General features: G+C 42.5%; 4 protein-coding genes across 6 annotated transcripts in view; 2 read left to right on the top strand and 2 right to left on the bottom strand.

Moving 5' to 3' along the window:
• Positions 1 to 32,508: 32,508 nt before the first annotated feature.
• e2f3 (E2F transcription factor 3) lies at positions 32,509 to 43,484 on the bottom strand. 2 transcript variants are annotated; one of them, XM_085396957.1, is made up of 7 exons: positions 43,051 to 43,484; positions 41,960 to 42,061; positions 37,434 to 37,662; positions 36,813 to 36,944; positions 35,467 to 35,581; positions 35,170 to 35,350; positions 32,509 to 34,970 (listed from the first exon to the last, which is right to left on the bottom strand). In XM_085396957.1, exons 2-7 carry the CDS (start codon positions 42,006 to 42,008, stop codon positions 34,711 to 34,713), a joined length of 966 nt encoding a protein of 321 aa, XP_085253083.1. In that variant the 5' UTR covers positions 42,009 to 42,061; positions 43,051 to 43,484; the 3' UTR covers positions 32,509 to 34,710. The 2 variants fall into 2 exon arrangements, with proteins under 2 accessions (XP_085253083.1, XP_085253082.1); XM_085396956.1 differs by lacking the exon at positions 43,051 to 43,484 and adding an exon at positions 42,458 to 42,801.
• Positions 43,485 to 44,655: 1,171 nt separating this feature from the next.
• Positions 44,656 to 48,292, bottom strand: srfbp1 (serum response factor binding protein 1). Its single transcript, XM_085396955.1, has 3 exons — positions 48,152 to 48,292; positions 46,657 to 47,046; positions 44,656 to 46,554 (listed from the first exon to the last, which is right to left on the bottom strand). The coding sequence occupies exons 2-3, from the start codon at positions 47,044 to 47,046 to the stop codon at positions 45,334 to 45,336; spliced, it is 1,611 nt and encodes a 536-aa protein (XP_085253081.1). The 5' UTR covers positions 48,152 to 48,292; the 3' UTR covers positions 44,656 to 45,333.
• maco1a (macoilin 1a) lies at positions 48,288 to 64,541 on the top strand. The gene is made up of 11 exons (XM_085396953.1): positions 48,288 to 48,527; positions 50,126 to 50,267; positions 50,383 to 50,509; positions 50,671 to 50,794; positions 50,919 to 51,097; positions 55,197 to 55,731; positions 55,972 to 56,130; positions 59,347 to 59,529; positions 59,630 to 59,750; positions 60,006 to 60,180; positions 62,266 to 64,541. Exons 1-11 carry the CDS (start codon positions 48,445 to 48,447, stop codon positions 62,466 to 62,468), a joined length of 2,031 nt encoding a protein of 676 aa, XP_085253079.1. The 5' UTR covers positions 48,288 to 48,444; the 3' UTR covers positions 62,469 to 64,541.
• A 2,037-nt stretch (positions 64,542 to 66,578) lies between these two features.
• Positions 66,579 to 71,812, top strand: part of ldlrap1a (low density lipoprotein receptor adaptor protein 1a) — a 17,286-nt gene continuing 12,052 nt past the window's right edge. The window contains exon 1 of one of the 2 annotated variants that reach the window (XM_085396002.1): positions 66,579 to 66,747. In XM_085396002.1, coding sequence (XP_085252128.1) covers positions 66,663 to 66,747 — 85 coding nt within the window. In that variant the 5' untranslated portion in view covers positions 66,579 to 66,662. The remainder of the gene's footprint in view (positions 66,748 to 71,812) is intronic. The other variant, XM_085396001.1, reaches the window with a different exon arrangement.

The raw sequence follows: 71,812 nt of genomic DNA, 5'->3' as shown, positions 1-71,812 counted from the left end.
TGAAAAGAAAAGAGACCGTTTTAGAGGGATCTCACAATGTAGTTTAAGTGCAGGTTGTTTAAGACACTGTCCTTAGACGGAAAGTGGCTCAAGAAACCTTTGCAGACAAAGCAGTGTATTTTAGACATCAGTGACATCATCCCAACTTTGTTTTCGACAGAAAAATTCATCTTGTTTCAATGATTCTGTCGCTGCTGTGTGCTTGTGGCTGCTAAAGAACATACTTTGTCAAATAACACCAGTGGGATGCCACTGAGTGGGAAAAAAAGAAAGAAAGAAAAACAATGTGTTTTACCAATAAAAATCACACAAAGATGTTACTCGTTTAAATTGAAGCAGCAAATCTGAGACTTCATGAGATGTCAGTTTTTTGCAGTGGATAACAGAGCAGAGGAGACAGACGGACGACTGTCAAAAAGGCAGAAGGCGAGCGCACAAACTTTCACACAAAAGTCCGAGGACTAGCAGTGAAGTTAAATTGGGGCTGATTGTATTCTCGGCGTAGACTTGTCTTTGTCCCTAAGCTCTGTCTAAATATTGAAGCAGATCGTGGTGAAAGGAGCCGGCTATCCTGAGGATTCAACCCAATCTGCATATTCATCACAATTAATTAGGATTCCTCTCTCTCTCTGCCATCATTTTTTATCTTTCCTGCTTTATTTCTCGAGAGGCATCTACAAGACAATGGTGGGGCGGTGATCGGAATCAGTTATTAGGGGGTGCGCAGGCGGGCGCACGCACACACACCCCCTTGCTTCCACATCTTAGGTTTGAGAGTGATTCTGTCTGCATCAGATATGATGATGAGTGTGTTATTGCACATTTCTCTGTTGATACAAACTTCCAGTGCTTTCTCTCACTTTGTCTTTTCCCTCCTTTTGTTTGGGCCGACTGTGCATCGCGCCTCCGCCAAAGTGACGGAGAGCAGTTATTGTCTGGCAAGACATACGAACGAACTGCTGCTCAACAGCCTTCTCGCAAGGCTAACTCCTTTAATTGCTCAAAGAAGAAGAGGCGAGAGATGAAGCCTTAGGGTGAGAAAGTGGTGAAAGTTTTAGACAATCTGTCTGCCTCGTGTGCTCAAGGCACTATAAGTAGCATGTTCAAGTCAGTATTTATGCACATTCGAGGCTCTGTTGACTTGGACTGGAAGTCAACTGGAAGTTGTATAAGATAAGTTTTAATGTTTGCACACATAATGGACACAGAACAAGCAAATGGATGTAAATGACTCGACAGTTAAGAGCAGTACTTGGCGACACTGGGAAGAACAAGCAACCTTCTAACAGGAAAAGAGAGGGGCAGCCATTCGTCTTTACTAGTTGTACGCCTGTGGTGTGATAGGACAGTGAAGAGAAAGAGAAAAATATAGTTATTAGCAACAAAGAAGCAGGTGGCAAACAGAATTGAATATAGTTATGAAAAGAAATACCCTGTCTGGATAACTGGGTAAGTGTGGCTGGTTTGAAAACCATGCTAGGACCCAAATAATCTAAATTACTAAAAGGCATCTAAAGATATCTTTTACATAATCAGTTACCTTCATTGGTTCAGAAGATGGCCTGACTGCAGTTTATCCAAACTTTAATTCAAACCCTCTTAAAAAGATTTAGCATTTTGTGTGTGGAGAAGCACCATGCCTCATGTGAATACAGTGCAAAGTCCTGTTAGTCACACCAAAGTAAAACATAACATAGCAACGTTATTAGTTATTATTAATCTCTGGCTCTCTTCCACAGCGTGTCTTCATCCTGTCTTCCTCTCCTCACCACCAACCGATCACGTCAGATGACCGCCTCTCCATAAGGCTGGTTCTGCTGGAGGTTACTTCCTGTTAAAAGGGAGTTTTTCCTTCCCACTGCTGCCAAAGCGTTGGGGTTTTCTGTTTTCTTTGTATTATCGTATGGTCTTTACCTTACAATTTAAAGCACCTTGAGACAACTGTAATTTGGTGCTATATAAATAAAACTAAGTTGAACTGAACTGAACGTCCTCATAGTGTAACTTGGAAAAATTTGTGTCTTCCCGGTGACTGAATTTGATTTTTTTCTTTGGTCACCAATTGCACATTCATCAATTACATTAGGAGCAGTACAACATTCCTGGAAAAAGAAAGCTGACATTTATATGCATGGTACTTATCCATACACAAGTTTGCTAAACACTGGAGGCAAACATTTATGACAAACAACTTCAATTCCTCAAAGTTGTAGCAAGATGTAAGTGATTGCTCCCGATTGTATTTTCCTATTTTTTGAAAACCTTTTTTTTGACTTGACATCATAAATCTCAGAATGACTGTCTCTTAAACAGGGATGCACCGCTGCAGAACAGGAGTCTGCTTTGCAATACAACATGATCAGGCTGATACTTACACCTTTTTCAGGCTATCCCAAACACCATTTTAAGCCATCCAGCAGCAAGTATCCAAATGTTTAAGGCAGAAACACAGCCACTACTGCAAAGCCACTGGGAAGCAGAAAACCAGGCAGTCACACTCATGGACTTGGCTGCGTGCTGTAATCCTGATATTTACAGGCATCTACAAAAGAGAATTCTTGGTTGTTTTTCTTTTAAAGACATTGTTGTCTCCTATTTTTCTGTTGGTGATAACTTTGCCATGTGGCCGCCTGGGGTGCTGAAAGTGTTGAAAGAAAATAAGAGGGAGAAAAAAACAAAAACGGAGGGAGTGTGAGACAGATGATAGAAGTCGTCCATTAAGTGAGCGGAGCAGTCCTGGTGTGAATATTGCATTTCCGCATTTACCACAATTACAGGCCTGTTCACTGTTTCACTTCCTGCCGAGGGCAAAAATGGAAGAGAGGAGACACTCCTGTGGGACGATGAGAATATCACCCGCCCAGCCGGGGATGTGAGATACGGACACGCGCGCGCATCTTACTCAAGTTTAACGCCACTGCTGTCACGTCTTCGGTGTCTCTGTGGTTAAAGCGATCCTAATCTGCCTGCTGCGGGAGCTAAAAGACGCTTAGTCTGCTGTTGTGTCTAAGGCTCTGCGATTTAAGTGAAATAAAATTTGCTGTGGAGACTGAGACGCTGCGCTACTCGTCAGTCAAGTCGCGCTATTTTGACTGACAGAGTGAAACGATGTCGCTCTACGAGCTTTCCGAAGACTTTCAGGCTCCGAATTGGCCTCATTTGTGTCTGTCCATCTTTAACACTTGAGCAGATTTCTTCTGCTGCTGTGAAGGACAGTCTAGCAACGCTGACTCCCACGCAGGCATCGCATGCAAACAGACATGCAAGCACACATAATCAACCTTTCCACTGGCGCTGAAAAAAACAGGAGTGTCGGAGACACGGTCACGCAAGATCCAAATAATAGGCTGCACCACAGGAGACGGTTGGAGGCCGAAGGTCAATCAGATGACAACTCTGAGCTGCGATGGGCCAAACAAAACAAGCCCTCTGCTGTTCTTAATCTCACCTAATGACGTCTCTGTGGGCTGACAGCTCTAATCCCGACCTCACTTGTATCCCCTACTTTTGCTCTGCTGCCTGACAGAATGAATATTTCGTCCCATTAGTTCTCTCTAAGAGCATCATTGTTTCTCACATCTGTTTCACAGCCATGTTTATTTCTCATTTCCACTGCTGACGTGAAGTATGACTTCAATTCCAAAAAATACCAAAACACAAAGGCTCTGTGATGTTGCCTTCACTTTAAGGTTTCTTGCCTTGGTTTCATGCTCACAATCAGTCCAAATTCAATTCTGGAGAGACGGCTTTTCATACTCCAAGAATTTGTACTAAACGATGTAATCATCTTTTCTTTATTATCTCTGACCTTTCTGTTGCAGCTCACTTTTATCACTCTTACCTTCCTGTCACTGAAATCTTTTGATGACTTTAAAAAAATGATCTAAAAACTTGGTAAATGTGGAATCTGCTTAATATGTGCTTAAAAGTTAATATCAAACCAAAGCAGCCAAGCAGCCATCATTCATGTTATTACCCAGTTTTTTTTTTTTTGGGGGGGGGGGGGGGGGGGGGGGGGGGGCGGAGGGGGGAGCTGTGACACATCGAAAGGTCCTGTGTAATAAAAGATCTGCTGATATTGAGATGAGATATGTCGGGGACTGTCTGATTCAGCTCAGCGGCTGTACATTCACGACGCAGAAATTAATCAAGAGCAGCGCACTGGCAAAACGCAAAGGACAGACAGCGTGATTGGTCCATTTAGACTGGGCATGTGCGCCATTAATTTATGCCACATGCACAAGATTAGTTAATAGCCCCCGATAAAACAGGGACTATTTTACGGCCGTATTAGTCATCCACTAAAAGACATTGCATGAAATGAGGCGGGCAAACAAGAAATGCGGAAAATAAATTGTTATTAAGTGTGTTTGTTTTCGTCTATATGGTTCAATAAGACGAAGTCTGTCTCCTATCGGTTTGTGATTGAATGAGATCAAGTTGGCAATGGTCACAACTGTTTGGGGACAGGTTGCCTTCCATCAGACGACCTCTGCAATTGTCTAAAATTAACATGTTGAATAAACGCAGAGAAAGAGTACCGTCTCATGGATTTTGCCAGTGTTGGTGTATCAGATTAACTGACAACTGCTTCTGTGCCAGAAACTGCTGTTAATCAAATGGCCACTTGATGCTGTCTCCAAAAGTGGCCTAATCCTCCCCAAAACCTACATTACGCTACAGTCACACTAGAAAAAATGTTGGTTGGAGACCATTATTGTGATATTAGTGGATCAATTCGCAATAAATTTGTTGCCTTTCAGATGGTTGCTTTGAAGATGTCGTCCAGATATGCAGTTACTTGCAGCCAGTTGGCGTCTATGGTTTGTGATTGAATGGGATAAAGCTGTTTGGAGACATGTTGCCTCCCACCAAGCGACCTGTGCAATCACCTTGCAATCGAATGTGGTCACCCAGAAGCTGAAGGTGCTGCTCACTACAACTACTTGCAACTGAAAAAATTCAAACCAATCATCAACCAGGAATTCCCTCTAAACACCAGGAGATCCCATCCTTTTTTTCATTACTGAGCTGTAAGACATGAAGCATGAAGACACACCAATCAAATTTAACTGCTTCAACTTGAACATTTCCATTTTAGAATTGAATAGAATAGAATAGAATAGAATAGTGTTTTATTGTCACTGTTACAAGAACAATGAAAGGCAGTTTGGTATTTGGTATTTTCAGGTTTAAAGGGTGGGCTGACCCACAAGAAGCATACCCAGCTTTTTGACAATTTTTTGTACAAAATGTTGCATTCAGTACGATTAACTCATCTTAATTCACCAGGAAAGTCATTACTGAAGTCAAAGCAACTGCTTTCTACAGCCAGAGGGTGCAACCCGATTATTCATCTTTGATGAACATAAAGCAATAATTCTGTGTAAAAATGCAACTGATACATATTACATATATACATATACACATACACATATACATACATACACATACACATACACACACATACACATACATATATATATATATATATATATATATATATATATATATACTAGGGGTGCAACGATACACAAAATTCACGGTTCGGTTCGGTTCGATACTTTGGTGTCACGGTTCGATATTTTTTCGATACAAAAAAAATGTTCATGCATTTTTAATTTGTCATTTATTAAAATTATAAATATATATTTTAACTCAAAAGTACAGTTTTTAAATTTAACTCTAACCCTTGTGCGTGTTTTTTATTTTGACAGCGAATGCATATACATATACATACATATATATATATATATATATATATATATATATACACACACACACATATATTAGGGGTGCAACGATATTCGTATCGATATTGAACCGTTCGATACAGTGCTTTCGGTTCGGTACGCATATGTATCGAACAATACAACATTTGTAATTTATTTTATCAACTTTCCTTCTGACGATGCTGTCTGTGTGGAGCGCTCAGTGAATCTGCGTTCGACTACTCCGCCTAGGCTGCACTGTCGAGTGCAGATCCACTGAGCGCTCCACACAGACAGCATAGTCAGAAGGAAGAGCGCAGGGCAAGCTAGCGAGACAGAAGTTAAGCTCTCCTTGCAACATGGCAAATTGAACCTCCCCCAACCTCATTCAGATGTGGCGTTTGGAATTATTTTGGTTTTCATGTGACGTATGACCCTGAAGGTAAGCGTGTCATGGACTAAAGTAAAACAGTATGTTGGATGTGCCACACAATGCTCAATTACATGGGTGGGGGCTAGTGTGTTAGCGCAGTTAGCTCGTTAACGTGTTGGCGGTCTAGCCCCATGCACGGGGCTATCAGGGGTAGCTCGTTAATGGAGATTTGCTGTGTTGTGGCGTTAAGGTCATTTTAACGAGGTTAACCTGAAAGCACTAGTGGGAACACAACGAATATGACTGCACATTTACGCCGACATCATCCTAGTGCAAAGACAAAAACAACAAGCATGCATGCTACAAACTTTACCCGAGTCATTTAGACAGCCGTTAGCACATGATTCTCCTTATGGGGACCTGATATGTTTAATATGCTGCTGAGAATATAGCCCAGAAGAAGCAGATAGTATAGCTTTTATTTTGGAAAGAGCCATTTCTCTGTAATAAACTCTCTTTTCCAAAGATAAGTGATTCCTCAATCAGATACAGGGCTCGCAAAATCGCTAGCCCGACGTCCTGGGGCTAGCGATTTTTCCAGTCGGGCTACCAAAATCTATCTCTGCCCTGCCCGTCCGGCTATTGTAGGAAGGAAAAATATATGTCAATGCTTTTGCATTCTTTCGGAAATGTAGCTGGGTAATTATGTCATTGGCATCGGTGAGCCACTGTCAATATGTGACATATTGAAATCGCGTTTGAATTTGCGCTTGTTTTTTTGCTTTCACTTTGCAATCGCGTGAACTGCGTATAGAGAGCGACAGTACTGATTGGTGAGTGATGATAATTTGTGCACCAATTCCTCTGACATCGTCTTATCAATCGTTAGCTTACTATGCAAACATGACAAGTGAAATCTCCCGCAGCTTAAACATGTGAGACGTTGATCGCGCAGAGAATCGCTGAGCTTATGTGAGTGCCTGTGTAAAAGCAGCAGGATATATATTTTAGTTCTGCTGAGCCAAATAAGACAGGTCAGGGTGAAGAAGTGACAGCCAAAGAAAAGCTTACCGCAAAACGGAAAAGTTATGACAAATCAGACTATAAGGCAAAAAGAAAGTGCAGCTTTATGGTTTCATGGCCAAAATAATTTCTGTGGCTGCGATATGATGAGCTAAATAACCAGGGGTGCACATAAGTAGTCCGCAGGTGCACATTCGCTGTCAAAATAAAAAGCACGCACAGGGGTTAGGGTTAAATTTAAAAACTGTACTTTTGAGTTAAAATATATATTTATAATTTTAATAAATGACAAATTAAAAAGGCATGAACATTTTATTTTGTATCGAAAAAATATCGAACCGTGACACCAAAGGATCGAACCGAACTCGTATCGATATTGAACCGTTCGATACAGTGCTTTCGGTTCGGTACGCATATGTATCGAACAATACAAATCTTTTTATTTATTTTATCAACTTTTCTTCTGACGATGCTGTCTGTGTTGAGAGCTCAGTGGATCTGCGTTCGACTACTCCGCCTAGGCTGCACTGTCGAGTGCAGATCCACTGAGCGCAGTGCAAGCTAGCAAGACAGAAGCTACGCTCGTTGCAAGATGGCAAATTGAACCTCCCCCAACCTCATTCAGATCCGGCCTTTGGAACTATTTTGGTCTTCATGTGAAGTATGACCCTGAAGGTAAGCGCGTCATGGACAAAAGTAAAACAGTATGTTGGATGTGCCACGCAATGCTCAATTACATGGGTGGGAACTAGTGCGTTAGCGCAGTTTGCTCGTTAACGCGTTGACGCCGTCCAGCCCCTCACATGGGGCGATACGCGGTAGCTCATTAATGGAGATTTGCCGTGTTGTGGCGTTAACGTCATTTCAGATTAACGCTGACAGCACTAGTGGGAACAAAATTTACGCCGACATCACCCTAGTGCAAAGACAAGTGGAAGCAGACAAAAACAACAAGCACGCATGCTACAAACTTTACCTGAGTCATTTAGACAGCCGTTAGCACATGATTTTCCTTATGGGGACCTGATATGTTTAATATGCTGCTGAGAGTATACCCCAGAAGAAGAGTATAGTACATCTTTTATTTTGGAAAGAGCCATTTCTCTGTAATAAACTCTCTTTTCCAAATATACCCAAATAATTGACCATTAAGGAAAATGCTCATGTTATAAAATAAATGTATACCAATTAAATATATTTCATTAGATGAGATTCCTTTATATGTAACATTTTACAGTGTAACACATTCACCTAAATTAGTTTTTTTGTAAGTGTTTCTTAGAACAAAGGCAGGTTAAAGGCATTTCAAAGCCTCTTTAAAGATGCTAAGATTTCCACTGAGAGTGGCCAGAGGCATTAAAAATGAGTACATCAGAAGATCAGCTCAGGTTGAGCAGATGGAGACAAAGACATTGGACACAGTGGACAAAGGATGTTAAATATGGAGCTGCCAGGAAGAAGGGAAATACTAAGACCACAGAGAAGACTCATGGATGTTGTGAAGGAGGACATGCAGAGGACTGGTGTGACAGAGGAGGATGTTAGGGATAAGGTGAGGTGGAAACAGATGATCCACTGTGGTGACCCTAAAGGGGGCTGCAGAAAGAAGAAGAATACCTACACACTAATCATTTGTCATCGTCAAACTGTGCTCAGTTTTGACTGCTATCTCAGTGTTTTCTCACTCTGAGACTGACCATGTAGTCTGACTTATTGCTCCTTAATCAACTAACAAATGAGTCACCAAGAATATCCATAATTTAGACACAGCGTCTGCATCAGATTGCAAAGGCTGCTTTGACCAGATGCATTTGCATTATTAGTGACTGCAATCAGAAATCTTGGGAGAAACATTGTTAAAACGTTGCATTTGCTGCATTTACAGCTGCAGCATAACCATCACCTCTAATAGTTTTGTTATAGGGTAAATTAGGATCTAGTTAACCCAGTTTTTCCAATACTGCAACTGTACTGGAGAAGCCTCTGACTGGACAGCCAGTCGAAGCTGCTTAACAGCCACAAGTGAAGGACTTTACATTTTGCATTTCATGTAATTACCAGTCAGGTCTAAAAGCAGAAGACAGAGTCTTAATCGCTCATTGACAACAACATAGGCCGGATGTGGCAACTTCTGAGTAGTTCTTACTGTAAGATGTTTTAAGTTTGACATGACCAAAGCTCAAACCACACGCTGCAACTGGGAGCAACTAAAGCTGCTTGTGCTGCCGTGTCGTAGCCTGAGCCCGACCCGAGGGTGGAAGCAATAAATTACTCTCAAACTGAGGCTTTTTTTATGGACGAGAACTTTGTAATTTTGCTTCGAGGCATGTCATGAGCAAAGCATTTTTCTCTGCTACATTTTAAATTGCTTGCAGGTTCTTCATTCACGTCATTAACTGGACAGCTGCGATTATAATCAAATAATTGGTCCCGCAACAGTTTTTTTTGGTTGTTTATTTGGTTTATTTTGTCGACTTCAGCTCCTTGAACTTCTGCCTCTCTTGTCCTTGTTGCACAAAGAATTTCCTTTTCTTTTTCTCCAAATGCAATCTTTTCAGAAAGTCAGACACCCATATTTTGAGCTGAACAATTCTGAGTGCCTTTTGAAGGTTGTTGGGGTGTAGAGTCAATAATACAAAATTGTAGGTCTAATGTGCCAAAGAGGATGAAAAGCAATTTTTATTCATTGATTTTATTCATCAGAGTCTGATTACAAGTCTTTGGGAACATTACTGCCTTTGTGAAACAAGTCATATGAAGCATCTTGTGGTTCCAGGGTAAATTAAATTAAGTGATGTCGCTTGGGTCAGTGTCATGTTGGAGCAAAAGACTACACACACAGACACACACACACACCAAAAACCCCCTCCTGTCATAATTCGGTACATTATTATAAACAGGAAAATGCATAGACTTCTGTCAAATAGCTGCGCCGTCACTGCCTGCATGGGTGCCTGCTGTCTCAACCCCTCCACCGCCCCATCATCCACCAGCAGGCACAGGGAGGATAGTTTCCTTTCAAATGTAGCAAATTTATGGGGAAATATGGACTCTGCTGATGTAATAAATGAATCATTTAGAACGAGAAGTGTCTGACTGAAGCACAGATATTTTTTAAAAAGTTACGTTAGCCTTCTGGCAACGATCTGCCGGACACAGGCGCCACCGGGCCCTCTGACCACCACCAGTAGGCAAACATGGGGTTAGTATCTTGCCCAAGGATATTTGGCATGCAGCCAGGATGCAGCCTGGGATCGAACCACCGACCGTCTGATTAGTGGCTGACCTGCTCTGCCACCTGAGCTACAGCCACCCCAGATTTATCGCAGATTTTAACACCAATCCAATACAAAGAATTGTACTGAAGTATTGACCCCATTGTGCTAGTACCGATCCAATACCAATACCAACTTTGGCATCCATACTATCGACATTTGGATTGATCATCCCACCTTTACTAGCTAGCTAACAAGTTGCATTCATAAGCTGTATGAGTGCAAAGCACAGATAAACATCAGCATATTGGCTAATTAGGACTAAGTAGGGGACTAATATATAACACACAGCAAGCCATTATTTTATTTCAATTATGCATCAACATTGATCCCAGACCTAAGAGACACTGACTAGAACACCCCCAGGACACATGTCAATTAACAAGGTAACTTCCCCCCACTAGTGGGCTGCAAATATGCTTTTTAACACTGTAAAGTTGGACACAGTGTTTTTGCAACTTTAGTGTTTCAGTGTTGTCTGACTATTTTCCCCTCCAGTGGGTGTGGTTTCCAGAGCATAGATGAGATTTCCACTGTCTATTACAGTAAATCCAATGTCCAATCCACAAACACATGCTAGTAAGTTCTGCCGTTGCACATTGGCAACCTCAACCAAACACACCTGAGCCTTTCCCTCAGCTCTCTCAGGTATATCTGAGGATATTTTAAATATTCACTTCTTCTGTTACATTCAGAGGTCAATAGATTCACTTCTCCAGGAATGGGGAATTTTGGAACTGCTGCCAGCACACCAAATAACACTTCTGGATGGCTCCAGCTTCCCGGTGAGCTTCCAGTAAAAGAAACTGGTGGTACCAGCCGCTTTCCAGTTCACACATGCACACAGTCACAGAGTGTCAAACCACAACACACTCACATTGCCAGGAAGGGGTCAAATTAATGGCTGACTTTGCAGCTCTTGGGCAGACACTCAGACACACATATGCACAGGCAAACGCACACACTTGTACTTGCTCGCGTGCACACGCACACACATACACAACCACACAAAATAATTCCATTTCTCCCCCTTTCACCGCCCTTCCGCTCAGTGCCACTCTGCTTTTTTTCCTTGTTCTCTCTCTAATTTGCATAATGTACTCGCTCCTTCTGAAGCTCAGGGTACACACACACACACACACACACACACACACACACACACACACACACACACACACACACACACACACAGATGGCACCACTGGCTTCAGACACAGTGCAGAGTGGGGAATGTGAGGGGAACGAAGGGACGAGGAGGAGAATGTTCTGGTAAAATAAACACACACACACGCAATAATACCATAATTATCCTGGGCACTGGCCTTGGCACTAACCTGGGGAAAACCCTGATGTGCCAACTCACTGCACCCAGTGACCTATCTCAGCCAGCTGGAGAGGAACACACTGGCATGCATACGTAGACGTATACATACAGCATGCACGGGCCCATTCATGCAAAAACATTCATGCATACACAAAGTACACAAAGCCAGCAGTGCAGACAGGCTAAGTAAACTCATCATCATCTCTTCTGTTCTGTTTAATCACTCTTGCCTTTTCATTTGTGCATTTAATTATTCGATTTACTTATTTTGGTTTTCGGAGGGGGTCAGATCACGTCTGTTTTGTTGGACTAAGTTATCCTTGTAAAGCTCTGGGCCTGATTATCCTGTGATGAGTCACCCAGGGGTGGGTCAGAGGGAGAGAGAGAGAGAGGGAGGTGAATTCAGTGCACAAGAACCCAACAACCAGGCCACTAGTTACATAGCTATAAACAGAGGGAGAGCGCGCACAGAGAAATGGGCCTTGAAAGGCATCAATCCCTAGCTCAGGCATGGGAGAGCTCAAGTAGAATGAGGACAAATCACACCACACACACACACACACACACACACACACACAGACAGACAGCCATCATTTAACCTGCTTCCTTTTCTTCTTGTTTATCAAAGCTGTGCAAGATGGGCTCTCTGGCTACCGAGAGCCACCGTTCCCGACGCGATTCTCACCAAGCGGTACATGTCGGGTCACATCATTTACTTGCTAATGTAGTCAGTAATCACAGAAAGAGAGAGAGAGGGAGGAAAATAACAAAAACAACAGGCTGTCGAGGACAGATCTGCAGCCGGCAGGCTTTGTTGATGCCACAAGAGCTGCGGTCGTTTCGGATAAAGTTGCATAACATCTCCCTCATACGGGAAAGAGGAGGAGGGGGGGTGACATTTAGAAATGGCCAGATAGATGGGGGGTGACAAACACATGTTGACACACAAAAAGCCATGCAAGCTTTCCCACTTTTCACTCAAGTTGCTCTAATAAGTTAATTTTCAGGAAAGTTGAGGCATTTATGATAAAAAAAACAAACTAATACTTATATAGCCTACACTTTAGCAAAGAGTTTCGAACTTGAGTGGGTTTTCTTGTACACTTCCTACACATGTATACCGTATATATGCACAAACATATGCAAACACCCACAAGATTGTGGAACAATTGCATTCAAGTTTCTCTTATTTGACTTGATAGACTCGCAGCACTCACAAATTTCTGTGCCTCGCCGTCACTCTTCAAGCCTTTTTTACTTGAGGGGGGTTCTTCTGTTTTACTCAAATATAATTTCCTGCAGGAGCACTCACATTTCTGGTCAAGTTATACCTGCCAAAGTAATATTTGCTCTGTTTGAGCAGAATATTTCAGAAGGCCATCCACTTATGCGCATGAACACACACACACACACACACACACACACACACACACACACACACACACACACACACACACACACACACAAGCGCACATATCTGCTGAGCCTGATTCAACAGGACTGGTCGGTGTTCTCACAGCGCTAACTGTCGCCACAGTGAGAGGTCAAACAGAAACAGTAGCACAACTTATATAAGTCACAATAACAGGCGCAGGGGGGAAAGAGGGTGAGGGGAGCGTGGGTGTGTAAATGTGTGTGCGAGCAGAGAGAGGAACAGCTGATTTTATGCTAGCTTCTCTACAACTTCTTCAGTAACCCAGGGAAGCTGTCATTTTTCACACCAAGACTCATATTGCTTCTTTCATAAGTGACAGTTACATCATATTTTATCTTCAGAAATTTAGTAGCTAACAAAAGCATGGAACAGAACATTAATAATGAGATTTTTAAAACAGAAGTGCATATTGGAAATGCTAGCGGCACTAGAAGCTAGATAGCTAGATAGCTAGCTTGACAGCTAGTTAGCTTGCTTATCCGGTTGTTCAGTCTGACGTCACTAGCCGTGTCTGGACCTAAACTCCGCTGCAGGTCCATATATCAAACGATCACTATGGCATTACTGAGAGTTGAAAAACTGTCTAAAGTCTTTCATCTTTAATAAAATGATCAGCGTTCTGCTCTACCAGGTGTAACAATTGAGTTTAGCATCCAGGCATCCATGAAAACGGAATTTATGACATTTAACGGAGTTAGAAGTTAGCAGGGAGTTAGCTCGCTAGCTTCTATCTAAATACAATATAGCATGTCCTGACTGCGGGGTTTTGGAAACAAATTAAAACGTACAGCTCTGTTATCACTTCCAGCATAAATGAAGACAGAAAACTAAAAAGCAGTGACGTTTGTAGGGTTACTGAAGTTGGGCTAGCTGGTATATGATGATGTGCTACGTGACCGCTAGCAACACAGCTATGTTAGCATAATATAAACAAGCTAACTTTTTTTCCCACTCGATAAAAGTTAACGTGAGTGTTCTCGGTGATCAGGAACAAATGTAATCGCATGGCAGGATGCTGTAAAAGGACCAAACTTCAGCCAGGAGAACAACTGAGATAATCCATCCATAATACGAGGTTAGTCATTCATATACTGCTGCATGGGCTGGGTTGTAGTTACATCCTAAGGTTTTAAAAACTGAGCTTAAATAAATGATTAGCGGTAATAAAAGCCGAGGGAGGTCAACAGTGATCACTGACTGTTTTAGGAGCTTTTTGAGATCAAATAGAAGAAAATACATAACATTAAACATGTTAACAACACAAAAGCCATATTAAACGCAGGCTACTTTAGGCCCGGAAGTAGGATTCGTTGCGTCATCACTGAACAACCGGATTAGCATTAATCTGTAATTCACCATGATATTAAATGAGTGCTAATTATGGTTAGCTAAAGCAAGCTTAAAGAATATACCTATAGAAAGCAAATAATGTTTATTTCAGCTATACAGACAGTTATTTTAATGGTTCAGTCACACTAAAGAAAAGATAGACGCCAATTTTGCAACTACAAAAAATCATTAATGTCCACTAACAATACTGAATTTTTTCTGCATTCAGTAACCAATTGCAAGTCCCCCAGCAGTTGAGCAGTCAACACCCTCAACCTCTGGACAACCACTTTTGCAAAATGATTGCACGGGTCATCTGTTGGGTTGCAACCTGTCTCCAAATAATTGCAGTGCAACTCAGACTGAGTGCAATCACTTTCAGACAGTCAAATTTGTAAAATGGCTTACCAACACATTGGAATTAATCTGAGTCAGTCTGTCCATGAATTAGTTAAATTGCTATTGTGGAGCAATTACGTCACCTTTATGAGGATTTTCAGTTTAAGATCTATAAGGTAATATCTGGACGTAGTTACTGTGAATTTCTGTGTGCGCAGATGGCAACAGATTTGAAATTTACACCAGTTTATTGCAATTAATCACTATTACATGTAAATGCTAACTTTACCACATTCCATCACAAACGTAAAGACTTATTCTGTCTTATTGCTTTTTTCTCGACATCTTAAAAGTTGCTTTAAAGACAGCGAGTAGTCGCAGCTCTGGACGCCGTCTTTTAAGTAACCACTTCAAGGGCAACAAAATTGTAAGACCAATGGACATGGTTGTTGGTCATCCAATGGTCTCCAAACACAGTTTTCCCTGCTGTGACTGTAGCATAATGTAGGTTTCCACTTTTGGAGACAGCATCAAGTGGCCATTTGATTAACTGCAGGTCCCAGTCTTTCTGCAATGGCCTCATTTGTCAGGCTCTGAAGTCGTTCCTTGGCTTCCACTTCCACTTCCACAAAGTTAATCAGTTAATCTAGCATGCTAACACTGGCAAATTCCACTAAACGTTACTCTTTGTCCACGATTATTCAGCACCTACTCCATCACGGCCTGCTCCCGAACATTTATTTGGGAAAGACATGAAAAGGAGCATTAGCGTTAGCGGTCTATATGCTTTCTTGGTTCCGCCAACAGCGACCATAAAAGCATACAGAGCTTTCATGGTTGCTGTTGTTGTTCCAAAATCACCAAAGTCAAACATGCTATAAATCTCTTCTGGGTTTTTTTTTTGGTGATTGCAGTTTGGCTCAAACACAAACACAAGTCTAAACAAACAGCAAAGACTTAAATACTTTTAATTTCTGTCCCGCTTTAATGCCAGATTTTCACTCGCGTGTTACCCAGAGAAAAACTGCCATGTCACCAGACTGGCTGAGCTGTTCGCCTAAAAGGCAAACAAAAGATTATATACTCCATTACAAAAAAGTCATGAGACTGTAGAGGATGCAGCATCTAGTATAGTGAGGGTGAGGATAGGATACAAGTTCGTACTGACGAAGGACAGAAGGACAGCAGAGGGGTAGAAACGCAGAGGTATGCAGGAGAAAGGAAAGAGCAAGAGATTTTCTATAAGCTTAAGATAAAGAGGTCATGCTGCTCGTTTCTGGGTCAGCTCACATTAAACAGGCAGCAGCACGGAGCTACCGTGGTCCTCGGCCCCGTGGAGGCGCAGCGGTGCGGACGTGCTTCCACCGACTGTGACCGCACATTAGGCACTCACTTTGAGCTGTACAGGCACCGCTCAAGGCGTCAACACATAAAGCTGCCCTTTCTTCTAATCCGCAGCATATAGAGGCGCACACACAGAAGTACATCCAAGAGCCTGGCAGCTAGTGGTGGAGTTTGTGTGTGCCGACTGGCATTAATGTTAACCTAAACTCTGATCAGTGACAGTCCCTGGAACGCTGCTGAAGGCATAAACACTGGAAGGTAATGGACACACACAAACACACATGCAGGACATGGTATGGAATACATATGAGACTGAAATGATGTGCAGTTACTGAGCTGTCAGCGGGGCACACGAAGCTTATTTTTATGTCACATTCCTACGGTTGTTTATGCTAGGACTGATCTGGGAAGCGTGATGGAACTCAGGCTTTTAGACTCCGGTGGTAAAAATTTAGCCCAGCTTCGGCTGATCCTCGGCAGATGACAGTCACACAGGAAAGAACAGCACGTCCCTGCCAAATCGCACCATTTAGCTAGCTGCTAGTGGTTTAAAGGAGTATTTCAGCAAGCAGATGGTATTAAAGTAAGACACCTCAGAGATGGATTTCAGAAAGAATGCTCAAAATCAAAGACAGAGAAACAGAAGTGTTGCACTTTTTAGTCAGCGTGGGCCAATCTCCACTGTTCAGTCCTACAGTTCGCTTCTCTTTTGTTTAGCTATCCTTCACTGGAAAAATAAATCTTTTCCTTAATCACTGAACATGTTGCTAGTCATGTAAAATCACAGGCAATAGAAAATATACTGCAGCCTATGACACTTTTCCCACTAAATGCACATAATTCATAGGGCAGGAATGGTCGAATGCAAAGCAAGGTCAAAGTTCAACAATCCCTGTGGCCCATAAACTGGTGAATCATCAGTAAGGTCTGCAACCTGTTGCTTTTTAAGTACAAAGAAAGGGTATAAGGACATAATGCAAAAAGAAAATCAATGCTACACTCAGACTAGGGAAAACAGTGGTTAGAGGCCGTAGCACAACCAAAATTACTGCAACCGTGTGCAGTGAACTTGCAATCTTGCCTTTGAAATATTTGCTTCAAAGATGGGGATCACGGCTGTGACCAATCACAGTCATTCGGCGTCTTCAGATGGCTTTGTTGCGTCAATCTGCAATAAAACAGGACCGTCAGTCTGCAGCTGAATAGCGTCTGGTTGGCAATTATATGCAATGTTTGTGATAACACAGCGATGAACTGTGATAAATCATCAAAAATTGCAAATCTAAATAAACATAAATTCACATGAACTCAGTCTATAGATCTGAAACTAAAATTCCTCCACAACAGCAACATAGTTGCCACAGGACACTGATTTACCTACATCAGGTGACCCGTGCAATTAAAAGTGGTTGTCCACACTAGTTGTAATCAGCCTCTACGAGCGGAAAAAATTTCAATGCAACCACCCAGTCGCAAAGCAGTTGCTGTCCTATTTTTACTCCAGTGTGGCTGAGCCATTGTGCAGCCCATTGCTGCTTCCGCCATTGCAAACTGCCACCTGCATTGTGCAGAAAAGCAAACTGAAAGTGACAGTCTGCATTCAAATAAAAGTAGTGACGCCACCAGCAAAGACATTTATAGCCTAGCTCTTCATATAAATCAAATTTTGCTCCACAAAAGTGAATTTCTAATGACTTGTTCACTTTGAGCAGTCTAAGCGTTAAAAGCAACGAGACTTGTTGCCTTGTTCTGCGATTTGTTCTTCATGACACATGCAGTGGGAACAAGTCTGCATCCCTACGACCCGGCTCATTAGAGTTGGATTTGTGCAAAAATGATCTACAGCCTCACCTCCACAGCCACAGAACATATATTACAAGGATGAAAACACGAGTAACACTTTATAGTAACTGTTAGTTTATTCAATCATCCAGAGACAGCAACAATGTTACAATAACCAACCAGCTGTTTAACTCAAATACTACTACCACTTATTAACAGCCATTATAAAGTGCTGCGACGTGTTTCACTGAGCTGTGCATCAAACTCATTGGTCTGAATGAACTTCCTGTCATAAAGCTGGATCTGTCAACATGTGAGCTCATTAAGGCCAAGAATACACCCACGACACCTTTAGGACCTTCGAAATAGCACTTCAACCTAACAAGACAAAGGTCCTCTCCTTCCACTCGCTGCATTCATGATCTTCACCAGCGACGGCGTTGGCTCAGTTGTTATGGAGATGGAGCTGCTGAAGCTCAAGCTCAGCAGCTACCGAACAAGGGTAAGGGTTAAGTTTGAGTTCCCTGGAAACAGATTGCAACGCAGACCTGGAGTCGGATGTTTTCTCAAACTTCTATTTCCACGGCTTTCATGCCGAGCTGTTGTTTTGGAGACTTCTCCTTCTGTCGGCTTGTCAGACCTTGAATTGGGCTGAGGTAAGTTCGCAGCACCTCCCCACGATGCGGGTTAATGCGGGTGAGTTTTTTACATTCAGGCTCTGTTTACTGCTAATTTCACATGGTTAAACCAAAGATTTTAAAAGGCACAACTAACCTTTTGTCGCCTCCTGAATGTCGTCTATTCATTTTGGGGCTAAATGTGTCACATGTCTGAGTGATAACTACAGCAAAACTGGCCACTTTCACCTAAATTCATCAACTAAGCTCTGGCTAAAGAGCCAAAACAGGAATTTGGGGGTGTTGAGAGGGGTGGGAAGGAGGAATATTTTTTCAAGGGCAAATAATGGACCCGACTGAACTGAACTGAAAGCAGCCATTAAATAAAAGAAAGACAAGAAAGAGCAGGAGAAAGAGGCAAATATCTTTCCAATTATCAGCTCTGGAGCATTTTCTTAAGAGAGAGCTGAAAGGACAGGTTATTAAGCTTTAATGCATCACAGCATAGGAACCATTCAAGGCCTTCTCCCTCATTAGACCTACCACCAGCCTCACAGTGTGTGTGTGCGCGTGTACGGCCTCACACTACACTAAACACTAAACACAGAGTAATGAGAGCGTGAGTGCGGGCTAGTCCGCTTACAGACGGAATAATTGCAGATTTAGCCAACATGGGCATTTTCATTCCCTTGTATAGATGGGATTAGCACACGTACAGCAAACAGGAGTTACATTTTCCTAATAAAACCATTCAGCGGGATCGAGAACACTGTTGGACCCATACCCAAGCGCTATATACAAAATGTATGACAGAGAGAGAAGAAAAAAAACCAAAAATTTGATCAGATTTTCCTGGATGTAACATTCTTTTAATGAAAAAAAGAGAGAGGTAATACTTATAGAAACACTGGCACCGCTCCTCGCGGGATGTGGCTCTGATCTCTAACTTTCATTTCTCGCCTTTGTGTTTTTTTTCCTCTCCCAGGCAAACAAACAACATGATGAAATTTCTGCGGATGATATATTGCCCCGGTTGATGTCAGTGTATTAGAAGTGTGGTGTGGGGTTGATTCCGCAAACAAAGCCAGAATTGATTCTCCTTATTGAAATCCACCACGTAATATCTGAGGGGATCCATCTGGACCGCAAAGCTCTCTCGCCCTCTATAAATAAAAGCAGACTGAAGAGGGGAGAGTGGAGGAGAGGGGGGCAAAGGAAGGAAAACGGGAGCCTCACCCTGGAAAAGGGGGGCTCCCGATCGACGTTGGAGAAGACGGAGGAGGAGGAACTTAAACAATTTGGCCTGCTCGGTAGAGCTGAGACTTCGGCGCTGCCAGACGGCACCATATGAAGGCATTAGCGAGACAAAACACCGCCTAACACCCAGTCCAACTTCCTAGGATCAATGAAGAGGCATTGGCTGCGGTGCCTCTGCTCAGTCAGCCACTAACTCTCCTTCTGTCCATCCAGTGATTATCACCATGTGTGCACACTGTGGCCCCGGAGTTTGATGAGGATGATTTTCCCGTAGATGGGATGATTAATGTGGCTGCTCTAAGATGCTGAGTGAGATTGATGCTGCCCACTATCCCCTGCATGCCTAATCTTTCATCCTTACAGTAAATATGACACAATGTCCATATGCACGTGGAAACGGCCTGATTACAAACAGCTTGCGAAGCCCTCGTCCCGTTTAATGATTACATCCAAAGGCACTCTGAGTCAAACGGCCGTTTCCCATAATGAAATTAGCTGGTCGCACTATCTGCCCGCCTCTGAGCGCGAGGCAAGGAGTTTCCGTGAGGGTCACCCCAGCTAAGTAATCCTAGTTAAGCAACTCGAATGCAAATGAGATGTAAATCAAGCTAAAACGGAACACTGGTTAATTTGGCCTCCTGACATTGCAAACAGTCGCAGGGGGATCCGATGCAAATTGCATGCAAATGACAACTGACGGTCTTTGTCTCCATTGGCTCAAGGGTATGAGCCTACGAGCTCAGGTTCGTGTCTGGTTTTGTCTATGCAAATATTTAATGTATCCAAGTGGAACTAAAGAAAGTAAATACCCACTGGAGAGAGGGCTGGAGAGGTGGACGGGGTTCACAACAGGTCACGAGGCTGTCATCGCAAGAGCTGAGGCATTATACACCCACACCGCGCGGCCCCGGCGCAGGAGAGGAAAAATCCAAAACCTCAGACCAGAGAGCGCGAGTGAGCCAGACGTTACATTCCGACCGCTCCGCGTTTACCAAAAGCCAGGACCCAGCTGTGTGTGATCCAGCCAACTCCTACATCATCTGGAGCCTTGCCTTATATATTCACTGCTGAGATCAAGCCCTACAGTACAAAGCCCCACATATAATTTTGGCAATCCTACCAGGCCTGTTTTAAGACCTAACAGAGAGCGTATCTAAATCCAAAGCCCCCTGGGAAGAGGTCAAATCTTTGCGGAGACAAGCCCCTAAAGACCAACGGGCTGAGCAGAATGACTTTCCTGGTCCATGTACCGACCCCCAGTATGGATTCTCTCACACAAGAAATTGATTTTCCCTGCAATCTTCTATCAACCATCAATATCAACCATCAAAAGAGGTGGAAATCAACTAGTGGCAGCTTCTGTTTGTGTCTCTTTTCATCTATTAAAGAAAAGCCATAAAGTAAGAGAAATGGCCGTCTCCTTGCCTCTCTCTTTTCTCCATACATCACAGTGTCTCACAGCTGGTTGTGCACAGCACACACCCAGCCTCTTCAGGCTTCAGTGCTCTCTCGCCTCTCATTTACTCTGAACGGGGCAAATTCATGTGTTGCCCCACTGAACCAACGATTTGTGGCTTCGCTTTTGCATGCGCTGAAAAGTTAAGACAGGTTCAGCGTTTCAAGCGCCAGCCAAGAAAAACACGTTTATTAAAATGCTCCAGTGCTGCCATAAGCCAATGAAATCATATCATGAACAGAGAGGGCGAGGTGGTTGCTAGGGCAGCCTGTCGGTTCACATCAAAACTAAGGAGAAGCTCATCACAGTGGTTGAATTATTGCACCATGTGTATGAAGCTGCCTTGGCTCATGCAAACTGCTAATCAAACTTCTGCTTCGGCAACTGTCAAAACAGGACTAGAAACCAGTTAGCGACCACCCGGCAACCACCCATCGCAAGGGGAAAATGCAGTCACCGTAAAATCGACTGCTAAAACCCAAGTCATGCAGACCTAGGGCCTGTTCTTCGTACGTCGCTTACTACATCCAAGATCAAATGACACATCCAAGACCAAACCATCGCGCTAACCGTGAGCTCGCTAATCCGGTTCCCCGAACACACCTGCTGTTGACGATTAGTACAGCTGGACGCAGGAATGTGACATCACTGGGTGTCGTAAAAGGGGCTACGCATCGATAGTAGAAACATTGATCGGCAACCCGCTGATTGGTCGGCGAAAATGTCGAAGGGGCGTGCTCGGTATTTTCCGGCAGCAGAGCAAGAACTCATGAGTGAGGGATTTCAGGAGTTTCAGAGTTTAATTAAAACGCAAGAGAACACTGCAAAGGCTGCAAAAGCAAGGAGAGAGGGCTGGCAGAAAGTTGCTGACAAATCAAACTCGTAGGTAATTTAATAATAATAATAATAATGGATTGGATTTATATAGCGCTTTCCAAGGCACCCAAAGCGCTTTACGATACCACTATTCATTCACTCCCACATTCACACACTGGTGGAGGCAGCTACAGTTGTAGCCAGGCTGCCATATCGCGCCATCGGCCCCTCTGGCCAACACCAGTAGGCGGTAGGGTAGATCTATCATATGACACTATATTGTCCAATATCATATGGAATTATATTATATTATAATATGTTATATTATATCCCCTTTCACATTAGAGCCACAACAGGACCCACAAGAACATGGGAACAAGTAAAAGTGGAATACAGGAGTATTCTACAGAATGGTAATATTTATCTCTTAGATTGCTTTGCGTCTCTTGGCAAGGCAAGGCAAGGCAAGGCAAGTTTATTTGTATAGCACAATTCAACAACAAGGTGATTCAAAGTGCTTTACAGAGACATTAGAAACAAGAACAAATAAAAAGCATGATTTAAAATTGAATAAAACAAGCAAATAAACTAACTAACTAATTAACAAACAAACAAACAAACAACAGTATATAAAATCAAAACAGATAAAATCAGAACAGTAGATAAAATCAGTAGTTAAATGTAAGTTTTGAAATTTAAGCTTAAAGTGTGGATTTGGTGCTTTATTCAAATGCAGCTGAGAACAGGTGAGTCTTCAACCTGGATTTAAATAAACTGAGTGTTTCAGCTGATCTGAGGCTTTCTGGGAGTTTGTTCCAGATATAAGGAGCATAAAAGCTGAATGCAGCTTCTCCGTGTCTGGTTCTGACTCTGGGAACTGATAAAAGACCGGATCCAGATGACCTGAGGGATCTGGATGGTTCATACTGGGTCAGGAGGTCATTGATGTATTTTGGTCCTAAACCATTCAGAGCTTTATAGGCCAGCATCAGAACTTTAAAGTCTATCCTCTGACGGACAGGCAAGGTAATACTGGCCTGTAATATTCTGTTAGTTTGTTCATAACAGCAACCAAGAAAAGAACAGAGGAAAAAAAGACAGGTGGTGGTCCTGCACCCCCTCGTCAACAAGTTGGTTAAGTAAATAATACCCTCACGGGAATATCGATATCTCTCTATGAGCACACTGTCGCGCTGAGCTAAAGGATCCTGTCTATCCCGCAATATACGCTGAATTCTGAGGACTCTCCTTATCAATCTTGCACCTTCCGCAATGGGTTGGTCGCGTATACGGACAGGACATGGCTGCGACAGGCTTCCCAAATCCACCTTCGCTTTTATAGCCGTGGTCTCTCATCTTGATTACACGAAGTAATTTACAATTACTACTCTGAAATATGAATTACATCTGTAATAATCACATACATGTAATAGAATGTTAATAGTTCATTTCCCTTTTTTAGGAAATGACCTGTATGTATCTGTGTGACATCAATAAAAGGATCAAGTGCTGCATTATCTTTAGTTACATTGATGTTATTTATTTATGGTGAAACAGTGGTAAAATATCGCTGTTGCTTTCGTATAAATGAAGTGGACATACCTGCGTGGCCGCGATCTAATCCTGTTTACATAAAGTAAACCTGCTCCCGAGCAGGTTTACGCTTACGGCTCTGTTGCTATGACAGCAAGTCCCGGATGAGCTTCGGGGAACCGAACGATCAAAGATCACGCGAAATCGTCAACAATCTAATCCAGCTAACTTACTTAGCGAGGTACGAAGAACAGGCCCCTAGAGCAGTCAGTAAGTCCTTGCAACCACCAGATTCTTAGGTAGAAAGTTTAATCTCCAACTGGATGGCAACTGGTTGCTGGAGGTTGCTTATTGTCACTAGGTGAAAGTGGTCACAAAGATCCTTGCAACTATTTTGGTCACTCGGTGATCGCAGCAGTTGCCCTTGTTTGCATGGAAGACACCGACTTGTCTTGTGACTTGCAGACGAGTTCCAAAGTGGTTCAAGGTTCAAGGTTCTTTATTTGTCACATGCATAGTTATACAAGTATAACACACAGTGAAATGTAGCCTGACACGCTCCTCGACATGTGCAAAAATTGGGGGGGGGGGGGGGGGGGGGGGGGGGGGGTGTAGAGGAAGAACATTTTATATATATATATATATATATATATACATACATATAGTATATACACTGGGTGAATGTGCAGTAGTAGCAGCAAGCAGGTGAATTCTGTACATTAATATGAATAGACATCTGACGAAACTGGTAGCGAAACTGTGAAGATGTTGACACACACAAACAGAGACCATACTCCCTAAATGCTACATGTCTTTTGAAATGTAAGCACTGAGGCATTACTTTAACAGTTAAGGTAAATATTTCCCATTTAAGGCTTGAGTTACAGTTTTTTTACGTTTCAGTAGTGCTTGCTAGTTAGTTGGGGAGTGATTGCAGCTTCCAATTTGGATTCGGGAGACAGACACTGTGGGACTGCGGGCAGCACGGTTAGCACTGTTGCCACACAGCAGGAAGGTCCTGAGTTCAATTCCACCATCAGGCCGGGGTCTTTCTGTGTGGAGTTTGCATGTTCTCCCCGTGTTTGCGTGGGTTCCCTCCGGGTACTCCGGCTTCCTCCCACTGTCCAAAGACATGCAACTTGTGGGGATAGGTTAATTGGATAATCCAAATTGCCACTAGGTGTGAATGTGCGAGTGAAAGTGAGTGTGAATGGTTGTCTGTCTCTGTGTGTTGGCCCTGCGACAGACTGGCGACCTGTCCAGGGTGTACCCCGCCTCTCGCCCTATGACAGCTGGGATAGGCTCCAGCGCCCCCCGCGACCCTGAAAAGGATAAGCAGAAGCAAATGGATGGATGGATGGAGACAGACACTATCTCTACTTTTAAGATTAGGCTTAAAACTTTCCTTTTTGCTAAAGCATATAGTTAGGGCTGGACCAGGTGACCCTGAATCCTCCCTTAGTGGTGCTGCAATAGACGTAGGCTGCCGGGGATTCCCATGATGCATTGAGTTTTTCCTTTCCAGTCACCTTTCTCACTCACTATGTGTTAATAGACCTCTCTGCATTGAATCATATCTGTTATTAATCTCTGTCTCTCTTTCACAGCATGTCTTTTATCCTGTCTTTCTTCTCTCACCCCAACCGGTCGCAGCAGATGGCCCCGCCCCTCCCTGAGCCTGGTTCTGCCGGAGGTTTCTTCCTGTTAAAAGGGAGTTTTTCCTTCCCACTGTCGCCAAAGTGCTTGCTCATAGGGGGTCATTTGATTGTTGGGTTTTTCTCTGTATCTATGAAGCGCCTTGAGGCGACTTTTGTTGTGATTTGGCGCTATATAAATAAAATTGAATTGAATTGAATTGCAGACAAGTCAGCACATTTCATGCAAACTACAGGCAACGAACAACAACAAAAAAATCATCGTTACTAACCTCGATCATATCAAAATTAATAAACAATAAACCCCGAAATCACAGAATTTTAGAAATTATTTTAAATCACAAAACAGACTGGCGCCTATAGGGTTGGGCGATATGTACAAATTTTCTTACCGACAATCGCCAGTCCAATAACCGCGATGTGCGATATATTCGCGCATGTGCAGACTTTTTGATGGGCGGAGCAATGTAATCATGCACGGACTGATCTGCGCGTTTACAACACAGAAGTCCAAACATTGACGAACTAAATTTGGGCTGTCAGCGTTAACGCGGTCTTCACAATTAACAATTAAATTTCTAATGACTAACGCGATTAACAATTAACCCATCTGGAGCGCAAAATGAACAAACTTTGGACAAACTACCCAAAATGCGTTGACAGACATTTCAGGGATTTTGACTCAGTCTGCACTCCAAATGGGTTAATTGTTAATCACATTAGTCATTAGTCAGTTAACGCTGACAGCAATTAAAATTGCTCACAGATCAAAGAGGGTGCTGTTAAAACAGCGCTATTATGTTTTCCTGTGGATTGCTTCTATTAGCTCCATCACTATTAGCAAACTTACTCATGGGCAAATGAATAAATCACCAATGGGCTCAGCCTATCGTCAATAGTCGATATATTCGTCCAATTGCCCAACCCTACTGGCGCCCCTGTCACATTTGAGCTCCAGTCCATAATAATCCAATATATGGCTTTTTACTAGTGCTCACATATTCCAAATATAATAGAAACCAAAGAAGCTGCTCGTAATGATATATTTTTGGGGGTGTTTAAAATGGTATTAAAGATCTCACAATCGTGGTTGTTGAATCTAGTCATTAAAAGTTATTGGGTTTACCGAACATTGTGGGTGTTCACAATTTCCAAATGAGACAGTCATATACAGCACTCATTTCAAACGCACATAAACTCTGCTGAGAAAAGGTAAACAAGCCATGCATTTCTGTCTGTCTCTGACTCAACCCGTTAGTTCAGATTTAAATTAAGTTTCAAGTCACGCTGATTTTTTTTTCTTTTTAGTAAACTTAGTGAACTACACCTCCGAACTTGAGCTGTCATTTATTGGTTGACTCGTGCAGTGTCGCCCTCCATGTGGCAGGAGAATTTTGGGACAGAGAGTGTGTCACTTAAAACACTTTAAAATACATGGATGTGAAAATGTTCCATAGCCCATTTATTCCCATTACTCATGAAATGAACGAATCATTTGGTTCATATGGTCTAAATTACTCTTAGAGCAGAGGTCTCAAACATAAGGCCCGGGGACCAGAATCGGCCCAGCGAAGTCTCCAATACAGCCTAATGGGAAAATATGAAGGAGGACACAAATTTAACTGTGTTTTCATATATTTCAGATATTTTTCATATATTGAATACATGTCTTTTTTTTAAATGAAGATTTCTGATTTATTAAACCTGTAATTAAATTTCTGTACACTGAGAAACTGAAGTTTTGCTGGTACAAACCATGTGTGTAACCTGGCATTGTGAAAAGAGTTTGACATCTCTGCTTGAGAGGGTTGAAATAAGAGGATGAAATGGTTTGATAAGAAGGAAAATATGTAACTGAACAGTCTCTTTTTGGTTCTTTGGGTGTGTGGGGGTTTCCATATGTGGACTGTTTAAACAACAGCTTGTGTCTTCATACATTTTTAACTCTTTTCGCCATAAAGACGGCAGTCACTGCTGTATCTGTAGGGTAGAGGTGAACATTTTATTTTGTCAAGAAACATTTTGAGGAAAGGGACATTTGAGTCCAGCTGATTAATACCCAAACACCTTGACGTTGTCGACCTCTGAAGGAACTGAGAGCCAAAGGAGTGCAAATCATGTTATTATGGAGTAAAAACACAGTGACTCAACATCTCCTGACCTCTGGACGAACTCCACCAGCAGCTGAGCTTATAAACCCACTAACAGAGTTTAGCGTGCTGCCCTTTCAGTCACTCTTTACATGAATGAAACTGTGCTGGACTGTGACAACAAGTGTGTGCAGAGAAAACAGGAAGAAGGTAAACAGCCAATTCTGCCTCGGGCTGGTCCACCTGCACTGATCAGGCTTTGACGCGTGTATGCACTGTTTAAACTGCACTTACTTCTTTGTGAGATAACAAAGATGGATAAAGGTGTGCCTGCGAGTGCTTTTTGCATGTGCTGCTGCATCGCTGCCGCCCACTGATCTCTCTGTCCGCGCCTAGAGGCCCTCTGAGGCCACGTGCGTAGCAAAACAAGCGCACCTGTGTCTTCGGTCTACGCCGCGCAACCCGAGCTTACGGGTGATGAATCAAACTACTCCCGTCCTGCTTTCTCACTATTCATTTCATTCATAAACCCAAAAATACTGCACAAGTCGTCGATTGGCTGGGGCGGCGCTACGCAAAAAGACGCCGTACTCTCCCCCGCCAATGAGAGACGAATAGTACGCTCGCTCCATCTCTCTCCTGGTTTTCATGCTCCCTCTTTAACCCTCTCTTATTTTTCACTCTCTCTCTCTCTCAGCCTCAGTGCATTACAGCAGTCAAAACAACCGCCTGGCTGAAGAGAGCATAGCGCAGAAACAAGTGCTGCATTTTCAGGGGGTAAAGGGAAGGAACAGCTGGGCAAGCCTACCAACCTGCAGCGTCACATGCCTCGAGTCACTCCTAAAACCCCCTTCCCTGAGGGAGTGAGCCTTAAGTGATGATGACTTAGTCCTATGTCACACTTTAAGCCAAGCCATCTGTGTGTTTTGTCCAGTGCTTCAAAACCTTCAAAGCCACCACACATCATGTACTTGCAGCCAACAAGGAAAAGCACTTAAAAAAAATAAATAAAAGAAACCTCACAGAATGATTGATCGCCCGATTGACAGTTGTATCGACTGAACTTTAAGTGAGCCCTCTTGAGATGGGAAGGTGGTTGACGTCGGACCTAATTCAATATGACCCAATTCAATATTCACTTTCCCCCCCTTCCTCCGATGTGCAAATCTTAAGCGACACAGAGAAGAGCAAAAAAAAAAGAAGAAACAACAACAAGAGAAGCACACATGAATCAATAATAGCAGTGATCCAGTGACTTCATGAACTCGGTGTGAGTGTGCCACTGTTTGTGGGGAACTGGGTTGACAGGGTTCATGAGGGGTTTTTAAGGTACCACACTGCCATCTATAGTCAGGCTCGAAGGCTGTAGGCACCTGACGGATTACATCATCATGTCGAGGGCGATGATGTGTTTTTCTAAGATGCTGTGGCTCAGACAAAGAGAAGTAGGGACGGGAAAAGAAGAACAAAAGTTTACAAGGTGCGGGTGCTTCTGTATAAATAAAGAGGAACATCAGAGGCACTTCTTTTTTTAAACTGAGCTTTAGAAGATTTTAGATCACTTTTTTTTTTTTTTTTTAAAAGAACCCTGATTTAATCAGCGATCATCTGACAATAACACCCACATCTACCAATGTGCCACAGAGGATTTCAGCTGTGGAGCAATGTTTCAGTCTCACTAACATGTTCTCCTTCCTCCAACCATGAAAGTCGGGCAAATACATTCAATGTAATTACCAGTCTCTCCTTTCATATCCAGTAAGCGGCCTAAGGATATGGTAATCTGATCAGCAGAGTCAATGATGTCAGTCAAACCTGCATTTTAACCCCGCTCTCCTGGCTCCTCTGAAGCCGCTAATGCCTCCAAAACTGATTCAGATTACATGTCTGATAAGTAGCCTGGGGCGATCTTGGCGACTTCACTTGAATGAGATGACAAACTGTCACATCGTCATGTCAGCAGGCGCCTGGTCCTTGCACAAGTGGGCACGGGGAATAAATATAGCTCCGACAGCTCAGGGAGGTGATGTTTGCGGCTGAAACAAAACAGAGCACGTGGGTGTTCAGTTTGACACAGAGCCTGTTCCTGCTGATTTTTTCCGTAAAGGATGACTAAAACTTTCCTTCCGCTATTTAGATTTAACGTGACCAGCAAGGCGCCACGTTATATCATCGCAACCCCGTTCCCACTTCAATTTATACAAGCCGCTTCTCAGATGGGCAACACTTTATGGCACAGTTTGAAAACAACACAAGCTTGTGAAAATGTAATTGAAGGATTCTGTGGGATCTCAGTGCCTCCTAGTGGCAGAGAGATCCCACTAGTGCACTGCACTGGGGGTTACACGGCAATTAGGATGGTTAAAGAAAACTGAAGCTTTGTTACTGCTATTAAACAGCATGAACACTAAACAGAAGCACAGAACATGACTGTTGTTGTGTAGCAGGTAACGTCAAGCTGCTTCATCCTGGTGCGTAGTTTGGGATCTTAAAAGCACACACTGGGACTGTACCAAAGCAAAACAGCTGATCTCCCCACACTGTGGAAACATTTAGAAGTGCTCAACTGCATGGATTTAAAAGAAAATACACTGCTGAAAGAAATGACAGAAAGATGGATTCTCCCCACCCGTCCATGTCTGTCACATGTGGTCAGGGTGAACCTGCTCTCACCTGTGACAAGCACAGAGCGCCAGTGGTGGACCTGCTAATTCTTGTATTCTATGGCAAATGCCAATTCTGTGCTGGGCAGTGAGCACAAGCCCCATTAGAGAGTCCTCAGGCCCCCCTCATGAGGTCATTTTGCACCTCTGGCAGTGCTCGACCTGTTCCTCCTTACTCAAAGGAGCAGATACAAGGCCTGCTGATGGGTTAAGGACCATCTACGACCCTGTCCAGCTCTCCTGGAATCTCCTCCATGCTCTTGAGACTGTGCTGGGAGACACAGCAAAGCTTCTGGCAGTGGTGCATACTGATATGCCATCCTGGAGGATTTGTATTACCTGTCCAACGTGTGTAGGGTCCAAGTATTACCTCATGCTACCCGTAGCGACACCGACCCAAGCTAAGTGCAAAACTAGTGAAAATACAGTGAGAACAGATGACGTGGGGAATAATGTCAGTGGCCTTGACCTGTGAATCCTGTATTTGCAGTGTCTCATTGTTGCCCTTGTAATGCACCTGTTGTTAATTTCATTAACACCAAAGCAGCTGAAACTGATTAACACCCCCCTCTGCTACCTAACTGACCACATCAATATAAAGTTTCAACTCTGTTGAACTTCCCACACGTCACAACCTTGAGCCAAAAGCACATTTTTAGAACATTTTTCTCCATGACCAACTTTGAACATCGCTAACGTGGATATATCAGTTTCAAAAGCAAAGCTCTCCCAGTTGATTGTCTGTAGTGCAGAGTAACAGAAACAAGCCTTGGGGCCTTGGATCTTTTTTCTGCTTTCTGATAATTCACAGAGGAAAACTTGAAAAGTGCTTTTTGTGTAAACTTTAAAGGATTGTATCAGCATGTGGGAGAGCTGGCTCATCAAAACAAGATCCATCTTCTGAAAGCTTACCCTTTTACCTTTTAATACCCAGCACACTTAAAATTATTGTTAAAATAATTTTCCAATATAGTGAAAATTTAACAACCACAAATTTGAAGCCTTCAGTGTTTAATAAGCTTTACTTAAGCACACTTTCTTATATTGTTTTTAAGTAGTCGGGGACAGCTCTCCAGGCTTCTTGAAGGACAGTCAAAGCTCTTCTTTGGGTGTTGCCTCTTGTTGATGATCCCATATTGTTTTAATAATGCTGAGGTCCTGGCTGTGGGGAGGCCAGTCCATGTCTGATCATGTACAATTGTGGTTTGTTTGTGTCTTTTCCACTCGAGGCATGTTTTTAGTGCACGCAACGCAAACCAAATGCTTCCCCGATGACACTGAATGCTGGATCACAATCCAACAGTAGTTGGACAAGATCTCAAACACCGCTGTCTGAGATGCAAGCCAAACTATAACCGAGCCTCCACCGTTTTACCTCTCTCCTGACAGTCCGTACAAATTGATTTGAAACAAATATTTCAAAATTGTTTTTCATTTCATTCGAACTGTTGCCACCCATTTTCAGTCTTGTAATTTGTAATGTGTTCTGCAATTTGCCATATCTCAGTCTTTTCTCTTCCCTTTCTTAAGAAGGGAACAGTAGATTGAATCAACTGAAGGGCCAGATCCATCTCTCAGGTCCTGTGTCAAGTTGTTTTTGACCTAGTAAATCTTTGGGAATCAGCTTGTTGGCACAAAAATACTATTTTATGCCATTGGCTCATTAAATAGGAACTAATTGTGAGCGTTTTTTTTTTTTTTTTTTTTTTTTACAAGCTGCTTGTAACAAAGTGCCAAATGATACAATTTCAAACTGGTCCTTTGCTAAGTTGTCCGTTATGTGGAGACAACACCAGCTCATCTCTTGAGTTGGCGCTTATTTTTCCTCCCCCACACACACACTTTAATGATTCATAGGTCAGTGTTACATGATCTAATTGATTTAAGGCTTACACTACCACTTAAATCAACTAGTCTGAAAACATTTAACAGGCATTAGAGCAGGAGCGTCCAACTCCAGGCCTCAAGTGCTGGTGTCCTGCAGGTTATAGATGTGTCCTTGATCCACACAGCTGATTTAAATGGCTAAATTTCCTTCTCAACATGTCTTGAAGTTCTCCAGAGGCCTGATAATGAACTAATCATTTGATTCAGGTGTGTTGACCCAGGGTGAGATCTAAAACTTGCAGGACACCGGCCCTTGAGGCCTGGAGTTGGACACCCCTGCATTAGAGGATCCAATGTTCATTTAAAGCTCTTTTTAATCTCAGTAGCTTTGCACGATTCAGACCTGTGTGTCTTCTACTTATACTGGCTGCCTGTATTAAAACTGTCTTCTTCTGACCCTTATAAACAGAAACTCTGGACAGCAGTTGTGATCCACTCTCAGTGACATCATAGAGAGCCACGAGTTGGAAAAACTCTTAAACTTTAACATTCAGTGCTGTCTGAATATAAGGAAAAGCATAATGAGAGTAATTTAACGTGGACTCACTGAAAAGCAAAATGTAATTTAAAAATAAGAGAAAACAGAATAGACTTGGGAATTAATAAGTAAATGAGCTCAAATTTATTCAAGTTTTGATACAATATTTAACAGAAATGACCCTCAGTAGAGGTCTTCTGGCTACAAAGCAGCATTAGGGGGACAGAATCAGTGGTAAAAAGAGGCTCTCGAGTGAGAATGAATCTAACTGAACACAAAACTGATGCGAATACGTGAACAACAGTAAAAATAACATGAGGGGAAAAACCTGAAGCTTTAGATTTGATCTTAGTGTCGAATTGTTAAAAACACAGAAAACAGTTTTTCCTTTCACAGCCTCCCGACTCTGCCAAGCAAACATAACACACATTGTGAAGAGACTAGCCCACTCTGTGGATTACAGAACACCAGATCTGAGTGCCAACAGTGGTTAGCCGTTCAATGCCTCGTAAATACAGCAGTTGAGCCACTCGAGCCGGGCGCTGTCCTAGTTTGATACTGACAACAAATGACAAGAATTCTGGTGAGCATTCATGAGAGATGCTCAAGTGAGCATGAAAAGGGTTTAGTGTTACAGTCCTTTCATCAGCAGAAGCCCTTTCATTCTCCAAGAACGATGACAAAACAGTTCACCCGAATGCAACATGTTTGTTTTTAGTGGCGCCGAACACAACCTCGCTGAAGTGTGCGCCGTGAAAAAGGCACAATTTAAAATGTTCTGTAAACAAGAACGGGCTTTAAATGGTAGAGCCTCTCCTATGTGCTTTTAGTGGTTCAGCGTGTCATCATCAGACAATCCTGCTCCTCTTAACAGCTAAGAGAGCGCAAACAGGCCGCAGCGGTACCTGAGAAAGTGACCTGCTGAAATGTCTGCCATCATAATTAGTGTCATTTTAAACTGGCGATCAATATTAAAGCAAAGCTCTCGTACACGTCAAACTCTGGACAACATTGTAAATACCAGAGCCCGACAGATATCAGCCGATATCAGCATTTCTAATGGCGCATTAAAGTTGAAAAGTGGAAAGAAGACATGGCTGTAGAGCATATTTTGAGTGTTGATGTTGCAAACTTTTAGTTCAGAGATCACTCCTCTGTGACTTCTCAGTAAGCAACACCTGTTTGTTACACCATAGACAACAAGCAGCTGATCTGAGCACCTCCAGTTAGAGTGCTTTTAAACTACATGAGCCAAATCTTATGGAAATGTGGTTATGCTAAATATTGCTGCTTATGTGTCGGATTTTTAAATTGCCGGATATCAGTTTAGGTCTTAGTCATCCTACATCAGTGGGGCTCTGGTAAATACTGTGTATGAATCAGCCTTTAACTTATGAAATTGCACCAGGTGTAAAAGCTACTGGAACCCTGAGAAAAGCCAACACGGGCTTATAGCACACTGTGCTATGAGGCGTTCAGTTTAAGTAGCACAGAGTAATGCACTGTTCCAACACATCAGTAAACCTTAACAGTCATTGGTCATAGCCTAACCAATCAACATTCACCTGTTACTTTGTTATGTCATCACAAACGGCTTCATAGCCAAAATCTTTATTCCGTCACGCTGAGCCGCAAACTCAGTCTTAAAATGCACATCGAGACGATTCAAATGACCTCGATGCAATACGATAAATCTGAGGGCAATGAGAGCACGTGCTTGGACCGATAAATCCTCCTGACTTAAGGTATCTGAAACGAAAAACCTGGATGGGAGAATGCCAAATAATGGACAGGTTTGCTTTAAACGCATCACTGCAAGATGATACAAGACCAGCTGTAACTAATAAGACACAAATCTGCATTAGTATCTCCAACAAGTCGAGTGAATCAGTAATAAAGCACAACAATGTTCATCAAACAGTTGTGTACGAATGCCATCTGCAGCTGTTTGTCATCACAGAGCTCCAAAACAAGCAGCAAGAGTCTAATGAATGACTTTGGACAGACTTCTAAACCTTTGGTGTACGTCACCTCTCCAGACCAGTTCACAGTGTCCCTGTAACTGACAAAGCTCTGGGTTCAAATCAGTCCTTTTTGTTGACACTGAAATACTGACATTGTGGAGAAGAGCTGTCAAAAAGGCCTCAAAACAGAAACATGCCTCAGAACGCGTGTCAGCTCGTCCAAAAGAGAAGAAAAGAGGCCTGGATGGCAATGGAATTACATGGAAGGCTCCTTCACTAGTTTGGCTCCTTCAACTAGTTTATTGGATCCTGTTCATATCCCATTTACATGGAAATTCTATTAATTCCTTCACATCTGTTCAGAGAAGCGGAATATCCTGAGGCAACTGGTCCAAGTCGACAGAGGAGAAGAGGTCAGTGATGCCCTCCCCGTCAGCCACGCTCACAACGCAGCCCTCCTCATTGTGAGAGAAGGCCACAGGGGGACTGAGAGCAACAAAACTGCACTCAGAGGGGGGCTGGGGGGAGGTGAGAGTGGAGGGCATAGGAGAGCGCTTCTGTGTCGGCTCAGGCTGAAGCTTGGAGAGATTATCAATTCCACAACTGCTGTTAGCGTTTTCTGGAATGACACGGGAGTGTGAATGAGGAGACACCGGTGAGGAAGAAAGTGATCAAATCACCCAAAAATCTCAAAACAGAGTTGGAGCTGGGCATAGTACTGTTCAAGGCTCCTGTGACAGCAACGCGGTTACGGTGATACGTCGTTTCCTTGTCCTCTGTGGCACCAGAGCGACAGGATGCTCAAACACAAGACTCACCTCTGGAAGACTGAGCGAAGGCCGCGAAGGGCAAATCGAGCATGGAGTCACTGTCATTTAAATGACTTCCACTGCCCTCGTCAGCAGCTGAATAACCTGTAGCTTCGATGGGGAGGGGCTCATCGGAGCACATGAACACATCAATGGGTCCCTGAGTGCTGCTGAGGTGGATCTGCAGGCTCTGAGCATTGAGAAAGCAGACACGTGGATTTATGATTAACGACTCAAAAACAGCAGCAGTTCCACTAGAGAACAGAAATGACTAATAATCTTACACCTTGTCCGACTGACATGTACCTCGTCTGGGTGTGGCACTACGAGTTGAGTCTCTGTGGGGGCTTTGATCACGATCACAGTCTGATCTTTCAGAGCGGGAATCCTATAGATATCCTTGTAAGTCAAATAGGCGTATGTGAGCCACAAAGTCAAGGAAGACAATAAAAACAACAGACTGGTGTTTGTGTGCCGCTGGAGCTTAGAGTTCAGCGGACTCCAAAACTCATGCACGTGTCGCACCAGCAGTGTGGTTTCACCTACATCGTGTCAGCTTTTCAAATCATAACTGTACGACTGCAGGACACCGCATGCTCACACTGCAACAGTTTCTTTATCACAAGGTAGACCTGTTTTCTTTACACCAATATGAGCCACAATTCATAAAACAAACACCAAAAAAACAAAAACAAACAAACACTATTGACCCATTAGGAAGGTGTTTTTCCCCCTGCCACAGGAGAGGCAGATTTATCCCACTTTTAGCCAAGCCGGCAATTAAATACAATACATTTGTGATAATACATCAATCAAATGTGATCAAGTGGCAAAATTCACACATTTGTTGCCAACTACAAACATCAAAACTCACATTAACTACTGGCCAAAATGTCACTGATGTAAAACAGGCATTCCCAACAAATATGACAGAGCTGCTGCAGGTGGGATTTAACTACAAAATGACCGGCACGCTCTTTAACGCAGGCACAGTGCAATCAGTCCGTCTGCGGTTATGAATTGGATGGCAGTTATTTTCAAACCTGCAGTTGGTCTGAGCCATTCCACGATTGCTGGGAGACAAACTGCCCTCCCACCAGGCAACCAACCACCCTGTAATTGAAAGCGGGCGTTGTGGACCAGCTGGTTGCTGCAACTACTTGGAATCGGCCATCAAATTTGATTTGAAAAGATAAATAAAAAATTCAACACAATCACCAGACAACCACTGCTTTTTATTAACCACAAGGCAGGTGCGTTCTGAAACATTAGTGATAATTAATTCCAGGTATTGTTTGCTCTTTGAAAGCTAGTATTTTTCCTTGATTGGAACAAATAAACTTTTCCTCCTTTATGCCAACAGCACACACACCACTACAGTAAAGACTGTCTCTGGTCAGCCATTATTAAATGTTGACAGTTTACAAAGAAAGAAATGTACCTCTAGTGCCACCTGCATGTCTCATGAAGTCAATGCAGTTTGAAAGGCAGACATACTGAGACTTTGAGAACAACTCAGGGCTCCTGGTGCTGTTACTTTAACGGCAAACACTAATATTTTTATCCTAGCAGTTTTACCCATTAAACCTGCCTTCAGAGTATTTCCTGGGTGACAATAAAGAGTGAAATGAAGCTGAACAGACAAAGGATATCTGTGACTGTGGCAGTCCTCACACAGCTCATGAATCTGCTCCGTACAGCTTTGGATCAGCTCGTCCAGCTTCCTCTCCTCCTCGCCAAGAGCCTTTAGCACAGGCTGATAGTCTTCATTCAGTTGTCCGCCCCTGTGCACAAGCATTCAAAAACACCCAGGTCAACAGCGAAACAAGCAACACTCAAGTTATCCAATGTGTCTGAGCATTAGGAGCAGAAAAAAAGCCCCCTTGCCCTACTAAATACAGTGGCTTGCAAAAGTATTCGATTACACACAGGTGCACTCTATTTAGTCATTAGCACTCATCAGGCAATGTCTATGGGCAACTTACTGCACTCAGACCAAAGGGGGCTGAATAATTACACACACCCCACTTTTCAGTTATTTATTTGTAAAACATGTTTGGAATCATGAATGATTTTCGTTCCACTTTTCACGTGTGCACCACTTTGTTTTGGTCTTTCACGTGGAATTCCAATAAAATTGATTCATGTTTGTGGCTGTAATGTGACAAAATGTGGGAAAATTCTAGGGGGCCGAATACTTTTGCAAGCCACTGTATACATTTATGCATAAAATGGGTCTATGTTTGTTACTTACTGGCCCAGTTTATACTTACCACCACTGGATGTGGTTTTTAGACTTCTTTTTGATGAGCTGGATCCCTTCAAGGACGTTTGTGATATCATAGATGCGCCTCTTAGAGGCGCCAAGTTCCCGACACACTACGTTTAAATCCAAAACCCCATCGGCGGAGCACCTCAGGAGCTCTGCAAACTTCCGGGTCAAGAGACCCAGTGACGTATCGAAGCGTGACCTCTCCCGCTTGCACATTAGGGAACCGAGACCTGGAGGATAAACGGACAGGTGGAGACTGAGATGTTTTCTTGCTGGTAATGGCTGCACCATAGGAGTATCTCTTAACCCCCCTTTTCCTTGACTACCTACTCAGATCAACTCGGCACGGTTTGCCGTGATTTTCAGGATTTTCCATTAGGTTATAGTATCTGGCTAGGTTATAGTTGCCCTGGAGGCAACAGCTACAGCAGGAATAAGGTTGGCTGGTGCTTGTGTATGTGTGATGGTCTGTCAGAACTTTCTCTCAACAAGATAGTTTTACATGCATGTAGCTGAGATTACAGTTAAGGCTGAGTTCAAAGATGGGCAGCGTCTGACTGCCTAGTTAGTGAGTAAGGCTGCCATTCATGACCCAAAAACTTCAAAATGTTAATCCTTGTGATAATCATCAAGTCCCCCAAACTGGATCTGTCACTGACTCATTCAAGGATGAAGATGACGCCAATTTTGAGTTTGAGTTTTTTTACCAGCACAGTTCTGCATTCTAAATCCGTAGGCTTTAAGATGAATCTGGTGACCCTTTGCATCTATAGCAGCTTCTACTGTTCTGGGAAGACTTGCTACAAGATTGAGTGTGTGTGAGACTTTTTGCCCTGCTGATCCAGCAGAGCACTTATGAGGTCAAATGCTGATGTTGGAATTAGAAAGTCTGACTTGCTGTTGCAGTCCTAGAGTCCAGTGAATACGTTACACCACTCTGTCTGATGCAATCTGGAACTACTGTCCATCATGTGTCGTCCTTTTTATCTACCTCGGGAATTTGCATCGGTCATTGTAAGTGCCGTTTATATTCCACCACAAGCGGACACGGTCACCGCCTTATGCGAGCTGCATGAGGCACTCACACAGCACCAGACACAACACCGGGACGCTGCGCTTATTGTGACGGGGGACTTTAATAGCGCCAACCTCAAACGCGCAGCGCCGAACTTTTATCAACACATCACCTGCCCCACCAGGGGTGAAAGGACACTGGACCACTGCTACACTACGGTCAAGGACGGCTACAAGGCACAATCCCGCCCCCCGTTTGGCAAATCTGATCACGCCGCCATCTTCCTCATGCCAAAATACAAACAAAGGCTGAAACAGGAAGTTCCGGTTCAGAGGAAGGTCGCGCGCTGGACGGATCAATCGGTGGCCGCGTTACAGGACGCACTCGATGACGCAGACTGGGGCATGTTCAGAAACAGCTCCGACGATGACGTCAACGTGTTTACGGAAGCGGTTGTGGGATTCATCGGGAAACTAGCGGATGATACCGTGGAGACAAAGACTATCACAACGTTTCCCAACCAGAAGCCGTGGGTGGATAAAACCATCCGCGACGCTCTGAGATCCCGCACCGCTGCCTACAACACGGGACTCATGACGGGGGACATGGACCCGTACAAAGCCGCGTCATATAACGTGCGGAGGGCGGTGAAAGAGGCGAAGCAGCGCTACGGGAGGAAACTAGAGTCACAACTCCAACAGAGTGACTCTAGGAGCCTGTGGCGGGGACTAAGGACAATAACGGACTATAAAGCACCAACAACCGGTATGACGAACGCGGCCGTGACTCTGGCAGACGAGCTGAACACTTTCTATGCTCGCTTCGAGGCTGCAGCTAAGGTCTCCAACAATGCTAGTGTTAGCGGCGCTAACGGCTGCAGACAGGAAGATACTGCCAGCACCGGAAACGTGCTCGTCATCTCCGAGCATGAAGTAAGGAGAGCCTTCAAGAGAGTGAACACCAGGAAAGCAGCAGGACCAGACGGCATCCCAGGTCGTATCCTAAGAGACTGCGCATACCAGCTAGCTCCTGTGTTCACTGAGATATTCAACATCTCTTTATCTCAGTCGGTGATCCCCACATGCTTCAAAGAGTCCATCATTGTTCCTGTCCCGAAGAAACCCCACCCTGCTTCTCTCAATGACTATCGCCCTGTAGCCCTCACCTCAGTAGTGATGAAGTGCTTTGAACGCCTGGTCAGAGACTTCATCATTTCTTCACTACCAGACACACTGGACCCACTACAGTTCGCTTACCGTCCAAATCGTTCCACAGACGATGCCATCTCTCATCTCCTCCACACATCACTCACTCACTTGGACACTAGAAGGGGGAATTATGTTAAAATGCTCTTCATAGACTACAGCTCTGCATTTAACACCATAATTCCCTCCACACTCACCACCAAGCTGGAGCATCTGGGACTCAGCTCATCTATGTGTCAGTGGATCTCCAACTTCCTAACTGGCAGACCACAGGCAGTAAGGATGGGCGGACATGTCTCAGCCTCCACCACTCTCAGCACTGGAGCCCCCTGCTGTACTCTTTGTACACATATGACTGTGTGGCCACTACCAGCTCCACCACCATCATCAAGTTTGCTGACGACACCGTCGTGGTGGGCCTGATCTCTGATAACAACGAGACGGCCTACCTGAAGGAGATTAGGAATCTGGAGAACTGGTGCCAGAGGAACAACCTCCTTCTAAACGTCAGTAAGACAAAGGAGCTGATAGTGGACTTCAGCACTAAGCAGGAGAGGAACTACCAGACCCCCGTCATCAACGAGTGCCCAGTGGAGAGAGTGGACAGCTTCAAATACCTCGGAGTTCACATCACGCAGGACCTGTCATGGTCCTGTCACATCAACACCGTGGTGAAAAAGGCCCGACAGCGTCTCTACCACCTCAGACGCTTGAGAGACTTCCAACTGCCCTCCAAGGTGCTCAGGAACTTTTACTCGTGCACCATAGAGAGCATCCTGGCGGGAAACATCTTAACCTGGTTCGGGAACAGCACCATGCAGGACAGACGAGCTCTACAGAGGGTTGTGCGGTCAGCTGAGCGCACCATCCGCTCCGAGCTCCCTGACCTGCACTCAATCTACAGCAGGCGGTGCTGGACCAAGGCCAGGAAGATCGTGAAGGACCTCAGCCATCCCAACAACAGACTGTTCTCTCTGTTGAGGTCAGGAAAGCGATTCCGCTCCCTGAAGACCAACACAGAGAGACTGAGGAGGAGCTTCTTCCCGCAGGCGATACGGTCTCTCAATCACACCACCACACAGTACTGACCCACACATATGGTTCTTACACACACACTGGACTTTCTGGACTTTCTGGACATTGTTTTTGCACAACACTGGTCACTATCTTCTTCATTTCCGGTTAATACTTGTACAGCTGCTGTTATTGTGTATATATTTATTTAGATTTAGATTTCTTCATACATTCTTATATAGTTCTATATTGTGTATTGTGTATTTTGTTGTACAGTTATTTTATTTTCAACTTTAATTTATATATTTTATCTTATTCTTCCCAGTTAAATTTACCCTTCATTCTAATTTGTGTTGTACAGTTATTTCATTTTTAACCTTAATTTATATTTTATTCCTTCCTAGTTAAATTTACCCTTTTTAATTTTTCATATTTATTTCCTATCTTATTCATAGCCTTTTCCTTTTTTGTTCTCTTTAGGTCACGAGCAGTTGTCCAAGCATTTCACTACATATCGTACTGTGTATGACGGTGTACGTGACAAATAAAATTTGAATTTGAATTTTGAATTTGAAGCCTCATATCACCAACCACAGGAGAACCACAAAGCTCCTGATGCACACTTTTTGTCCTGATGTTAATGCCAGAGGACCTTTGAAACTCTGCAGTTACTTAGTCAGCCTAGCTTGGCAATGACTTTTTCACATTGTGTACTTTAGCACTCTGTCATCCTGCTCTGCAAGAGTGCATGCTCTGACACTTCAAGGCTGAGTTACTAAATACTTCTGCTTGCAATAAAACCACTTACAGCTGATCTTGGAATATTTAGGAGAGGACCAAGTTCATGAACAGACTTTCTGCAACAGTGCAGTCCTATTATAGTACTAAGCTCTTGAGAATAACCCAGTCTTTCACAAATGTTTGCAAAGGCAGACTGCATGATTGAGTGCTGGATTTTATACACCTGTGACTGAGGGATTAAATCAACACCTCAACTGAGCGATTAAGCCGTGTGGCCCAGTTAGTCCATTTTTTGAAGGAGAAGCATATCAAAGCATTTGATATGCTTCTCCATTTTTTGAAGGAGAAGCATATCAAAGCATTTGACACCATTAACTTATTAATTTAAGTTTTTGCTACACACGCCATTGGAACAAAATATCACCCATTAACTATGCTCTCCTGTAAACTGTAAAGCTGCGTCCGAGAGGTTTTATCCATTTCTTCCTTGGAATGGGCATGTTTTTCCATCTGATAATCCAGAGCACAAGTTATTACATCACACAGCCTTACTGGTTTCTCCTGTGTTTGTTAGATGGACCTCTGGCAGCACTGCCTCCATCCTGGAGGTCTGGGGCGGGTCACCGTCTTCCAGCTCCAGCTTTATTCCTTTGCCTGAAAATATTTAAGACAACTTGTTAGAAGTTACTGCTTGATATTGCAATATCATGCAACTTGGGATGTGTTTTCCCCTAATTTGTCACAGGGCTTCAATTTTTGCAGTAATATAAACTTGTCACTAGCCCACTGCCTTTACTTGAGAACCATGTAATTGTAAGATGTGAGCACGTCTCTGCATAAACTAGTAAACCAGTGTTGCCTTCACGGACTAATTGCTTTAGTTATTTCAAGCTGTCACTTATTACTTCGCAACTGGGGCAGAAGCTAGCTTCCCTCATCAGTGTGTGTGTAAGCTAACAGTAGGAACACTCCCCTTCCCCCTCCCATGCTGAGCATGCGACAGTTGTTTTGCAGCAATGATAAACAGCACCCCGCTACCGGGCTCCTTACCAATGTTTCCTCACACAAACTCGACGGCTGAAGTGTGCAGTCAGATTACACGGCACCCGAAGTCCGACATTTACACAAGTCCCCGACCATGCGCGAAGGTAAAACAAGCGTAAATCTACCGGATATACGCAAAAGGTCACAGTCCACCCTTCTAAATAAAATCATACTCACATATTAAAACATGACATCGTTATGAAAATGGCGTTAAACCTAAAGTATGAAGTGGTCCATTACAGCTAGTGAATCTTATATTAACTATTAATGCAAACTGTTTAAATTCTGTATTGTGTCGTGTTTTTTAACCAGTTTGAAGAAAATTAGAAAAATAAATAAATAATAATAAAAACAGCAGAAACTAAACAAAAAACATTACATTTTACACCAAATCTTAGCATCTACAGTTATTTTTTACTACTGTTGATCATTTTAGACGTTATACTCTGATTTTTATACAGCAAGGACACCTATGCAACTTTAAAACTAAATACTTTTTCGGACAAGCCTTTATTCTGAAAAGGTACTTCCTGGCTAACCAGCACGCGTTTGACCGATAATAACCTTAACTGATAAACCACCAAGTATTTAAGTCTCACCGCTTGCGTAAAATAGTCTCCGTTATATAGACATGCCCACATCAGCTGTCAAACCGCACTTCGTTTCTGAATTATAAACGGCCGTAACAAATATAAGCCTTCGGGCCTTTTCGAGCTTCACTTTCCTCTGGTCTCTGGGGTTTGGTGCTGCCTGCCTCCAAGAACTCCACTTTCACAGCGATTCCCACACAAAGGGCCCCGACCTATTAGGGTCCACACAGCCTCTGTACACTCCTGTTAGGCTCTCCGAGAACAAGAAACCAGCTTTTCTTCTACCGTCAAGCAGAAACAGTCACCCTTATCATGATTTCTACTGAGCATCCTGACGGGGTTTTAAAATGTTTTAAATTCAAGATGGAAACAATTTTCCTGGTATTAAACCAGATTTTCACGAGACAGGATATCGGCTATGCACGCTAGTGGTGGGCGGATCGATCCAAATATCGACTGTATCGATACCAAGTCGGCATCGGATCGATACTAGCCTGGTGAGATGGATTCTTTACTTTAAGTTTTGCTCTTGTTTGCAGTGCTGTGCTTTCGGCAAAGATGAAACAGCCAGGTCGCCGGACTCGCTCCTGTGTCAGCGCAGAGCAGGCGCACTTTGCTTCCCCTCCCCCCTCTTGTGTTTAGGCGTTGTGCTGTCACGTGACGCGATTTAGACGCTTTGGTTGTTAAGTTGTTTACATATTTTCACCAGTTATATTATAGTTTCTCAACAGTACTTGTTTTAACTTGTTTACTGGTTCTCCTGCCTTTTTTGAAGAAAAATCTTTAAATAACCCCCCCCCCCCAAAAAAACCTTGATAACCAAACCACCACGGCTGCATTTTCATGCTTCGCAGCATCTTTTATTCTCACAATAATCACACGGCTGCTGTAACAGTACATTCAACGGCTGCAGCTCTCCACATCACCAACAACACAAGAAGAGTACATTTTTAATCTGGCGAGGCATGACTGTAGATGAGTCCATCTCACATGCAGCGGCATCCCCATCGCCCGCCTGAGGCCGGGGGGCCATCCGGCCGAACCTACTCCCCAGTCCGCTGAGCAGGCGAGGGAATCGGCCCGGACGGGGAAGTGTCCACTCTGGCGGTCGCCCGCGCATCCAGCGGCGCCGGTGACGAGGTGGTTCCTGGGGCCGCCCGCACCTCCAGCTGCAGCCCCGTAGCTGGTCCGGTGGCCACCCACATTGGCATGTGAGGGGTTTTTTTTTAATCCAGGTTTGCTTTTACTTCATTGGAAGTGTGGTTGGGACTATTGTCACCATAAAAATACCATGCCTCCTCCTCTCTACACACTGATGACAATTTGATTTACAACTCCATACTCGCTGAGATATGCCAGGTTTTTCGCTAATAGCGCTTTGCGAATCACCTTGTTGGTGCAAAAATACCAACAATTATACTTTATTCATGTATTATTATTGTATGTATTTTTGTGTGGTCTACCTTACAATATAAAGCACCTCCAGGCGACTGTTGTTGTGATTTGGAGCTATATAAAAATGTTACCTTTGGCAATTTTTGTAGGTTTGATGAAGGGAATGGGAACAAATGATATATTTTTATGACAGGCTGCAAATAACAAATTGCATAAAGGTACAATTTAAAATTGGTTCTTTACTCAGATGTCAGTTGTGTAGGCAGAACACTGAGTTAGGTGTCTTTTTTATGCTTGAATGAGTCATAAATCAGTGTTAAGCAGCTTAACAAAAGAGCGAGAGAGAAAATACATTCCTCTATAAAACGGTCAGGTACAAGGACTGGACTGAAAATGGGTGAAGAAGAAGCCAATGTACAAAAATAAACTACTGGTCAGAACTACATTTAAAAAAACAAAACAACCTACAAGTCTGTCTCTTTGGAAGGAAAATGTACTGAAACGAGTGGTGGCTCAAGACATTTACACAATATTGTAGATAAAAACTTTACAGCAAAAAATGGCACAATATGCTTGTGTCAAGATTACAACTGTATTATTCAAACATGTCTAATAATGAAGGACTTAAAAAAAGTGGATAACATAATCACAAAACCATCGCTGGAATTAAAAGGACAGAAAACCTGAAATGTGCACACGTTCAAATACACAAAAAACAGCTTCCCAGTGTCCTACATTCAAATTTGTCCCGTTACCATAGTGCAGCCATAGAATGAATGCGCTGCTTAAACTGCTGCCCACTGACAAAGCTATCACAGAACAGGTTGCATCTTAGAGTTTAAACCTTCCAACACATCATCCCTGAACTTTAAACTTTACACAAACAGCCAACAACTTTCAGTCATCATCATCACCAAACTTGATCTTCTTCCCCTGGAAGGCCAGGATTTGTCCTTGCTGCTCCTTCCTTCTCTTACTGGCCTCCCAGGATGGATGCAGTGCCTGCTGTGGTGCCCGATGTGAGAAGACACCTCCACCCCTGTGATCTTTTTGTCTCAGAACATCGCCTCTGCCTTGTCCCCTTCCTCTGCTAGCGGTAGCAAAGCCCTTATCCTCAGACTCGGGGTGTTTGCCATCGGGGTAGGGCTTGCTGTACTTAGACCCTGAACTTTTCTCCGGCTTCTGGAACTTGGGCTGTTTATTGAAATCTTTATTGTGTTTCCTAAATTTATCTCCACCTTTCCCTCTGCTAGCACCTCTACCCCCAGCTGCCTTGGTCCCAGCCAGAGAAGGACAGAAGAGAGACTCCAGCTTGGTCGTTTTTGATTTCAGCCTAGATTCAAGCTCATCGAGTTGATTCTCGAGCTTGTCCGAAGACACGTTCTCAGCAGAGTCCTTTCCTGCCTCAGCTCTCTTATCCGCCGCCATCTTCTCCATACTTTCGTCTTTTGGCTTTTTCTTTTTCTTCTTGAATTTGCTCACTTTTCCTACAAAGAAGCCGTCATCATCATCGCTCTCCTCCGACTGCGATGACTGCTTGTGGAACCGTTCCTCCGTGCTGTCATCAAAGTACTCTTTCTCTTCATCACCGAATGACTCTAAATCGCTCTCTTCCTCAGCTGGCTCAGCCTGGATAATGGGTTTCTCTTTTTTAACTGGAGGTTTATTTTTCACAATCTCCTTTATGTCACTAGTTTTTCCTGGTGCTGCTCTAACACTCTTAGGCTCCGTCTTTTTTTGTGCGTGAACATCAGAAGTTCCACCTTTCTCCATTTCTTCTCCGACTTCGGCAACAGCTCCATCTTCACTCTCTTTAAGACGTTCCTCCTCGCTGTTTTCCCTAAGCTCCTCTTTTCCCTCCTTTTTCTCTTGTAACTGCAGAGTCACCTTTCCTTCCACTGCCTTCCCTTGATTTTGCACTTTGTCCTTTCCTCCTCGCTTCCCGCTCTTCGTCCGCTCCTCTTTGAAGGCTTTTACAGCTGCTTTGATGTTCTCAATCTTCCTGCTGAATTGAGGGTGGGTGGCGATGCGAGCGATGGCCCGGTCAGATATGGTAGACTTGGGGTTCTTGCAAACCTGCTCAAAGCTGAGATTCTTCTGTAAGGCGGTCTTGGTCACCTGTAGATAAGTTGAAAAAAATATTTCAAAATGAAAAGATAAAGAATGAAATGGCTTGGAAGTCGTTGCAGAAATGATTTGCTGATAGGACAACAAGCCCACCTGATCGGGTACGAGGTTCTTCATGTCGTGGATCTCTTCCAGAAGTCTGGCGGCTCTCCTCTGATTCCTCTCCATCTCGGTCTCGTTCCCCTTCTTCTTCTTCAGCGCGCCAATCTGACGTGTCAGCTTCCTTATGATCAATGCCCTGACCCTCTTCACCTCCTTCCTCATCTTCACCACCTCGTTGTTGAGGTTCAGCACATCTGCCTCCTTTTTCTCCTCATCATGATCAGGTAAGGGATTCTTTTCCTGCTCCTTTTTTTCCTCATCTTCTTCCCCCTCACTTCCTTCTTCTTCCTCTTCTGTTTCTTCTTCATCTGTCTCTCCCTCCATCTCCTTCTCTTCGTCCTCAGCAGACGGCACCATTTTCTCCATTTTGTGCAGCATCATCTGTTGAAAAATAAATCCATATACTGCAATAAGAGCAAGAAGTGCAGCACTAGCAATGGTGCAAAAGAAAAAAGTCACGTGAGGGCGAAATGATCTTTTTTTACTCCCATATTAAGTAACCAGAATGCGAACGGTCATAAAAAATTCAAAGTGCAGTTCATTGATATTTGAGGTTATTTAATATAGAAAAAAATGTAATCATAAATATACATCAATTAGATTATTACATCCTCCAACAAACAGATGCATTCTCATAAACTTAGAATTAATGTATTAAAACCACAAAGGACCGGCTGCCTATTTGTGGAAGTCACCATGTTGTCTTGTCATGTTGAATACAGTGGCTGAGCTAAACTCTTGTCTTTTAAATTAGTGTCTGCACCTTCAGATGATATGAAACATCATTCCTATGTTTTATCATGTGAGAAGGAGTCGCCATTCACACACACATTCACACACTGGTGGAGGCAGCTACAGTTGTAGCCACAGCTGCCCTGGGGCAGACTGACAGAAGCGAGGCTGCCATCGGCCCTTCTGGCCAACACCAGTAGGCGGTAGGTGAAGTGTCTTGCCCAAGGACACAACGACCGAGACTGTCCGAGCCGGGGCTCGAACCGGCAACCTTCCGATTAACTCCCAGCCACGATCGCCCCGCAATCGTGGCTCAGATGCAGTTTTTATGTCCAAGTAACCACTGAAAGTACAGTAAGATTTTAGCTCATACATCAAAACAACTTTCCTCTGTGGCAGAGTGGCATGACGTCCCCCAAAGAAGGAGTTTGTTTCTGAAGTCCACCCCACACCAGAAATAAATAACATTAAATTAAATACACCGCATACTGCTTTACCGAAATTATCTCTTTTATGGAGCTTTTATCTAAACACAGATTGGAAACAACTTTTCTTACTACCGTTCTTCCGAGAAATCCAAAAAAAATGTGCTTAAATACCCGGCGGACCCTTCCAAAACAAACGTGGTTGAACACGCATGGACGCGTTTCACCACAAAAGAATAGCAATAAATAGCTCGCTCTACTTAAAACACGATTAAACCTGGCAACAAATCCAAAAGAGCATCGCTGCAAAGTTTTACCGCGACACTTACCGTTCAAAAAGGACAATTAAGAGCGAAAACTGAGCAAATCGCTTGGGCTAGCTGGGAGCGGCCATGTTTCGCACGCCTCCGACAGCGGCGTGACGTCAGACGTCAGCGAGTCAACGCCGCCGTGTCGTGAAAAGGGGAGGGCCTTCCGCGGACTGTTTTTATTTATTTCTTTGTTTCATGTGCATAAAACAACAACAATGGTGGATAATTGAAGAAGTGTGAATATTAGGATGAGCGAATGACGTGTCCAGTCATAGTTACCAGGCCGATATCACAAGTGAATCAACAGGGGGATGATGAAGCGGCGCAATGCGGACTGCAGCAAACTCCGACGGCCGTTAAAACGGAACCGAATCACCGAGGGTATATATAGCAGGTACAAAAAGGGGGCCGGGGGGACGTTATTGTATAACAATGGCGCCTAGTTGCATATGTCAAGACAAGGCGGCCAGTCTCTGCTCATGTTCATATTGAAGCGTATTGACGCTTTGTTCTCGAGCTGAATGAACATGCCCGCTTATTGTCATAATTATAGGCCTAGTGTGGCATCGTTTACACGGCTAGGCAGTTAAATTCAAATTCGGGTTAAATGTAAAAGAATAATGCAAATTGCGTTCAGCGGTCAATCCGCTTGACAAAAAAAATCCCAAACAAAAACTAAACAAAACCGTGAAGTCGTGGGGGGGAAATCCTGCTCGTGCTCGAGATGACAGCAGCAATGTCAGAGGCGCTCGTTTTGAAGTGGAACGGGTTCTTCTCACCTGTGCTTTGTCTGCCATACACCGGGGGCTAAATTTAAACACGTCAGTGGAAACCGTTAGCAGCAAACAAAACGAGTCCCCGGACCGGAAAAGCCACACACGATTCAAGCACGGCTCGCAATTTCAAAATAGCATGGCCTTTCCTATAGACTGATAGATGGCAGGCCAGAACAGCTGTGCAGCAAGCTAGCATGTCCAGACATGAAACTCTGTACATACTGTTTTGCCCCCAAAGGTGTTTGGATGGATTGTTCTGATCTTTTATTGATGGGAATAACTGTATGCGTCCGCGCTCTGTGCTTCACTGTTTTTTAGTGGTATTATTATGTTAATTTTTTCTCTGAAATTAAATATTTTTAGCTTTTATAGTGTGAAAGACAAATAAGCTCCATTTGTGTACAACTTTCCCACCTCTTTCATCAATTAAATTAATATAAGCATAAACGGAAGCTTTATGCTTTAAGTTTTTGTGGTCTTCTGCAGTAGACCTGAAAGTCACATGCTCACTCAAAAATGCAGTTTAGTGTTATTTGAGCTTCTGTTCTGTTCACACAAAATGCTGTGCAGCCCCATCATAAACTGAGAAGCCTGGTCAGCCTTGCTACAATGTTAGACACCCCAGGGACCAGGTGATCCTCAGATAATGAGCAAGCACTTGGTGATGATGGGGAGGAAGAACTCCCTCTTAAGACAAAGAGACCTTTGACAGAGCCAGGCTCAGGAAGGGGCAGCCACTAGGAACACTAACCCCCAAAATTGGCTGGGGACACTGTGGGAGAGAGAGACGAATGTCTGTGCCATGCAATAGTTTGGTATAAAACACGGAGTGCAGAGGAGAAGCATTCAGCCCCAGGAGCTTATAGCAGTATACCTAAGGGATAAGGATGGTTCAGGGAGCTTTTAGGACAACCGGATAACAAACTACCGAAGTCGAGCCCAGAAGTAACAAATGCACATACCAGTTTTTCAGCAGGAGGCAGGATTATTCCTACTTTTGCCTTCAATCCTAGAGCTAGCACTGCAGGTCGCACTGAAAACGTGGTTCCTATAAACATATTAGACTGTTGCATAAACCTGAGGCCCACATGACTGTCATTAAACTGTATCTAAATCCACAATAAGCCATCTTTAGTGGTTCTGCTTTATCTCCTTTTTTCATCTGTCCATTCACCTTCCTTTTTCCCCTGTGTTTTCCTCTGTCTCTTCTCCACAGCACGTTCCTGTACCTGAAGTTCCTGGTAGTGTGGGTGTTGGTCCTGCTGGCTGACTTTGTGCTCGAGTTCCGCTTTGAGTATCTGTGGCCTTTTTGGCTTTTCATTCGAAGTGTCTACGACTCCTTCAGATATCAGGGGCTGGTAAGAGCTTAGTTGTAATGACCCTGAACACACCGCTCCTTCCACTCAGTATAAATGCACGTTGGAAGATGAAACATCTAATATCTCCATCCTTTTCTCTCCCATGCGTTTTTAGGCATTCTCCGTCTTCTTTGTGTGTGTTGCGTTTACATCAGACATCATATGCCTTCTCTTCATCCCCGTCCAATGGCTGTTTTTTGCTGCCAGCACCTACGTATGGGTCCAGTATGTCTGGCACACAGGTTAGTCCAAGTTGGGTTTTTTTTCTTGCTATGTTTTTCCCTTCTGGCAGCCAAATGGCCACTTTCACCTCAAATACTCAGTGCGTAAGAAATTCAAAGCTGCCAAGTTTCTTCTCTGCTAACTTGATGTTTTTTTCCCCACGTCTCCTCCTTTCATGCAGAGAGAGGAGTCTGTCTACCCACTGTATCGCTGTGGATCCTGTTTGTGTACATCGAAGCTGCCATACGATTCAAAGATCTGAAGAACTTTCACGTAGACCTGTGTCGACCCTTTGCTGCTCACTGGTGAACATCAGTTTGTGATTTTTGCAACAATTTTCAATGTTCAGTAGTAAGAAATAAAATCATGACTTCCTTAATTTTTCTAATAATTGTACAAAGCACCGATTGTTTCCCCCCTACCTCCCAGTATCGGCTATCCAGTGGTGACTCTAGGCTTCGGCTTTAAGAGCTACGTTAGCTACAAGATGCGACTGAGGAAACAGAAGGAAGTGCAAAAGGAGAATGAGTTCTACATGCAGCTCCTACAGCAGGCGTTACCTCCAGAGCAGCAGATGCTGCAGAGACAAGAGCGGGAGGCAGAAGAGGGTAAGTCACAAAAACACATTAAAGGGGTTCTGTAATATTTTTCAACCATTTCTTTCATCTATATTCTGGTACTATTGTATGTTCTCATATTAAATAAGTGTTTCAAATAATAAAATGTGTATATATGGACGTAATCCCTGCTAGTCAGAAACTCGGGTTTCAGACAGGATGGAGAGCCATTCATTTCTTTCTTTATCCAAACAGTTTAACCACAGATAGTTTGCCACTGTGTCATGGGGCTAATGAAAAATGTGATCGCTAATTATTATTGAAGCTTTCACTTGAAGGCGTGCTTTCACCAATGCAGTTTAGAAAAAGTCTGCACACTGTTGTCTTCTATCACTTAGCTTTACTTAAGAACTAAGACCTCTAGATATGAGGCCATCTGGACTAACAAGTGTCTAATATACCATCAGAAGTATTGCGTGCCAGTCACATTGTGGTGATTAATGGCACGTCAGTCAGCATTTTCCCAAAGCTGGACGCACCGGCAGGCATCAGCATTAACTGTCCAGTTGTCATGAACAGCTCATTAAGTTGCAGCTGATTATAACACATACTTGTACAGGATGTCAGTTCAGGCTTCAGACACTGATTTCAATCTTTAGCAGAAGATGGCATTGACGCTTGTCATTGTGCTGCTTCTTGTTTTGTCCAGTGAATAATTCCAAATGTAGAAAGTGAGGCGTCGAGTACAGCACAGATCTCATACAGAGCGTTGAACCCAGTTTATTTTCCTTTTTTTCCCTTTAAAGCTACAAATGACAGAAACACTTCCCATGTAAGCAATGTAAGCTGAAAGAGTGAAGTCACTGTCATTTTACATCATTGGCCACAAACAGCTCACTTTGATCTTAAGCAGGCTGGATCAGACCAGTGAAACTGTGGTCAAAAAGTGGATAGTGGAAAAACAGCAACGTTTTTTAATCATTTAATTGTTTATGTTTTACTTAATTACTTTGGTGTAGTTTAAATGCCAATGATGGGGAGGGACGTTTGTTCTGGCTGATTCTGGCCCCCAGACCACATGTTTGACACCTCTGGCGTTATAAGCTGACTGTTCGTGTTAAGAATTTGTATAAAAACAGCTTGGAAAAAAAAAACTAAAGAATTTTTAAAAAGAGAATAAAGAAACAAGCAAATGTTCTGACTTTAACACTGCTACAAATGTTGAGCTGTTCATAAGCTCACATAGACGTAATCAGCCATCGCTGTATATGAACAAGGCTGGTATCCTGCTTGTGGATATGTTACCTTTTGGGCTTGAAGTGGGAAATAAACAAATGCAGTAACAGTTGCAGTTATTGATGTTAAAGGGGATGAAAGAGTTATAAGAAGAGAGTACTGTTTGGCTAACCCTATATATGTTTCACACTCCTTCTAAAGGCCTGTTGGTCAAGCTTTAACATCAGAGTTGGGTCATGGTCGGGGTAAGGATTTGGCATTCGGATGTGATAGTTGAAGCTGGTTGATCACATTCCTAGACTAGGTGATACAAGCAGACCTCAACTCGTCATGGGATGGGACGTACAGCATCATTTCACTACATGGTGTTATGTAAACTAGATGACTCAGTGCACACCTGTTTAACTTAACCTTTCAGTTTTCATCAGAAAATGCTGATGTGGCTACTAGTCATCGCTTTCTTAGAAATTCACAAGTTGGTAGTTTATGTTTTGAAATGATCTGTTACGCTTCAGATGCTCTGCTTTGCTTTCAAACCGCATACAAACCGAGATGCAGAACTAGACCCAGCTTTTTTTTTCTGCGGCTCGGCCCAGATTTTTAGAGTTCGTTTGACAGCGCATACACCTGCTGAGACAAACTGAACAAAACAGGAAATGCACCAGATTTGGTCCCCCCCCTAAACAGGTTAGGTCTGAAATCACTCTTTTCTGTTAATACAAAACAGGAAACCCAGCTGCTGCCACAAGGCTGTTTTTTATACACACACACACATATACATATATATATATATATATATATATATATATATATATATATATATATACATACATATATATTAGGGGTGCAACGATACACAAAATTCACGGTTCGGTTCGATACTTTGGTGTCACGGTTCGATATTTTTTCGATACAAAAAAAAAATGTTCATGCCTTTTTAATTTGTCATTTATTAAAATTATAAATATATATTTTAACACAAAAGTACAGTTTTTAAATTTAACCCTAACCCTTGTGCATGTTGTTTTTTAGCTCGTCATATTGCAGCCACAGAAATTCTTTTGTCCATGAAACCATAAAGCTGCACTTTCTTTTTACCTTATAGTCTGATTTGTCATAACTTCTCCGTTTTGTGGTAAGCTTTTCTTTGGCTGTCACTTCTTCACCCTGACCTGTCTTATTTGGCTCAGCAGAACTAAAATATATATCTGTCTGTGAAGGTTCTCAATCATCCAGGTCATCGTAGTGAAATATATATCCTGCCGCACTCACATAAGCTCAGCGATTCTCTGCGCGATCAACCTCTCACATGTTTAAGCTGCGGGAGATTTCACTTGTCATGTTTGCATAGTAAGCTAACAATTAATAAGACGATGTCAGAGGAATTGGTGCACAAATTATCATCACTCACAGATCAGTGCTGTCGCTCTCTATACACAGTTCGCGCGATTGCAAAGTGAAAGCAAAAAAACAAGCGCAAATTCAAACACGATTTCAATATGTCACATATTGACAGTGGCTCACCCAATGACATAATTACCCAGCTACATTTCTGAAAGAATGCAAAAGCATTGACATATATTTTTCCTTCCTACAATAGCCGACAGGCAGGGCAGAGATAGCCCCGGGACGTCGGGCTAGCGATATTGCGAGCCCTGTATCTGATTGAGGAATCACTCATCTTTGGAAAAGAGAGTTTATTACAGAGAAATGTCTCTTTCCAAAATAAAAGCTATACTATCCGCTTCTTCTGGGCTATATTCTCAGCAGCATATTAAACACATCAGGTCTCCATAAGGAGAATCCTGTGCTAACAGCTGTCTAAATGACTCGGCTAAAGTTTGTAGCATGCATGCTTGTTGTTTTTGTCTTTGCACTAGGATGATGTCGGTGTAAATGTGCAGTCATATTCGTTGTGTTCCCACTAGTGCTTTCAGGTTAATCTCGTTGAAATAACCTTAACGCCGCAACACGGCAAATCTCCGTTAACGAGCTACCCTATACAGAGGGGCTAGACGGCCAACACGTTAACGAGCTAACTGCGCTAACACACTAGCTCCCACCCATGTAATTGAGCATTGCATGGCACATCCAACATACTGTTTTACTTTAGTCCATGACTCACTTACCTTCAGGGTCATACGTCACATGAAAATCAAAATAATTCCAAACGCCAGATCTGAATGAGGGTGGGGAGGTCCACTTCTGTCTCGCTAGCTTGCCCTGCGCTCTTCCTTCTGACCATGCTGTCTGTGTTGAGTGCTCAGTGAATCTGCGTTCGACTACTCCGCCTAGGCTGCACTCTCGAGCCTAGGCGGAGTAATCAAATGCAGATTCACTGAGCGCTCAACACAGACAGCATCGTCAGAAGGAAAGTTGATAAAATAAATTACAAATTTTGTATTGTTCTTTTTTTTTTTCTCCCCTTTGGTTTTCTTTCTTTCTCTCCCCCTCTTTCTTTCATTCTTTCCCCCTGTCCTATCCCACAGTCATGTCTGTCCCGTTTGCAACTGAAAATAAAATAAATTCATAATTATAATAAAGGTCAATCAAATGGACCAATATGATGATCCACTTAAAATAAATCCTCTTGGCATCTTTCTTGGCCTCAAGACAACAATTCTGATGGCTATAGATCCAAACGGGACACAAAAAAAAAAAAAAAATTTGAAAAAATTGAAAAAAAAATGCGTACCGAACCGAAAGCACTGTATCGAACGGTTCAATATCGATACAAATATCGTTGCACCCCTAATATATATATATATATATATATCTATCAGGGATTGCCAAGGTCATCACTCATTCTCTGTTTATGACCAAATATGAATCCAGTTTGCATTAGTATTTGCTTCAATTCATCTACTGTGTTTTTCTGTGTGTTCTAATGCTGTATTCAATTGCTTTCATCCAGCTGCCTTAGCTAAAGGAATCTCAGAGGTAGAGCCCACAGTGGTGTCCCAAAACGGAGCACCTCCTGGAAAGAAAAGCACTTCAGTACCGTTACCTGAGCTGGAGTACCGGGAAAAAGGGAAGGACACTTCTGCAAAAGAGGGCAAAAAACAGAACACAGTTGGAATCAATAACAACAGTATTATACACGCACTGGACTCCAAACTACAGGAGACGGAATATATTGAGAACTACGTTGGGGCAAAAAGACTGAACAACGACCTGGCAGGCGACAACACGCACGCCGACACCAACACTCACACTTCTTCTAAAGAGGAAATTGGGGGGATGGGGAAGAACTACAAAAATGCCAGCGGAGGAGGCGGAGGCAGCAACTCGTCACCTCGGAATCACAGTTCTGCCAACGGCAGCGTGCCGCCAGGTTCCTCAGCTAATAAGAATGAGAAGAAGCAGAAGGGAGCAGGGAAGGGGCAGAAGGATCCGGTGGAGAACTGCATCCCCAATAACCAGCTGGGAAAGCCAGATGCTCTAGTGCGGTAAGACACCCCCGTTATCATTTTCCGACATCCATTTTTTTACTTGGATACTTTGAGGGACACTCACTACTTGCCACGTTTCCTTTTGTCTATCTCTGCTGGATAGCCAGCTTAGTCATATTTCAACACTGAAGCTGCTAAAACAACACTAGCATTATGTACTATATTAGAACAACTCTACACTGAAACTGATTCTTTTAGGAAATGTGTTTGCTAATATTGCCGTGTCCCTTCCCAAAGACTGGAGCAGGATGTGAAGCGTCTGAAGGCAGATCTTCAGGCCAACAGGCAGCTGGAGTCGGAGCTGCGGAGTCAGCTTTCCTCTCTGAGCAGCCAGGATCGTAGCCTGCGCTCCGAACTGAGCCAGCTGCGCCAGGACAACGAGCTGCTACAGAACAAGTGAGTGCATGTACACTTAATTGTCAGGACCACTACAGTCAAAAGAAAAGATCAGTATTTCCAACTGAAGTGATTCATATTTGACTGTATTACTCTGTTTTCGGACCTCCCCAATCTTCCATATGCATATATGGAAAGCCAGAAGAGGCAGCAGCAAGCCGCTAGCACAGAACAAAGCAGGAAAGACAACAGATATAATATTGATTATCTAAGAATGTCAAACTCATTTTAAACTGTGAGCAACAGCCCGATTTGAGCGGGGCAGACCAGTGAAACACCCCTCTCTATCAACATAAAGATATTTAACGGTACACCTAATCCCTGCAATAGCTTGGTATTAGAAAAAGAAATGCAAGTGAAAGAAATATTCTGCCACAACTTTTTTTATTTCTTACACATAAATGATAAGAAATACAGAAATTGTTCTGGTAGCTTATTATAAAACAGAAAGTTGTTTTATTTTTTCTTCTTATTTTTATTGCTTCGAACCTGTTGTTAAAAACAAAACAAAACACAAACAAACAGAAATTTCTATATCGGTTAAAAAAAACAGGATGTCTGTTGTTATTGTCATTGTTATTATTATTGTTATCATTGTTTATTTGTTACTTTGATGTAAATACAATAGGCTGTGGAGGAGGTCTTTATCTTTAGGAAAAGCTGTAAAATGTAAAATACAGTTTGAAGTTCAAAACTTATGCCCTCCTTAATATTTTGGAAACATGTCTAGTGGGCCGGTTGGGAGTCGTTGCCAGGCCCAATTTTGGCCCCTAGATCTTATGTTTGACACCCATAATGAAAGATATAACATGAAAGGAGAAGCTGGGGTGGAGGTGGTTTGTAAAGTGGTTTGCAGATAAGATATTTTGGGGAAGGCAGTTTGGGTTAGTGATATAACCTCAAGGATAATTGTATATTAAGGAAATCTGTCCTAATGATATTTACAATGATATAGAAAAACACATTTTATTCTTGATCACAGCTTGCACGCTGTTGCATTTATTTATTAGTGCAAGAAAAAGTATGGGGAATTTCCATCCTTCTATTCCAAGGAGTTACTGTCATTGATGATGCACTAATCTGATCTAATCTTAAGTGTGAATCTATTGCCACAAGGTGCCAGTAGCAGCATTAAAATTCATTAGTAGTATAGCGCATTATATATAGCATAGTGACACAGCATCAGATAAATGTAAACACAAAAGTAGCCTTGTAGTGCTTTCACTGGAGTTGAGCTGATCTGCCTGGACTGCGGCTGGATTTTTGTAGCCTGCCTGCTAACACTGTGTGATTTGCATTTTTTTTGTTTTTGTCTGGTTTTTTTTCTTCACAGTTTTTCAGATTCAAGTTTCTAAAGTTGTGTTCCACTGAAGAGAGGCAGATTAGTGCCATTTGTTCCCATAATGCGACTGTAGGAGTGTAGATTTGTCTTTAGGACCTCAGTGTACATTTATTTTAAACTTCATGGCCCAAGATCAGAGCAGTGAACATGCATCATTTTGCACTAATGTTCAAGTTTGGTTCATCTGTTCAGCTCGTTTCCAGTTCTATATTTTTATTCATAGGAACTGTAGAGAAATTTGCATGAGTCACAGTTTAAAATAATCCCCGTTTATCTTCTACTGGGCATTGGTGCAGCTCTTTAGTTCATCCACTGTTTAAAACGAGCTGTTTGAGCTTCTCCCTGTTTAAGGCCACACTCCTTTTAAACCAACAGAAACTGAGTACTTTAAGTTATTGGTGCTGGAGGTGGTTGTGCAAGCCACAGAGTCATGGAATGTATTTTCACAAGTGCTTTTTGCATTTTGGCTTCGTGTGTCGTTCATCTGAGATTGTATTTACCTCAAATTTAAGACCTGCCAAGGACCAGGTGATTTTTTTTTTTTAATGTGGTAATATGTACAACTTTATAATTCTAAATAAGGTGTACTTTCATTTTTTAACATTACCATATAATACTTTTCAGAACGGACTGCCCCGTGCATGAGGCTGCACGGTGCTAATGCGTTAACGAGCTAACGTGTTGACGGCGTGCAGCCCCACGCACAGGTGATCTGCGTTAACTCGCTAACGGAGGCTATGTCCACACTAGCCCGGATAGATTTGAAAACGGCGTTTTTGTCTGAAAATGCTCTGCGTCCACACGAGCATTTTCAGTCGTTTCACAGAGTTGTGTGTCCACATTGAAACGGGCGAAAACGCTTACGTTCCAGTTCTGTGCATGTGTGAAAGGCAAGACGCTTCGACCTGCCTCATTTCTGTCTGTCGTTTATTTACTTTCCGGCTCGTTGAAACATCACCGCAAAATGTCGATGAAAAGCGCCAAGTTTTTTAAATGGACTAATAATGAGGTGGAGTTGTTGCTGCGAGTAACACAAAAGTACAAAGTTGCAAAAGCGAGTGAGAATTAAAGAATTTGAAGAAAAGCTATCTGGAGCATGTACAAACTGATATTAATCTTTAATGCGCTGTCAAAATTGAGAGCAAACAAAACAATTGCTGTGTAATGCCCTCCGCTATCTTTGTTTAATTGGTCACATGACTGCATCACATGACTAAAATGTGTCATCGTTTTAGAAAGTCTCCTTTTCGCTGTCCACACTGCCATGAAAGCACTGTTTTCAAATGTGAGCGTTTTCGAAACGCTGCGTTTTCCATCAGCGAAAACAGCATCTCACTGTGGACGGGAGGCCAAAACGGAGAGAAAACGATGCGAAAACGCATTAGTGTGGACTTAGCCGGAGATTTGCCGCGTTAATGCGGTTATGGCGTTAACGTCATTTTAACAATATTAACGCTGACAGCACTAATTTATATAGCACAAAGTCACAACAAAAGTCGCCTTAAGGGTCTTATATTGTAAGGTAAAGACACCAAAGTAATACAGAGAAAATTCCAGCAATCTGACGACCACCTATGAACAAGCACTTGGAGACAGTGGGAAGGAAAAACTAAATTTTTAACTGGAAGAAGCCGCTGGCAGAACCAGGCTCAGGGATGGGAAGCGAGGGAGACCGGACCTAATAGAGATCAATAATAATAATGAATGATTAAATGTAGCGTGGTTTAAAAATACATAGAGAGTGAAAAGAGGTTAATGAAGAGGAAACGTGGATCAAAGGAAGCCTTCAGGAGCCTGGGCCTATAACATCTAAATGAATACACCAAATATTCTCAATGATTTCATTGTTGACTATTTTTTCCTGTGTCCTCCAGGCTCCACAGTGCTGTCCAGGCCAAGCAGAAGGATAAGCAGACCATCTCCCAGCTGGAAAAGAGACTAAAGGCTGAGCAAGAGGCTCGGGCTCTGGTTGAGAAACAGCTGGCTGAGGAAAGGAAGAGGAAGAAGATGGAAGAGGCCACTGCCGCCAGAGCTGTAGCTCTTGCAGCTGCAACCAGGTACAAGCCCTCACTATTTTTGTCTTTTGACTCTTAGCTGTTTTGTTTTGGGGCATTTTCAGCTCCTAAAAAGTTTTTCTTTTCCTCCTCTGCCCAACAGAGTGGAGTCGACCGATTCGCTCCGCAGTCGTATCAGAGAGCTGGAGACAGAGTGTAAGAAGCTCAGCATGGATATGAAACTCGCAGAGGAGCAGATTAGAGACCTGGAGGGCAAATGTCAGGTGAGCCTGAGAAGCAGAGTCTTTCCTTTATTATAACTGCGCCTTGTTCTTGTCAGTGTTTGCATACCAGGTTTAAATTGATTGGAAAGTACATTATTTAATTGCTCCGAATATAAATGCAGTTAACGGGCTGCTGCAGGACTCCAGCATATTTTTCCCCTGTTCTAAATGCTTAGTGTAAGTAACTGTTATTTTATAGCATAATAATGTTGTCTCACTTTCCTTTTCTGTTTCTCTCACTCCTGCCTCACAAAGGAGCTGCGCAAGTATAAAGAGAACGAGAAGGACACCGAGGTGTTGATGTCAGCGCTGTCCGCCATGCAGGAGAAGACCCAACACCTGGAGAACAGCCTCAGCGCCGAGACCAGGATCAAACTGGACCTCTTCTCTGCACTGGGGGATGCCAAGAGGCAGCTGGAGATAGCACAAGGTAAACTGCTGCTGTAGGAATCCAGTCATTTGCTCCTGAATTTCTAGTTCTCCCTTTGATTGAAGCACTTGCCTGCTCACAAGAACTGTGTCATCTGTAATAGAGAGGATGAAATTCTAACACAATGACTAAAGGGCTCTTGAAGAGGATATTAGAAATGAGGAAATATTTTTATGAGACGTGTCTTTTCAGCAGTTGAGATGCTCTTTCTGCTGCTGAAACTGCAGTGCTAGGGGCGCAGCAATTCTAAACTTGTTCCATAATCTTTTGTAACCTAATGGCTCGACAAACCTCCGTCTGTCTCTGGGAGCAAAATTGATAAACGACAGCCGCTACAGCAACACCATAAATCCCCAGCTACACGAGTGTAAGGAAGCGTTTGAGGTCTTGCTTTCAGCATCACAGCATGGCTTTTTTCCTAGTTTTATCTAGTGATTACTTCTTACTTCAGTGATTGCAGTGAGGATCATGTCTTCGCTTTGTTTCATTTGTGTAAACACAGAAGCAGCAAAGCAACGAATTTCAATTACATTTTGCCTCAAGGCACTTTATGTTTTAAGGTAAATACTCTAAAATAATAATGATGAAATTCCCAACAATTGGACAACCCCCTTATCAGCAAACACTTAGAGACAGAAGGAAGGAAAAACTCCCTTTTAACAGGAAGAGAAGCAGACTAAGAAGGTGAATCGACTGGTTAGCTGGGCCTTTCTGTGTCGAGTTTGCATATTCTCCCAAATTCAAAATGCTGGTTTAATTGGTGACACTACATTTGCCATAGCTGTGACTGTGTCTGTCTATATTTGTGTGTTTGGATGGGTCCATCTCAGACACAGGCCCCACCCACCTGTTATTAAAACTTCCTGTTTTCAAGCACAAGTAATCTGAAGACGTCTCATAGAGAGTGGGAAGAAAGCTAAAACATGCCATACCAAGACTGGTTTAAAATGAATAAGATGAATGATAATTATTTTAAACTATGAGGGTCAAGTGTGTCAATACTTTTTTTTAAACAGTAATTGATCATGTTGATGGTGTTTTTATTGAACACAATGCTGTAATTCATTACACCTCACGTGAGAGTGTGGTTGTCAAGTGCTGACTTAATCTCAGTAAACTGCAGTTAGATTTTAATGAAAGAAGGCAAAGCCCAGGTGAAACTAATCACCTTTAAAATATGTTATTAATTCCACCTGTGCTTGACACCATATCTTCTTCTTCCTACTAGCTTTTATATTCTTTGACTTGGTGAATTACGGCATTTTTAGCTAGCTATTACGGCCCTTGGTTGCATAGTGTGGGACTAGCTACTCTCCTTATGGTGGCTGTGGTTTCCAGATTTGAATGACATTACTACAGGCTAAAAGCAGGTCTTCAGCAATGTTACTGAAAAACAGTAGATAAGTTAGGAAGCCACTGAAAAATTACCCTGAAATCATGTTGCAAACTGCATGAAAGCCATGGACTGTTAATATTTTTGTTGCCCCTCATGTTTAAAACCAAAACCAACACACAAAAAAATTGTACAGTGTGTCTTTGTTTTGACTCCCCCCCCCCCCACCCCCCAGGGTTCTTCCTGGTAAAATGTAGTTCTTCCTTCCCATTGTCACCAAATGCTCACTCATAGGGGGGTCATTTGATTGTTGAAGTTTTGTCTGTATTATTGTAGGATATTTACCTTACAATATAAAGCACCTTGAGGCGACTGTTGTGCTTTTCTTGGAATATAAGTAAAACTGAATTAAAAAGAAGGTGGCTTTAATATAACTGGGAAACTGGTCTTGTGAAACATCACTGCCTACCTAATAATGAGATGAGAACAGGAAGATGAGAGAAATTCATCTAAACTCATGATTTGTTCTTTTATTTTATTGTAGTTTAGTTTTTTTCTTTTGGTCACGTTTATAAAGTTGATCCCGTCCCTTTAATATTTCGGGCTGTATTAGCCCAGAAGGAAGTCAGAAATGAGGCTTTGCTATGAGAGCACACCTAAGGCTGTTTGATGTTCGGTCTGTCCGCCCCTCTGCTGTTTGTAATACTGTGAAATGAACGTTGTGTTTTTCCCACTCATCTCATCCCATCCAGGTCAGATCCACCAGAGGGAGCAGGAGATTGCAGAGCTGAAGCAGAAGATAGCAGAGGTGATGGCAGTGATGCCCAGCCTGTCCTACTCGTCAGATGGCAGCAACCTGAGCCCCGTGACCCCGCACTACTCCTCCAAGTTCATGGACAATAGTCCCTCCTCCCTGGACCCCAACGCCTCAGTTTACCAGCCCCTTAAAAAGTGACTCTGACATCCACGTTTGTCAGACGGGACTTTTCCTTTATTTTGATCTCAGTTCTGGTTTCGGGTTATTTTACATTATTTTCAAGCTTACAAAGCCCCGGAAAGTTTTTGCACTTTCAACACGCACACACAGACACACACAGCCCCTCCATACATCTGGGTATTCGCTCTGGGTGTTTTTTATTTGGGTTTTTTGTCCTATTTATTTTAGGGGGGGGTTGAATTTTGCTTGTTTGTTCATTTTGGGTTGTTTTTAGTTTTGAGGGTGTGTTGTTTTTTTTGGATTTAGCCATCAGACAGCGCGATCTGTTTGAAGGTTGGAGAAAGGAACAAACATTGTTTGGCCAAATGTACTGAAGAGCCATCATGCATCGCTTCGTGTCAGTCTTCTTTTAGTGTAAAGCATGAACCTCCCTCACAGGCATATATTTCTTTCTCTCTCTCTCTTTGTCGTCTGGATTAAACTGACAGACAGGCTTTTAGTTTAAGAAGAATTAGCTTCTTTTTTTTCTTTCCATGATGGTTTGTAGATGACAGAAGGCATACTTTCAGTGCAGATGTGAATTCGAAGCTCACCTGTAAAGTAAAGCCCTGTGAGAGATACATGAATGTAATACTGTTCATGTTTTGATATCAGCATTAACATAAATCAGTGATTGTTTGTTTCGGGTTTTTTGTAATATTTCAGTTCAGTCACGCCGATGTACATTTCTTCTGATTTAGTGATACTGAACAGATGATCATTTGCTGTGTTTCTCGGATACACTTTTAGTCTCTCAATGCTGGAATAGCGGTTTCTCCAGGATTATCAGTAAGTGGATGAAGCAGATGTAGACTACTACTCCTTGATTGGACGTGGCACTGCCGAAAAAAAGAAAAATGTTCCATCAACATTCAGTTGTTTGCTGCAGACACCTCTCTTCTTCTTCTCCCTTCTGGACCAAATTAGAACCGGTTAAGGCCATATCATTCGCTGGATTTAATGATGTCGAGGTAACCACCCCGCCCCTCCCGTTACCTTTATTTGGGGATCTCACAGTGCCTTGCAGTTTCTCTTTTTCAAAAAAAATGCAGAAAATACATACTTTGCAATCCTGGGATTTAAAAGCTTCAAACCTGTTTTCTCTCTCTTTATCCTGTTCATCCACTCACACGCGTTCATCAGTATTCAAAAGCTAAACCGATTACGTGTCATATCGCAGCTAATTGACCAGCTGCGAATTTAAAGGGAAAGCCTAACTCTGGTACATGGTACGCATTGTTTCACGGTGACACAGTCTTGGTATGCCAAACACCAAACCAAACTGATTGTCTTGCCCTCTTGCCGGCATTTTGTTGTTTACAGCGATGTACATTGACTTATCGAGGAATGTTTTCTTTCTTTCGTTTGGGTTCTTAAGTGCCAAGTGTTGCCATTCTGTTTCCATCCATACTTTGATTGATGTAGCTAGCATAATGTTTGCAGGAAAAAAAAAAAGAGTGCTGTTATGTTTTTGTTTTGTTTTGTTTTTCGGTTTTGTTTTGTTTTTTTTGTCAGTAGAACATATTCGGATAGTGTTGTGTTTACAAAAGGTTCTGGGCCGATCATGATGAAGCAGCAGAAGCAGATGGTCAGTCGGACTGCTCGTGTTATTCGCACATTTATTTATTTGTGACAGCCTTTTTTTTTTCCCTTCTTTTTTAAATTGAGTGACACTTCTTTGATATTTCCCATCACGATCAGTTGGTTTCCAGTGTTTTCTAACCAGGAAGGATTGTGTGAATGTGTCGTGTTGGGAAGAGGTTACCCCTGAACCATTTGACCATGTTGTGATGTCATGTTGCCTACCTGGGGGGGAAAAAAAAAAAAGAAAAAAAAAAAAAAAAAGTATTGTTTGTGGATCGCTCTGGCGTTGTGAATTCAGTTCTCAAGTTGCTTTTACAAGTTTGTGTAGAAGGAAGAGAAGGTTTTAAAAAGTGCTTTGTTTTATCTTTTTATTGCTCCACCATGTTTTTGTTTTCTTTACTCAAAGTGATGGTGGCTGTGTCACACTTTTCACTTTGGTCATCACTATTAAAGAAAGTCTTGCTGGTGGCAACGCAAAGCTGTTGAGTCTGTGTACGTGTCATGTTCTGTGTGTGGACTTTCACAGGCCTTTTACATAAAACTTATCACAACATGGGGACAGTGTGATCTGCAGAATTTGCAGAGTAAACAAGAAAACGTACCAGTCAATATTCTCAAGGAAAATATCGAAACTTGTGAGACTTGTAATTTGTATGTGCTGTTTTCTATTCACACTCATTTAAAGCAGTAGCTTGAGCTTGCTGACACCTCCCAAACCTTTAATCTGGGTTTATTTGTTTTGTTCATGTTGTTATGTCTGAACTTAGACAAAAAACACATGCCCTATAATTCAATGGTGATTTCAGGTGCTATTTGTAAATGCCTACTCTGTTTTTTTTTTTTTGGTTTGTTTGTTTTTGTCTCCCCCCCCCCCCCCCCCTCCCATGTAACCTGATATAAGCTTCATTCACTCATAAGGTAGACCAGGGGGGTCAAACATAAGGCCCAGAATTAGGCAAAGACTCCAATTCAGCCCTGCTGCACAGCTTTGGAAAATGCGAAGGAGGTTATTCATGGTACTCCAAAGTAATTAGGTAATTTTTTTTTTAAATTAATGATGGAAATGTTCCTTTTCTCCACCATCTACTACATAGATTTGTTTTGAGTTTTGTTTTTTTTAATAAATGGAAATAATAATCGTCCAAAGACATGCAGCTTGTGGGGATAGGTTAATTGATTAATCCAAATTGTCACTAGGTGTGAATGTGAGTGTGAATGGTTGTCTGTCCCTGTGTGTTAGCCCTGCGACAGACTGGCGACCTGTCCAGGGTGTACCCCGCCTTTCGCCCTATGACAGCTGGGATAGGCTCCAGCGCCCCCCGCGACCCTGAAAAGGATAAGCGGAAGCGAATGGATGGATGGATGGATGGAAATAATAATGGATACAAAGGAAATACGCTCTGTATCCATTGCACACAATACAATGTATACAATCAATTTATAAGTGCATATATATTTTTAAGAGTTGTGCTGAGAGATTTCATTACTAGAGCAACATTTCTTTATCCTGCAGAGAAAACAGACGATGTTAAGGTTACACTTCTTATGGTGGCCCTGAGAGGCCAAACGGACTGCAACTTAAGAAAACACCAGCAATAAGCAAAACGCTGAAAAAGCACACAAAACACAGCGGAAATAGGAACAACGAAAACAGAAATAGGAAAGAAAAAAAAAACAGAAACTACTTCTTCTTATCATCATCTTAAGATATGTCAAGAATGAAATCTGTAATTGCTTCAGTTTTAGTGAATGAAATTCTAGAGATTTACTTGTCTGTTATTTAGCACTGATTAGCAGACATGCCTGTCTATTGTGCCTGTATAGTTTATAAATGCATTTTGCTAACCAAGTTGTTATACGGGCAGTCTGCCAATTCTGGGTTTATACTGTAAGAGCATTCTTTAAAATTGTGTCCTGAAAGCTATAGTTGAGGTTCTGATTTGGTCATATTTATGTGGCTCTTCCATATGAATCGTCTCTTCTTTTTTAAATTATTTATTTAGCATCCTTTCAGATACCACGTAATGTCCCATGTAACTCAAATGCAGCACCACTCCTCTGTAGTAAAGTCAGTGTTGTGCAAAAAATGATTGCTCGTATTTAAATTTCTATATATAAGTGAAATGATATCAAGTCATCTTGAGCCACAATCAACATTCCTGTAACAAGGTAGAAGCCGGACTTATCCAGTTTAAAAAAAAAACCTCGTTGACATTAAAAATATTTTTTGGCCTAAGAGGACAGCAGAAATTGCAACAAATATAACAATAGTTGTGTAAACATATTTTAAGTGCACAAAAGGGACCGGATTGGTTATAATGTAAGTACAATAACACAGAGTTATGCAGATACTTGAAAAACAGGTAATTTTAATTTTATATATAACCCCCTTTGTAGGAAAAATATTACATATAAGAAACACACGGAAAGTTTTTGGCAGGCGATGACTTTTTGACACAACACCGGGATTTCTGAGTGCACTGGAAGGCACCACAGGTCCATCCTCTCTCCCCATCAGCAGTCCGGTCAACATTTCTCCTGGAACACTTCGGGGAACTTCACCGACTCTCTGCACTTCAACACACCGACATGGATGCCCTCAAGTCTGCTGGAAGAGCTATTATCCGGAGCCCAAGTATGGCGAAACAGTCGTGGACTGCCAGCAAACACAGAAGTAAGAAATACTCGTTAAATTAGCCAAAGGAAAATAAAAAAAAACCATAAAAAATAAAAGGTAATACCTTCTTTTTTTTTTTTTTACCGTTAGCAACAAATTTAAAATTCCGCCTAGCCGCAGTTTACTTTGCCTGTACCCAATTTACCTTTTTTTTCTGTGACAAATAGTGATTAATTAAGACATTTATAGGTTAACTTGACCAAACTTTGGTTTCTGTTTCACAAACGACGTATTGTGCTGTCGGCTGTCACAGCGGGTGGTAAAGACGGAATTTGACATCTCTTTTTTTTCTTTAGCTTGAGCAGTTACGTCTCTTTTAGTTTGTCAAAGGAGGGTAAAGGTAAATAGTTTCTCCCGCTTAGTGTTTCTGTTCTGGGGAAACATACAGCGGTTTCTTCCTGCGGAGGATGAGTAACTGTTTGCAATGCGGTTTATCATGGTGCAGGAATTTTCCGGGAATTCAAGTTATTTTAAAATGAACCACAACAACAAAACTAATTAGAAGTTTTATTTCTAATTTGTGCCATTTCTCGTGGATTATTCACGTGTTTCAAGACTGATTTTTGTGTGTTTCTCACGGTCTTTTACTCAGGTGGGAATTACACCAACTACTTCTTTTGCTTTGTGTTTCGCTAACTAAAAAGGTATTTTTGGATTTCTTGATAATCCCACCTCCCTCTTTCCGCCAACCCTGCCAGAGGAAGTTCAGAGGTCATCGTCAGCACGAGATCTTATTATATTTATATTTCCCCCATTGTATGTTGCTGAAGAGCACTTTGCCAGGGCAGGAGCAGTCACATGCAGCAGCATTAACATAAAGCTCCTTTAAGAAGGAATTGGCACCCATTGTAGGACTCAAGGGCCACTTTGTAAGCTAAATCTCACTTGATCCTGCCTGTGAAGTTGTGGGGTGGGGGGAATGACCGTGTGGCTTCCAAAGCATGAAAAGTCCACAGCCTGTAACCAAGAGGACAAGCCAGGAATGCTGCGGGGCAAGTCTGTGCACTGCCCCTGTTGGCTTCAAGTCATACTGCTGCTCTTTTGTTTTCCTTTTTTCTTTTTAAATTCCAGAAAGGCTACTGTCACATCTGCAGAGACATTAGAGAGTGACAGGGTGGATAACATAAACACACTGCATTGTTGTGTGTAACCTTAGTTGCTCACCAGGGAAAAGGCAACGCCGCAGAAATTAGAGATGGACACTTCCATATTATGCCTGCACATTACTGCGTTAATGGATGAGGCTGAGATGTTAATCTTACATCTTCCCAGCTGTCAGTGGAGAGGTGATATCTGGCTGTATTACATCTGGCAGACACTTTCCACAGTGCGAGTTTCTTCTGCCTGAGTTGTTTGTATGTCTGTGGCAGCCGTTCCGACTGGAAGTGGGCTATTCTGATTGTTCGTGGAATTAATGGCTTCCTGTAAATGTGGCTACTGACCCACTTGTCGTAGAAGTAGAGTATTGAAGTTTGGTCATAGATTACCTGGCTGCAGGGCACGCATTCTTCACCAGCACTGACCCATATCATTCATGCTGGATTTTTAGGTCTGACGTTGCCTTCATCAGAATCGTCCTACATTTCCATGTACTCGGGGTAGGGATTACTTTGGGTCAGGTGAATGCAGTACAGGGCTCGAGCACCTGAGGACCCAGGCATCATTTCCATTAATGAGACTGTATTACAAACTGTACATAAAAAGATGGTCATAGTTACTGTGACTTCACCAGTTGGTTTTAGGATACTGGTAGTTCAGCTGCTGCCGTGATGTTTTTTTTGTTTTTGTTTTTTTTTATTATTATTCTATAGGCTAAAAGGGTGTCAATAGAGGAATTGATTAACTCAGCATGCATTGCGTTCTCGCTGTTGATTTTTGTTTTTAGGTACTCTATTATATTTGTTAACCTGTCATATGTCAATCACCAGTAACCTTCTCTGTCATTGGTACTCGCTTGCCTTTAGTACAGGGTGTATCAAAAAGAATGATCAGATTTCAGAGTGCCGATTGAAAGGCATGCTGTTAGAAAGAGCGGATTCGTGAGTTTCCCATGGATGCCAGTAGGTAGAGTAACAACAGCAGTGGCTGCAGTGACTCCAGACAGCTTGACTATCATCTGGACATGTGCCATGCATCCGGGGGACGCACCTTAAGTGCTTGCCGAACATTGTAAGTGTCGTATGTAAAACTTTATATTCAGCCATGTATTTTAAAATTTTAGGTTTCTGTGACCATTACTTTAAAAAAAAAAAAAAAGCTTTTTGTAATCGGATGATTCATTTAGATGAACCGTGTATAGAAAAGTTGTGATCCACCTATGTCACGTCACTTGTATGCCTCTTTGCATGTTCTGTTTTCTCACCATAAGTTTGTGTTGGGAGAAATACATTCATCTTATCTAGCTAAGACTTCATCTTCTCTGTTCTTTTGCCCTGGCTTAGACGGCCTATGCCAACAGTGTTAAGGGGACCCCCAAAGTTTATTTGTTTGTGTTGAAGACCCCTTTTTCCAGGATCCTCTCCAACAGGTGCCACTCTTTAGCTCTGACTAGTTTTCTCTGCAGCTGTATTTCTGTGGTTGCTCTAAACTGGCTGTAATGGACTTTTTGATGAATAAATATGACTTGTATTAAAATCATCCGGAACGCCATGAGGCTGAAGTTGGAGATTCAGCATGTGGCATTTGATGTGAATGCAACGGCGCTGATCAGTTGTGCTGCATTTCTTTTAGCGGTGATGTTTGCATTTAAAAATCCATGGCTCCTTTTTCCTTTACAATGTTACTGTCTGTCTTCCATGAAATCCCAAACTTCTATGGCAGGTTCTGCACCACATTTATGTAATTATTTAAATTTTATTATATTTTATTCTACTATGATATATTTAATGGCTAAACTTTACCCGTTAGCTGTTTAACTGTTATGTTGTTATCATTAAGGTAGTGGCTAGCGGCTATGGCTAGTAATAAAACAGTAACATTAATGCTAGAGCTGCACAGCCAGCGTCATCAGTCCTGCCTGTGACTAATGTTACTAGACTGTGTTATTTTAACAGGATAAACAATTTAATGGTCTGTAAAAAGAGTTAGGTTTCTCTTAAAGTCTCAAAATGAAGCTGAAAAAAGTCTGTCATCAACTAGATGGAAAACAGTAGCAACCTACTGTACCACTCTATTTGACCTGCAACGAACATATGGGAACGTCAGTAGAAGCACAACACTACAGCCTGAAAGTAATGTTGTTGTTTTGTTGTTGTTGTTTTTTTAAGCTACCTGACAATCTTAAAATATTTGTCATACACATTTACCTAAAAGTAATGATACTGTATTATTTTGCAATAGTTAGACAATTTAAAAATGCTCTCTTCGATGATGTTTTTTGTATTATACTACTTTTTTAATGTAAAATTTTAATTAAAAAAATATGTCTCATCAATTTATCACAGTTTTCCCCATTTATTTCAAAATGGTATTGCATATTTTCCCATGTATGAATTTTCGTGATGACAGTCTGCCAACCTGACCACTGCAGAACTGTGTTTGAGATATAAGCAACAATGGATGTTGAGCCAGTCAAACACTTCTGTTTGAAGTGACATCTTCTTGGGACAGTATCTCACCTGAATGCAGTTTTTCAGAATCTTGTTTAAAGTCAGGTTTAACATATGACAGCTTTACAGGCAGTAGCTGACTTTTAATTTTTTATTTTATTTTATTCATGTTCCACTTGACTGAAGTGGACAGAACCCGATTGGTCCATTTTGTCGAAAAAAGTTTAACGAACCACAGAGAAGGTTGATAGCCACCGCTGTGATGCCTGTTACCTCTCATAGAGGGTTTAGGTTTTGTTGAGCAAAGCTAATGCAAAGAAAGCCTTGCTATGTGGCTAAGTCTGCTTCATACACTCAACAGGCAACCCTGTTTGTTAATGTGAGCGTAGCCCACCAATCAGAAGGTTGTCCTTCACTGTGAGTTTATACACAAGAACCACTTCTACTCCACAGCACCCTCAGGATTGAAACTCTCTGTATAATATAAGTACTTAAATTAAAAGAATTATGTCGCACTTTTCATAGGTAAAAATCATAAAAAGTTTCACAATAAAACACAAATGTGTACAACCTATCATAACAGTGGAAAGCAAATATGTATTTATATATGTTATCATAATCCTGCTTGTGACCACTTAGCTGCTGTATGAAGAGCAGACTGCTGCTGTTGTATACAGGAAGCGTCTCCTTCTGATTTTACAATGTGATCCTCTCAAAATAAAATCAAATGAACATGCTTCTCCATAGCTGCCCTATTATGGGAGAAACAGTGTGTGACTATTTGAGCCAAATGTGTGTAACTGGTTTAGGAACTGGCCAATGTAACAGACAGGAAGCTGAACAAACTCATTAGGAGGGGTGTGTCCTCAATGTGTAGTGGGCTTCCCCCCCCCCTTTAACCATGAAGAAGCATTGCTTTTCTGAAAGCGATGAGAATGCAGTAGGACTAAAAATTTATCTCACCTTATTTTGTCTAGGTTTAAAGACCTTGCTTGGCACATCAGGTCTTTCACTGATAAACATTTCAGATGCATTCTGCCCCTAATTTACTCGACTTTGCATCTGCAGAGACTTCCAAATTGACACACTCTCACTAATGTGTTTACGTTTTCCCCACATTATTAGAATCCCAAACATAAACTCTGGTGAATTTGGGACTCTGTGCATAATAATTTGAGAGGCGTGCAGGCGTAGATCAGTGAAGGAGGGAGGAAAGTGAAAAGGCAGCAGAGGCTGAGAAAAAGATAATTTGGCACTGGAGGAGTCCAGAGTTGTAGGACCACAGTTGGTGGTTTCCCCAGTGATCCAGTGTTTGTTGTAGACACACAAATCAGCCAGGATGCAAATTGCCTGTCAGTTGGACCTTTCTGGATCAGCACCATTGTTGTCACAGTTTGCAACTAAGAGTTATTTTGCACTCTGACAAATTAAATGGCTACTCATCCATCAGTGTTGGATGTAATGGATATCTATAGAGCTGAAAACTGAGGCTTTGTCTTCCAATTTTTTCTCCT

This window comes from Rhamphochromis longiceps, linkage group LG22, assembly GCF_057381845.1.
Source record: "Rhamphochromis longiceps isolate RC_006_pf linkage group LG22, R_longiceps_female_GT1.1, whole genome shotgun sequence".
In the NCBI taxonomy this organism is placed as follows: domain Eukaryota; kingdom Metazoa; phylum Chordata; class Actinopteri; order Cichliformes; family Cichlidae; genus Rhamphochromis; species Rhamphochromis longiceps.
The sequence above is the reverse complement of the archived record's forward strand: the minus strand, read 5'-3'. Positions and strand labels throughout refer to the sequence as shown.

Bases quoted from the DNA above. Each gene is read 5' to 3' on its own strand.
- e2f3 (XM_085396957.1), bottom strand. From the start codon at position 42,008: ATGGAGGCAGTGCTGCCAGAGGTCCATCTAACAAACACAGGAGAAACC. The intron at 37,663-41,959 runs GTAAGGCTGTGT...TTTATCCTCCAG, and splicing joins AACAAACACAGGAGAAACCA to GTCTCGGTTCCCTAATGTGC. The intron at 35,582-36,812 runs ATATCCTTTGTC...TTTGTGGCTCAC, and splicing joins GAGGACTGCCACAGTCACAG to ATACGCCTATTTGACTTACA.
- srfbp1 (XM_085396955.1), bottom strand. From the start codon at position 47,046: ATGATGCTGCACAAAATGGAGAAAATGGTGCCGTCTGCTGAGGACGAA. The intron at 46,555-46,656 runs GTGGGCTTGTTG...ACTTATCTACAG, and splicing joins AGAACCTCGTACCCGATCAG to GTGACCAAGACCGCCTTACA.
- maco1a (XM_085396953.1), top strand. From the start codon at position 48,445: ATGATGAAGCGGCGCAATGCGGACTGCAGCAAACTCCGACGGCCGTTA. The intron at 48,528-50,125 runs GTACAAAAAGGG...TCTTCTCCACAG, and splicing joins ACCGAGGGTATATATAGCAG to CACGTTCCTGTACCTGAAGT. The intron at 50,268-50,382 runs GTAAGAGCTTAG...ATGCGTTTTTAG, and splicing joins CCTTCAGATATCAGGGGCTG to GCATTCTCCGTCTTCTTTGT.